This window comes from Etheostoma spectabile, chromosome 19 (genome assembly GCF_008692095.1).
Source record: "Etheostoma spectabile isolate EspeVRDwgs_2016 chromosome 19, UIUC_Espe_1.0, whole genome shotgun sequence".
Taxonomy (NCBI): domain Eukaryota; kingdom Metazoa; phylum Chordata; class Actinopteri; order Perciformes; family Percidae; genus Etheostoma; species Etheostoma spectabile.
In genome coordinates this window covers 9,987,944-10,047,827 of record NC_045751.1, presented here as the reverse complement: position 1 = coordinate 10,047,827, position 59,884 = coordinate 9,987,944, and the positions used below count along the sequence as shown (strand labels likewise).

At 40.8% G+C, this 59,884-nt stretch overlaps 1 protein-coding gene and 1 long non-coding RNA gene across 3 annotated transcripts in view; both read right to left on the bottom strand.

The window, feature by feature from the left end:
- trpc5a (transient receptor potential cation channel, subfamily C, member 5a) overlaps window positions 1–22,874 on the bottom strand; it is a 67,835-nt gene extending 44,961 nt beyond the window's left edge. For both annotated transcript variants that reach the window (XM_032499405.1, XM_032499406.1), the window contains exons 1-7: window positions 22,837–22,874; window positions 21,461–21,563; window positions 19,330–19,580; window positions 10,928–11,044; window positions 10,722–10,784; window positions 9,384–9,521; window positions 8,434–8,640 (exon numbers count right to left, since the gene is read on the bottom strand). In XM_032499405.1, coding sequence (XP_032355296.1) covers window positions 8,434–8,640; window positions 9,384–9,521; window positions 10,722–10,784; window positions 10,928–11,044; window positions 19,330–19,580; window positions 21,461–21,563; window positions 22,837–22,869 — 912 coding nt within the window. In that variant the 5' untranslated portion in view covers window positions 22,870–22,874. The remainder of the gene's footprint in view (window positions 1–8,433; window positions 8,641–9,383; window positions 9,522–10,721; window positions 10,785–10,927; window positions 11,045–19,329; window positions 19,581–21,460; window positions 21,564–22,836) is intronic.
- Window positions 22,875–28,617: 5,743 nt separating this feature from the next.
- LOC116669531 (uncharacterized) lies at window positions 28,618–46,588 on the bottom strand. The gene is made up of 3 exons (XR_004326785.1): window positions 46,576–46,588; window positions 39,083–39,085; window positions 28,618–28,715 (listed from the first exon to the last, which is right to left on the bottom strand). It is a non-coding gene; the product is annotated as an uncharacterized LOC116669531 (long non-coding RNA).
- Window positions 46,589–59,884: the final 13,296 nt, after the last annotated feature.

Sequence of the window (59,884 nt, the reverse complement as noted above, 5' to 3'; positions counted from 1 at the left end):
AAAAGAAGTGTTTACAACTTTACGTCTATGACTGTTTATAATGTTTTATGACATGTTCTTGACAGTGTCGTGTCACTCTTATGTAGAGTAAGTAAAGTGTAACCAGACTGATACATTCAGTCAGAGCAAGGCTAGCACCTTCTTCTTTTTTCTTTTTTTTTTTTTTTTTTACCATCAGACGGAAATCGTAAACTGTTGTCTTTTTTCTTTGTGCCATCCATTTTTTTTTATGGATGAGATTCTTTTTTTGGGGACTTTTTTACCTATCTTTTTTTCCCCAGTCTCAAAATTGTTTTAATAACTTTTTCCCTCACCACCTCCCTCTGATTGCTGTCATTTATCAAAATGTCACACAAACATCTCTTCCAAGAAATCCTGTTTTTGTTCTTAAACTCTCTTCCCACTTGGTCACTGGCAACGCTTCCTTCCTGTCTCTTCTTTCTTTGCCCATTTTCTGTTTGCACCTCTTGCATAAAATCCTTCACTTATCTTCTCGTATTTTCATTCTCTCTCTCTCTCTCTCTCTCTCTCTCTCTCTCTCTGAACTGTCTCCATCTTTCTCCCTGCAGGTTATCTAAAAGAACGAGACACATTGAGGTACAAATCGAGCAAACAAGGAAAGCTACATTCCACCGCCCCGCTGTTTGTGACTCACTCGTTCTTCAGCTGACTCTATTTCTGTGCTGGTTTCCTCTGTTCCACCTCTCCACCTCGCTCTGGTTTTGTTACTTCACGTCTTTCCTCCACCTGCCATGTCAGCTCATGAGCACCAGTCTGTCTATCGCTCCATCCGTCTTTCATCCTCACCTCCTGCATGATTTATCATCTGCTCTCCGCTTCCTGTTGCGTTTCCCTCTAATGAAAACCTTGTTAACATTTACAATGTCACAGAAGTGGTTCAGCGGAGTTTCCATCAGCTCGGCACTTACTAAATGTCAGAAATGAACGCATCCGCTGGACAAAATGGAGAGTTGTTATGATATGGATCAGTGTTTGGTTTTTATTTCACTTCAGTGCAATTTTCACGTCTTTCTTCATAGATAAGAACAAATAACATAAACGTACTGAACACCTTACAAAACATTGTGGAGACTTTCATTCAAAAATAGTACAACGTTTTAAAATGGACCAAAAAATCATTGCTTTATCTCTGGTTATAGCTTCTCTATTATGCATAAATACTGCCTAATATTTCTGAATGCATGCTGCAGATTTTCAAACATACGTGATGGGCAAAAATATGCAAAATAAATGACGTAAATGTCTTTTTTTCAAGTGTGTGCAATCAAACTAAATCATTTAGTCCGGTTGATAACAGTAAAATCTGATTCCATCTCTTAAAACCGGATGATTTCCTTATTGAAAAATAACTTTAAGACTCTTAACGCGGTATTGGAAACGTTTAGTCATTCCCTCAGTTATATAAGGAAACTCGGCATCTCCATCCTTTTTCTTTCTCTCCCCTGTTCTCTTGCTCTCTGCAGGAGGAACAGAGGAAAGTGAATTATTTGGGTTCTTTTGGAGAGTCCCCCTCTCTGTCAGCAGTGTTGGAGAGATTACCACACACGCACGCGCACACCACGCACACGCACACGCACACGCACACGCACACGCACACACACACACACACACACACACTACTTAACAATGCCAAGCAACACGGGAAGGAAAAAATTGATTCATGGCCTCTCTCTGTCCATCTCCCTCTCTCTGCTTTTCTCGCTAGATGTCTTGCTTCCATTGCTCTCCTCACAACTTGAAGTCGGGTTTGGATCAGGTTACGATCTGGCCAACATTGTGCCAACATCAGGTCAGGATCGGGCCAGAATAAGATTAGGGTCAGGCTAGTATTGGGCCGGGATCGTGTTACAATCAGGCCAAGGATTGGCTGAGGGTTGAGATACTTTAGTTCCAACTCTTCAAATCAACCTTGGGATGATGCATCAGACTATTTCTACATCAGAAATTTATTTTTTCATCCTCTTCACTTCTTCATTACTCCTGTCTTTTTCCTTGCTTGCATGTGTGTTCTCATCTCTCCATCCCTCACATATTCTCTTATCCATCTTCTCATTGGGTGCTTCTGTCAAAAATTCTTATTACCTTGCCCCTTCCCTCTCCTTCTCTCTCTCCCTTTCCTTTCTCTCTCTATCCTCTCCCCTCTTCTCTCCTTTTCTCTCTCTCTCCTCTCTCTCTCTCTCTCCTCTCTTCTCCTCTCTCTCCTCTCGCTATCTCTCCCTCTCCCCTCTCTCCTCTCGAGATTGGTCAAAGGTTCCCATACAGCTGATCATTACACAAGGCCCTGGGGCAATTTTACTGCAGCATGTATGCGTTTGTGTGTTTCAGCTTCAATTAATGAAATTATATTTATGTTTATTTTGTGGGTTTGTATTTATGTGTATCTGGCAGCGTTTGTGCGTGCACTGGTGTGTGTATCCATGCGGGTGTTTAACTTGTCACTGCACTCTTGTCCCAGCGCTAATAAACACCAATGATCCGTGAAGACAAAATTCCCATTGAAATGGCAGCCTTAATTATTAAAGCGGTTTGAAATGAAAGCCTCAGTACGTCCAGTATATCTTCAACATAAATAATACAGTGTGGTCTAAGTATGGGCATGAGTCTTCCTGCTGTTTGATTGGGATGCAAAGATCTGCACTGACCTGCTGAGACCTGAACCCAAACCATGAGATGCCATCTGACTGAACTAAACGAGAAGAGAACAAAATAATAACGGTTTCACAGGAGAAGAAAATCAAAAACAACTGTGTCAATAATCCCTTTTAATGGTGGCCTACTGTGCATAAAATAAAGCTTTTCCCTTTTCCAAAACTCTCCAAGGCAAGTGCCCCTCACTCCCTCTTTATTCGATCCCCGTCTCTTCTTCGTATCTCCTCTTGACACTTTTTTATCAAAACAGCCAGAATGCACCGCAGAGGTGTTAGGAAGGGTATATACACCACTTTCCTACACCTCACTGCCAGCCAGCTGGCCGAGTAATGATGGGTAACCCGTGACGTGTGTGTATGTGCGTATGTGTGTGTGTGCAAATTTACCCAGTTGAAACCATTGAGTCAAAACCCAAAGTTACTTTGGCGTTGCGTAACAGCTTACACTTTAAACCCCAATGTTTCTCCTCCTCTCTCCCCTTCTCTCTCTCTCTCTCTCTCTCTCTTTCTCTCTCCTCTCTCTCCCCCCCCTCTTTCTCTCTCCCCTCGTCTCTCTCTCTCGCTCTCCCCTTTATCAAAGGAAAGGTTGACATTTGGATCAATAACATGACCTCATCTACAGGTAACGGAGAGCAGAAACGACAATAAAGAAGGAGGAGAGGAGAAAGAGAGGAGGAGAGTAAACAAGAGTAAAACAGAAGAGAGTAAAGCAAATAAGAGAAACGAGGAGGAGAGAAAACGAGAAGTGGAGAAGAGAGGAAATAAGAAGAAATAAAGTGTACAAAATAGAGGAGAGGAAATAAGAGGAGAAAAGTGGAAATGGAGGAGAGGAAACAAAACGAGAAGAGAGGGAAGCAGAAGAAGAGAGGATGCAAGGAGAGGACCAACATATGAGAACAGTAAACAAGAAAGAGGAGAGAGAACAAAATGAAAAGAGAGGGGGGAATTTGGAAGAGAAGGGGAAAAAAAAAGGGGAAAAAGGAAGAAAAAGAAACAAGAGGAAGGGAAATAGGTAAAGGGGGGAGGGCACGAGAAGAGGAAGGGAGGAAAACTAAGAAAAGGGGGAGAAGAAGGGGAAATTAAGGGGGGTGGAGGGCAAGGGGAAAGTGGATGTTCTTTCCCGGGACAGTAACTCAACCCTTTAAAAAAGGGAAAAGAGGGGGATAAGGAAAGGGGAGGAGGGTGAAGTGGAAGACAAGCCAAATAGAAAGGGGGGGAAAAGCGGGCTGCAATGGTGTGTCCGTGTGTGTGTTGTGTGTGGGGGTGGGGTTGTGTTGTGTGTTTTGTTTTGTGTGTGTTTGTGTGGGCCGGCAGCATGAATTGATCCCAAAGAACATGGAGACATGGACAGTATATTGGGGGACAATTTTTCTTGATCAATTGGAGATGTGACAAAGGGTGTTTCTTGCCATGCACACACGCCCCCCCCCCCACCCCCCACCCCACACACACCCCCTAAAAAAAAAAAAAAAAAAAAAAAAAAAAACAACCCCCAAACCAAAACACACCCCAACCCATAATTTTCTCTAAAAAAAAAAAAACCTGGGGGGTGATGACAATTAGGGGCCCCCTCTTCCAAACCCGGCGCAGGGCAAGTTTTTCTATTGGGACCCCTGACGCAGTTGTCAAAATTTTCCCGTTTGACAGATGATAGGGCCGGGGCCAAACCAAAATTGAAAAAAAAGGGGGCCCATAGCCCGGAAAAAAATAGGGGACCTTTGGGGGCAATTTTGGGGGGTGCTTTAAAAATATTTGGGCGTTATAAGAGGTTGGGAACAATTAAAAACCTTTTGTACAAATTTTTAAACCCCATAAAAGTTGCAAATGAGAATCTAATTGGGGCCTTTTTTTTGGTCATATTTTTTTATCAATTTTTTAATGTTAAAGTTTTAAAAAGGGAACCCGGGATTTGTCTTTTTGGTTAATCCCTTTATGTGACAACTAATATAATAAAATAAAAGTACACACCATGAAAATTTAAACCCCGCGGCCCTTTTTTTCCCAAAAAAAATTTTTTTCTGTTTTGTTCCCCCTTGTTATTTTTGTTGCTCGGGAAAATGCTGGGGCAAGTCCCAAAAAAAAAATTTTAAAAAATAATACTAATAATTTTGACAAAAAATCACTTTTAAAATTTTTAAATTTTGGGAAAAACAAATCAACAAATTTCCCCGGGCTTTTTGGGAAAGTTTGCAATGAAAGGCGGCCCAAACAAAAAAACGGTGATTAATAAAATCATGTAAAAAGTTTTTAAAGGCTTAAACAGCTTTTTTGTGAAGACATACATAGGGTTGGGGCCGCCCTCTTCCCCTTTCAAACACTTTATCTTTCCCTCCAGCTTACCAATTTCCTCCCCTTTACTTGTTTTGAAAATTTTTGGGAAAGTCTTATTAACCCTGACAAACTCTCTCTCCCCTTTTCCTTTTCCCCCCCCCTCCCTTCGCTCGCGCTTTCAAAAATTCCCTTTGATCTTCTCATTGCTCTTTCCCCCTTTTCCCCTTTTTTGTTTTTCCCCCGCCTAAATTTTAGAAAAATGTCTTTTTTTTGGGGGTGAGAGCCCCTCCTGGGGGTTTCCCCCAACGCCACGGATGTTTTTAAAATAATAAGAAATTTTTTTTTTCTGCCTTACTCAAAAAACCCACTCTGCCAGAGCTGGCCCCGTTAACCCCAGCCGTGTAAATGGATGGAGTCCCCCAGCGCAGGCAGCAGGTGGAGTCGAGTTTTTTCTTATCACATTTGCAAGAAACCCTGACGGATTTTTTAAATTTGGGGGAATATAATAATGAACAGAAAAATTGGAAAATGAGATTTGGGGGGAAGAATTATTTTGGTCAAAGATTTTTTCAAGCAAATTTTAGAAAGGATTTGATTTTTGGGTTTTTAAAATTAAAAATAAAATTTAAAAATAAAAATAATAATAACTAAAAATTTAAAAATAGTGATAATAATAAAAATTTTAAAAGGCTCCCCAAAAACCCAAAAACCCAAAAAGAACCTTAAAAAAGTTTGTTTTTTTCCCACACAGTCCACCCGCAACATTTCTATGATGCAAGGCCAAATTTTAAAAAATTAAAAAAAAAGGGAGGAAAACCTTCCCCCTTAGTGCCTGGAATGAATTAATGTTTTTTCTCCCCAAAATTTTTTTTTAAATAGCTGCCAAATAAATTTCAGTCAATCAATGTATCGACTTGGCTGTCAAATGTACGTATGTAGTGGAGTAGAAGCAGAAAGAGATTAAAATACTTAAGTAAAGCACCTTAAGAAATCTAAATTTCCTTTATACACTTAAATCTTTAAGTGTACCCTTTATTTACAATATTTCCACAGCTTTACCTTGCTGTCAGACAGCCCTTTACGACGGGGAATCAAAGCCGTTATCTTCGCTCTCTTCAAAGCCGCCAGACTCCAAAAACAGTAATTTTACCTCGCAGAACACAGGAGTTGCTGCTCTAGAGCGGCCTCATTGGTTACCTCTGTGTTATTGTGTGACTTCGGTGTTTAAAAGGGATAGATAGGATTCAGCAAAGTCACACAATATTCTAAATAAAGCGTACACACGGAGAAGTAGCTCATAAAATCCCACTTCAAAAGATCCATACCATGCTTTTGAATACAAGATTTAAGCAAATGTACTGCTCAAGTACTGTGAGACGTGATACAAGATGTATTAAGTCCTCACCTCTGTCACTACTACACAAGGGCAAGAAAGCATATCTTCATCTCAAACACACATCTAATTTACCTCGATGTTCTTCCCCATTACTACTCAGGAAAGATGCCTTTTATTTTTTCCATAAATCCTTTACTTTCACCAGCTCTTTATCCTGCACACCATACCAGGGGCATAAAGTTCATCCTAAATCTTCACCTACGTCACCACTCCTGCCTGGCCAAACAACCACGTCACTGTTCTGTCTTCCCTCCATCCTCCTAAATCCTTCAGCCTGGAAAAGCACTTCACTTCCCAACATTGTCCCGTTAATTCCTCCCTCCATCATGGTGAATATTTTGCCCCATCAACACGCCTTCAAGGGTGATTGAGTCATTCACTCATCCTGTTCTCATCAGTACCTCTGTCTGTCTTCCAAAAAGCATGATGAAGTAAAGTGTAGCCTTGTGTGTGTATATCTATTTTATTTTGTAATTTCTGCTTGCACTTAAGAAGAAGAAAAAAAAACCTTTTACTAAAATCTTTACCCGTCATCTTCCCTTCCTGAGGAGAAAAAACATGACACCACTGCGTCTAGCACTCTGTCTTTCGCTTTCCAATCTTCACCTCCGTCACCTCTTCTACTCCAGAGACAGAAATCACTTCACTTCCTGCTCTCATGTCTCCCTGTCTACCTACGTACCATTCAGTGGCGGCTGTCATCCCTCCTCTCCTCCCTTTCGCTCTGTCCTTCCACTCCAGCTTTCATCTGTCTGGCAGTAGCCCCTTTTTTTAGCAGAAAGCTGGAAACAGCAGGGAGCAGTCGGGGGGACGGACGGAGAGGGAGAGAGACAGAGCTCGCCTTGGGGTTTTCTAACTCTGTTTCTTTCTCTGTGTCTATCTCATCAAATCTCAATCTCATGCGCTTGCTTGATCCCTCAAGCTCTTTATTCTTCTCTCTTTCTGTCCCATTAAATCTCTCCCTCTTTCTCTTTGTATCTGCTCATACTTTTCACACAGCTCATTATCTCACTCAGCCACATCCCTCCCTTCACCATTCACCCTCCGTCTCACCGGCTCACTGGCCCTCCCTCTGCGTCCCACACTGTTTCTGTTGTGTACATCCTGTTGCGTTCTGACTCTCCTCTGACGAGTCCCACAATTCCGCAAAGACAAGGAAATGTTACACTGCAGGAGTTTGTGTTTTGACAGATGTAACTAGGGCAGATGGTTCTTAGACTGTGTTGTTTTTGGTTTAGAACCCTTTATTGGTGGTGTTTGTGCTGCTAAACTACGTCACACTCAGCCCCCTGCTGCAACGGACAATACAGAGACAACGAGAGCGTAGCACAGACGCAGAGACCCAGAAACGCTGGCCAATCAAAGCATACAAGGCTTTTTTGGAAGGGGGCTTAAAGAGACAGGCACTGCAACAGCGCATCTCAGACAAAGGGTGAATACAGGTGCATCAGCCATGGGCAGCATCCGAATAATAATGGGTTTTCTTTAACACTTGCAAACCTGTTCTAGTAGAAACTCAAATATGAACGTGAAAATTAGCAAAATAGGTCTCCTTTAACATATAAAGTCAGGGTCTCACTAAAGTATGAAAGAATTCTTCCTGAATATATAATGTAATGTAAATATTGGTATGCCATCCAAATGGTTTCCCAATATTTCCCTCTGGATTAAAGTGTACTGAAATGTCAACACGTCTATCCCTAGAGCTGTGCTGCAAGTGTGTTCTGCTGGTATCTGATAAGCAACCTTGACACCAGGGAAGGTGCACACCCATGCATTAATAATAATAACTACATCCACAAGCGCACACACACACACACACACACACACACACACACACACACACACACACACACACACACACACACACACACACACACACGCACCTCTGTTTTCAGGTGAAAATGCTTGCTCTTTCAAAATGTCAACTTTTCATTTACCAGGAAAGCACAGTTGTTTCAGCAGGAAACACTTATTTGTTTATAAGTATTTCTGGCCTCGTATAAAGAGACTTTTAAGAGCCAGAAGATTAAAAAAAAAAAAAAAAAAAAAAAGATCTGTACCCCTCTCGCGTCACTATCCAGGAGGAGTCCCTACCTCTTTTTGGTGGTATTTGATGGCCAGTTTGAGCTTGGCCAGGTCGTGGCACTGCCTGGGGTCCAGTTCCTCGCTCTGGTCATTGTCTCTGTGGTTCAGGATGGTTTCCAGCTCTCTAGAACTCCTGGCTTGGTCCAGAAGGTCTTTGGCGAACCGCTTGCACTGCTGCGACAGCTCCTCGTACTCCTGACGAAACTCGTTCTCCACCTGAGAGGAAGAAGGACAGTACAGGTTATGAGAGAGAGTGGTAGGAAGCCCTGTTACGAAGTATTCACAATGGATATATAACTTTGACTTTAACAGCTCAATATTGTCCCCATCTCGATGGAATTTGCACTGCTGCAACAGCTTCTTGTGCTTCAAAAATAAATGTATTGTTACCCAGGATAAAACATAATGTTAGGCTGAAGGCATTACTAGATAGGTCCTGAATAAGTGTGAGGGAAAGCGCGCTACAAAATAGAAGTAAGCAGAAACTTTTAGTAGCACAAGTGACAGACACACACGAGTTAAATGGGTAACATAAATGATATTAACAAAAATGATGCTGCTGCTTCCTTAGAGCTTCTAACAGCCCATCACGTGTAGGATGTGGCGTCCCTCCAGTGGAATTCACTTGGGTCTTCTGAGAATTGAGTGAGGACTGAACTTGCTCCTGAAGGCTCCTGGTGGATCAACACTTTATTTTGACACTTTAAGTCTCATTTAATGTCACAGTTAGCTGTTTATTGCAGAAATAAAAACTGGCAGAAATGATGAGGCCTATTCTGGACCAAGCACTGAGCTGACTCTACAGCAGGTTAAACATTTTCCTCCACCAAGAAGAATTTAGTCAAGCAATTTCTTCTGCCAGACCTGTAGTCTTGCATTGCCAGACCTTCCTCTACAGCGCTACAGAGGAGGGTCTGGCTAGTCCACACAGCATTCTCAAAAGGCATCAGTAGCCATACCTTGCTGAGCTCTTTGAGTTCCCAGCCCAGTCTGAAGGCAGTGAGGATGGGATCTTCACTGGAAAGCGCGATGAGGGAGGGCGAGGCCAGAGCCTTGTAGATGTTGAGTCGAGACCTGGAATGTCGAAGACTGTCGACCTGCAGAAACAGGCACAGAGAGACAAACAAGGGAAAAATACTGATACTGAACGTTAAGTACAAATACCACAATGTTACAATAGCCTACTAATAAATATTATCACCTATAGTTTTGACAGTAAAAGTACTTATTTAGCAGAAAACCAGCCCTCATGACTGAATTATTATTAAAACAACAATTCTGGACATCCAAGGTTTTCACCCACCAGTGACGATATGTTTTTTAAATTACAAATCTGAGGCACAATTCTTTCCCCCCAGTATGGTATTTCAAGCTTTATGGTCAGTTTCCATTGTGTATAGGTAGATACATGTACTTGCACCTTGACACCTTTTAAAATAAAACAAACTGTGATGTGTCCTCGTGGTGTTGATGCTGTTAGTCAGCTCTGGATTGGCAAACGCCTTTCAGAACCGACTTTCCCCAAAAGGGATTAATTAACTATAACTCATTCTTTCTAATCCTAACTCGTGTGTATTTCAGCTCTTTCTAACATTGTCATATTTATATTTCTAGATCTGTTTTATGTGTGTAAATTATTTATGTGTGCATACTTGTGTTTGCAAACTGCTTGCATCAAATTACCTCTAAAGGGACCAATAAATTATTTTTAAAAAATTGAAATTTTAAATTTTTCTATCTGTAATTTATACTACTGTATTTGTGTTTTATACTTCAATGGTTCAATAGTTACAATAATTGTTTATGTCTCTGTATTTGTTTTTGGGCGGCTGTTATGTTTTGGTGAGTTAAAGAAAATCTTACATTAAAGTTGTCACTTTTGTATTCATGTGCAACAGAAACATATATTACAAACATGTATTTTGTATCAATACGTGTTGAACCCATAAACTGTCAAGTACCAGAAGAATCCCAGCTTGTTTTCCTTACATAGAATACATTCAAATTTTGTTTTCTTTAGTGTGATTACATAACAAGAAAAAAAATGAGCAAAGTATTTTACATGACAAAAGAAAGATTTATTATGAAGATGTATTATTTATTCAATATATTTATTTGATTTGTTTATGAGACGGAAACACGGGAGAGAGGTGATTTATTCATAGCAGAGGAAATGAAAAGTATCTAATCATTTAGGATCATTAAAGTCAGCGCTGGATGTACAAATTAGGAGTAATTACTGTTTGTTATTGATTTCATGTAAACCAAACTGTGCATATCCAAAAATATTCACTCACCTCTGAACTGGAAACACACTCGACACAATCACATCGTATCTGGTGTGGTCTGGGAATGGTGACCTGTAGAGAACAACAACATCAGTGAAGAGGAATTGTCACAGCTCACATCTAATGCAACACTTAGCTACTCAATGAAAAAGGAAATGCATATCTACTCTTGCTATTTCTACATAACTTTGGCAGACAGAAACTAAAAACATCACCTTCCGCTGGACGAGGAGCTTGATGATCTCGTAGTTGTTGGTGTGAGCAGCGAGCATGATGGGAGTTATGTCCGGGGTGAACTCTGAAAACTGACTGTCCATCATCAGCGAGGGAACCTGAAGAACAAGAAAAAAACTTTTTATAAAAATTATCATATGTTGTCTTGTATTGTATTCTACCTGATTCTATTTCATGTGACACATTAGTGCTTTTCATAAAAGACAAAGCTGGAAAAAGTAATAGCTTGGATAATTCCCAGCCCATAGCTCTGGCCAGGATTTTATCCAAGGTCTCGGAGAGGTCTATACTGAATAGGGTGGAACAGTTTGCATTGACCTCTGAAAACCAGTTTGACTTTGAACCTAAACATGTCACTGATACGTGTATTTTTGCCTTAAAGGAGGTCCTAAATTTGTACAAGAGGCATAATTCCACAATTTGTATGTGTTTAATTGATGCTTCTAAAGCCTTTGTGTGTAAATCATGAGAAGCTTTTCTACACATTGCACAACAGAGGGGTACCCAAATATCTAGTGAGAATCTTGACTTTTTGGTATGCTCATCAGTCAATGGATGTGAAATGGGGTAACTCTACGTCTGCCCCATTCAATGTAAGCAATAGAGTTAGGCAGGGAAGCATTCTAGTTCCCTTAATTTTTAATATTTCTATGGATGATATAGCAAAGCTGCTAAACAACTGTGGAACAGGCTGTGTGGTTGGGAACATCACCATCAACCACCTGATGTACGCAGATGATCTGGTGATTCTTTGTCCATATAGTGCTGGCCTTCGACAGCTACTAAGGGTCTGCTCCCAATATTGCTCAGACTTTGACATTAAGTACAATTCTAAGAAGAGTAATATTATGATGGCTAGAGGCAGGGAGGATAGTGAACTGTAATTTCCTACTTTCACTCTGTCTGGTACTGCCCTGAAAGTGTGTGATGAGGGCAAATACTTAGGGCAGTATATAACTGATGACCTGTCTGATGATAGGGACATTCACAGACAGTACGGTATGATGCATGCACAAGCTAATATGCTGAATCGCAAATTCAGCATGTGGCAACTGTCTGTGAAGACCACACTTTTTTTAAAGCTTTTAGCACCCCAATGTATACTGCCCACTTGTGGCGGCGCTATAAAAAAAAGCAGTGTGCAGAAACTCAATGTGGCATTTAATGATGGCATGAAGTTGCTTCTGAAAATGCCACGATGGAGCAGTGCAAGCCAAATGGTTGGGAGGGTGGATGTATCCACCTGCCCTAGTCAAGAATCTCATGTACAGATGTGTGTGTAGATTAACTGAGTCATTCAACAGCATAATTGCAACACTTGTGAACCCTGCAATGAGTGTGGTTAGGTTCACTTTGAGATTGTGGCGCCATTAGCGTTTTAGTCTATATGCTAATATCTGAACACTCTTTTTGTGTATTGTGGAACTCTTATTTCTTATTTCTTCTTATGTCTTATTGTGTGTGGTTTGTGTTGTATTTGTCTGTCTTTTGCTATGATTTGTATTGTACTATGGCCCTTTTTTGTGTCCTGAATAAAGAATAAAGTAAAAAGTAAATATATCATGTAACAGGTGGAGGACAATGACTGGCTGATGTCTAATAATACATAATCCAAAGTCAGCTGGATAGTTTGGTTTTACCCTTCTTGTGAGGCTTGGAGTTAAACGGACAGAAAAAGTAAACTCTAATGAGCTTTTGTTGAGCAGTTAGAAAGCCGTGATTCAGCTCAGCAACATGTGGGAATGTTACGCTTTTAAGTGGACCGATTCAAAGCAAGAGACACTTTAGCCAGATGAATCAAATTAAACTCACTTGAATAAGATTAAAACTAATTATATTAGTGTAATGCATTCGACAAAGGAAGGTCCCTGCTGCAAAGTTACATTAAGGTACATCCTCTCCAAAAACCTCATTACATCCCTCATTGACGCGAGTCCGAACAGCTGCTGTCGTCAGAGAGAAGCCCAGGTGGTCTGTTACTACGGAGGATAAAGGATACATCAGAATACGAGAGTTTAATGGCCCAAACCAGTGGTTTTGCTGGTTTGAACCAAGGATAAAATAGTTTAGACTTTTCAATTAGTTTTTTTTTTCTACTTGAGTTTTGACATTTGGATTTAATTTTGACAAATATATTGGTTATATGCAGCAGTGGATCTCCAGGTTTTTTGACTGCATGTGTCTATGAGATTCTTTTTTTCAGTTCTCTTAATTTTAGTCTCAAGAGAATTGAAATTTAAAATTTCAATTTTATTTTAAAGTTCAGTTCTGAAATTAAATTTTAGCGAACGTAAGAGGTAAAATATAGATTTTCAAAAAAAAGAAATAAAGAATACAAATTATTGAGTGTATGATTCACACACACTAAAAGAGAGTGAGGAGCAGAGTTAAGGAAGAGGGTGAAAGGAGAGAGGAAGAGGGAGGAGTGGAATACGCACGCGCACGCACGAGCGCGCACACACACACACACACACACACACACACACACACACACACACACACACACACACACACACACACACACACACACACCACACACACACACACACACACACACACACACACACGGACTCTCTTTCATCTCTCAAGGGGAGAACCAAGCAGAGTGCTTCTCTTCACTCTCTCAATCTCTGTCTATCTTCTGCTCCTCACCTTCTCTTTCTCCCATCTTCTCTCCTTCCTTTACACCTCTGCTCATTGTGTCATTCCATCTTCTACTCGTCTGACCTCCTGCCGTCTTTGTTTTTCTATTCTCTCTCTCTCTCTCTCTCTTTCTGCTGCCAAAACAGTTTTTTCCTCATCTGATCTCTCTCTCTCTCCTTGTCACTCTCTCTTTTTTTCTACTTCTCCCTGGCGTGATAAGGAGTGTTAGAGTAGCTGCCACTTGCTGGGCATCACATGCTGATTGAAGAGACAAGGAGAGAGAACACACACACACACACACACGCACACGCACACACACACACATATAATAAAATGGCTTACATAATTTTGATTTTATAATTTGAAAGTAGATCTGTTTAAAATGCATTTATCTTTTCATGCTTCAGTATATCCCTGCCAGTCCTGCTGCTGGTGATGAGGACCGTTCAGAATACATTCCCACTAGGACTGACCCACATAAGGAAAGAAAAACCCTCCCAATTTTTTTGAGTTACGTTTTTTTGCACTATGTTTTACATCAGAGGTTTTTCAAAACAAAGGCGTGGAAATCTAATACTGTATCTAAAAATAAACTCTTGGATCAGCTGGAAAATGCATTGTGTGATGGGAAAATTACATAGACAATGATTTCCTACATAGGCAATGACTTTCCTCTGTGTAGTTATTCATTTCTTACTCATTCGTAAAAGTAAATCTTTCTTTTAAGTTAAACCTCCACATATGCCTCTAAACATGTGTCCTCTACTTCACACTTGTCTCATAAACAATGTGCCTGCCTCCTACAGATATCTCCTGTTTTGGGGCCTTCTGTCTCTAGGGACAGCTAAAAAGTGTGACTCTGTATATAAGGTTTTCTGTTGGGGCAGAAGAGGATATAAGGAGCTGTCCAGTGTTACGCAGGACACAGAATTGTGGGGTCACCTTGTTACTCTGTTTCGTTGTGAACTGCCATTCTTGTCATTTTGTTTAATTGTTCTCCCGAGAAAATAATTAAACTCTTTCACCGAATATCTACACTTTTAATCCAGTCTTCAGCCTGTCTTTATTTTTGTTTCAACAAGGTCTCTTCTTCAACACAAAATCCTCCCTCGCTGAACAGAAACTTCCACAACAATTGTCACAAAGATGGAAACAGGGCTGTTTTTCTGACACCACGATAAGTTAACTTGTTAAAGATGCGCGGTTCTCACAAGACAGCGACGCTACAATGATGCATGATGATCTTATATACCATGATGCATCGTTGTAGATTAAACTAGCCAATAGTATATAAAGGAATTCAAATGAGCACAGCCATCTACAACCGCAAAATGCAACATACTCAATAATGCAGCAGGAATATTAATCCAGAAACATCAGATAGAAGAAGTAAACAAAGGGGACATTTTACAGCACATATGAGTAATTTCACTTAAGTCAGGTTTTGAATGATTTTTGAATACTTTTACTTCTAGAGGAGTGTTTTCACAGTGTGGTATTAGTAATTAAATTCAGTAAACAATCTGAATACTTAGTAGTCTCAGATATCAGTAGAACCTTTATTTAACTAGGAGAGGCTTTGAGGTTAAGAGGCTTTGCCTAGCAGGGTCTTGTAGATGAGTTGATCCCAGTGAGTTAAGCTTATAGTGTGTAACGAGGGCCAGCTAACTAATGCATAGAGAGTTATAGTGGTTGGTTATAAGGGGCTCTGGTCACAAAATGTATGGTAACCTATGGTAGACAACATCCAGTTTTTTTAGGAGCGAGTTTGAGGCAGTTCTGTAAATGACATCACTGAAATCATTTTCATCAAAGCAAGGTTGGCAACATGAGTGAAAGAGGCCCTGTAGTGGAACAGGAAACCAATCCTGGATTTAACTTTAGATTGAAGGTGGTTTATGTGTTGCTGGAAGGAGAGGGAACTATCTAACCAGACACCTAAATATTTGTACATTGCCACATTTTCTAATTTGAACCCATTGAGCGTGGCAATGCTAATGAAAAAAAGTATGAACCTGGTTTTGCCAAAGTTTAGTAGTAACTGGAGGTTTCAGAAAGAGTGCTGAATGGTATTTAAGCTCTCCTGGAGGTCTGATAGCACAGTATCCAATGAGGAGCCGGATGTGCACAGGATGGTGTTGTCTGCACAGAGGTGGATTGGAGAGTTCCCAACAGCAAGAGCCACATCATTGATGTACAGGTTAGAAAAGAGTCGGCCCGGGAATCGAGCCTTGTGGCACCCCCATAGAGAAATCCATAGGTCCAGACAACAGGCCTTAGGTTTAACGAACTAAACCCTACCAGAGAAATAATTATTGAATCACGTGAAGCAGTCGTGAGAAAACCCAAGGTTGTTCAATACATTCTTAGTCCATTATCACTTGTGCAATTGTTTTGTTAACAAATCATTAGTTGATTTAATCATTAGTTGATTAAATCAACAAATCTGTAAAGCTGACTTTCTCCACAAAGAATCATGCACTTTAAATCTTGTGTTTACCAGAGATGGGCTCAAAAGTTTCCTAATAAGTCATTAGGCCAGAAAAAAAGCATTAAAATGAGTAATTGCGTAAAGAAATCTTAATCGACCAAAACTGGAACGACTAATCGAGAGTTGGCTCGTCTGTCATACGCAAAGACTGATTAAATGATTTAAACAGACATATTCTGTTGCTCAGTTTTGCTCCATATCAATTGAAACACAAACAAGCAGATAAATGGAAAAACTATTTGTTGACATCTTCTTTTCTAAGTTGAAAGTTATGCAGAACAGTTTTTCACAGTTGTGAGAATATGGTTATTAAACAATTATCCTGTGAAATCTATCCTGATACCTATCTATCCTAATCTAATTTGCCTCCTGTTGTCCTTGGGTTAAATTGGACCAGTTTTCAAAGTTTCAACATCAGAAAACTGGGTTTCTTTCAACCAAATTGCCCAAACAATCTTGGCAGGTAAAAGGATTAGGATCAGGTCATTTCCTACATTGAATTTTGGGTGTTTTATTCCATTTTTATTGCATTTGAAAAAAAACACTGAAATGGTTTCTAAACAGTATCCTGACTAAACTTTGACAGTCTTTGATTATCCTCTAAATTATAACTATAAAAAAAATAATAAATCATAATTTCTGATTTTTTTTACTCCAAAAATTAAGTATCTAGGAGTTTTATTGGTTATGTAAATAAGTGTAAAAGTAGTGGCAATAAGTTGATGTTAGTGGTGAAAACAATCTAGCACAGAAAAAAGTGTGTAAAAAAAGGTTACTTTTTTAAAATTTTACCCGGGAGGACAACAAGTTGCATTGGTCGACGGGAAGAGAACCCAATCAACCAGTCACCTCAAAGCTACAATGAAAGGCACTCGCCTAAGCAACAGGGAAAATATGGGGAAAAGTGTTATGCTCAAGCACAGTTTGACATTTGGGACATGAGGGATCCAACCACCAACGCCGCAGCCTGCTTTACTTCCTTAACCGCCGCCGCATGAACTCTTCCCAGTAGTCAACTGGGCTCTGTAGTGCACCACAGAGGGCCTAGCAAGCCTGGTTAGATGCAGAAATAGGAAGGAAAACCCACAAAGGAGCTTGAGGAGTTGATTTACTGTAACTCCAGAGTCCCTCAAAGTCATACTAAATACATAAAAAAACAGTGAAACTACGGGAAGGTTGGGCTGTGAATCATGTTGTTGTCATTTCATTTTCAACTGATTTTTGTATACTATTCGGGTATTCAGTAAAACAAATACAGCAAATACAAATGTATATACAAATAAATAAAACAGACTGCTAACTGTATGCAAACATGCATGTTATGTAACCACACATCCGCTGGTAAAAGTGCACACAAACACACGCAGATCAAAACAACCAAAGATTATCTTCAACTGCAGCAACACATGCAAACACACACACACACACACACACACACACACACACACACACACACACACACACACACTTTATCCTTTTTTTCACACACTTCACACATCAAAGGAAAGTGTGAGAGCGACGCTGCAAAACCTTTCCTCATCTGCATCGCTCTGCCTCTCTCTCTGCATCTCTCGCTTCCTCTCTTTGACACTCCTCAGCTCCCTCTTTTCTTACTCCGTCCTTCTCTCTCTCCGTGTCCTGCACTCTTTACCTATGTTTACTTGGCTTTGCTTCAGTTTCACCATCTTTCTTTCCCTCCCCCTCCATCATTTATTTGCTTTCTTTTAGATTTTTGTATACTCAAGGCCTTCAGATTTCGCCGTCCTTTCCATGTTTTATCACTCTCGTCTTTCCTTGCTTCCTTCCTCTCTGGCGTTGCTGCCTCATTCCTTCCATTTCTAGTGAGCTGCTGATGTAGAAAACTGAATTTGCTCGTAGTTAATCATGGAGAAGGAGCGGAAAGGGAGATAGGAGGCAGGAGAGATGAAACAGGGGAGTGAGGGAGGATTAAGGGAGAGAGAGAGAGAGAGAAAGAGAGAGAGAGAGAGTCAGACTGAGTCAGATGGTGAGGGACCACACAAAGGTCAACAGTTTTACTGGAGAAGATAAAAAGGCATTGACTACCTGTCAGTGGAAAATGAGCAAAACACACACACACACACACACACACACACACACACACACACACACACACACACACACACACACACACACACACACACACACACACACACACACACATCTTAAAATAGGTATCACTTGCAAACACACACACACACACACACACACACACACACACACACACACACACACACACACACAGAAAGCTTCTCTGACTGAACCTCACAACTGTTGCTATTTTTAAGTGTATGCGCTCAGAAACTCAGAAACTTAAGGAGGGCATTTTTTATCTTAAAGACTATAGATGGGGGGCGCTTGGTTAGCCCACCTGGTAGAGCGTGCACCCCCCATATACAGAGGCTTGGTCCTTGCCGCAGCGGTCGTAGGTTCAATTCCAGCCTGCAACCCTTTGCCGCATGTCAATCACCCTCTCTCACCCTTTCAAGTCTAACTTGTCCTGTCAAATAAAGGCCTAAAAATGCCCCCAAAATAATCTTAACCCCCCCACTAAAGATGGGAATATTTTTGCCTTAGCCCACATGAAGCTGTGTATCTGTGTGATCACTTCCTGTGCAACATAAAGAGAAAGAGAACCAAACAGGTGAAGAGAGAACCGGGAGGAAGTGAACATGAGAGAGGAAAATAAAACATGAGAAACAGAAACAGCAAGAACAGATTTGTTCCCATCCTCGTCCAACTGAGAGGCGACCAAAAGCCTTCCCACAATCCTATGCTTTTGGCCAATGGTTAGTTGCCATGGTGATGCAGAACCTCACAGGTCTGGGAATTAATGCACAAGAAGTCTGTTTTCTCCTCTTATCTTTTTGTCTTTCTATTTATTTTAAAAATGTTCCCTACTCTCTCTCTCTCTCACACACACACACACACACACACACACACACACACACACCACGCAGCAGACAGGCAGACAAACATCCTGTATGTCTCTAAATCCTATTTCACAGAGTGTCTATAAAATGAGCTGTTTAATTTTTATCCTCTCTGCAGAATGTGGCATGGAGCAGTACAATGAATGGATGTACTACTCACTCATTATTTTTCCCTCTCACACTCACCACACACACACACACACACACACACACACACACACACACACAAGTATATGCAAACATTAGCATGCATGAATGCGTTTAGATGCAACTAATTAACACACACACGCGCACACACCTGTTTCTCGCCGCTGGGCCTCCTGTGCGACAGCAGCAGCTCCACGGCGCCCACCACCTCCTTCCTGATGGCGTAGAGCAGGGCGTCGCCAGTGTGGATGCCATGGTCGAGCAGGAGCTCCATGATCTCCAGGTTCTCGTTCTCGATGGCGATGAGGAGCGCGCTGCGGCCCAGCGGGTCCAGACAGTTCACGTCCATGTTGTAGTAGACCTCCGCCTCGCGCAGGGCATGCTTGACACCCGCATAGTCACCTGGAGAGTTGGTGGAAGGGTGGAGGGGAACAGGCAGGTGGTTGTTAAGTGATTAAGTGAGTATTCAGATTCTTTACTTCAGTAAAAATGCTACTACCACGCTGTAAACAAATGAAAGTCCTGCATTAAAGGGTGACTTAATTTTTCTTCAACCTGGACCCTATTTTCCTAAGTTTTTGTTGCTAACCGACCAATGTGAGCAACTAACTTTGAAACCGGTCCAGTATTAAGCAAGACCGCTGTAGTCTGCAGCAGCAGCAAAAGAAGCTACATTGTAGTCATTGGGCAATCGCTTGGCTATAATTTTTATGTGCATTAAAAGTGCTTGTTCTGCCACTGACATGCTCAGATTATTGTTCTTAGTGTCTGATGACACAATGGAAAGGATCCCTACAGAGATAGACCTTTTTGTCAAAGACTAAAATCCTTCTTTTTTTTTAACATGCCCTGAAATCGCTAGCGCCAAACCCACCAGACTCCATTTAAATAAACAGTAATCTAATGATAAAACGCACTTCATTCAAAGTAGAAAGAAACTAAATAAAACTAAACATCTAAAAACTAAACTAACAAGCACCATTGTGGTTTGGTTGAAATAAATCTTTATTTCACCTATCTACATGTGAAAATATGCACACCACACTATCTATCTATTGATCGATCTAGCTAGACCAGAAACAAAACAACAGGCACGCCGCGCACACTTGTTTGGGCTTGTAAACCGTCACCCTTTTATTAATGAACAGTGAGAGATTATTTGCTCCAAGTGAGAATGTTACGTGTGAAATTGAACACTACAGTAGGCTATACGCTAATGTTGTTTTTAATTTAAAAAAAACATTTGCACAAAGCAAGCCGATCCACTTGTCCATGTTATCAAGGGCATTAAAATGAAAAAATAATGGGAAAAAAAGAAATCAAGGGACATTTAAAATAGATTAAAATGTGTGATTAATTGAGATTAATTGCGAGTAAACTATGAAATTAGTGTGATTAATCACGATTAAATATTTAATCATTTGGCAGCGCTATTTAAAATTGAAATGTAGTCTGGGGAGTTTGACGATGGCGATTTTGGAGCCGTTTCTAATCAAACATAAATGATTTAACTCTTAAAAAAGGTCTTTCTCTGAAGGGATCCTTCACAAAATGTTGCAGTTCCAAAACCTTTAGTGGAGCAAACTTGAAATTGTGCATGTTTCCCCTATGATTAGATAAATAGATCCTTTATTGTCATTGTGCTCAGAGTGACAGTTCAGTAGTTGCATAAAAACTGAATAAATCAAACTTAAAAGTTAAGTAGTTAAGTAAGATTACACTGCTGCCCGGCTCATTGCTGCCGGTCACAGCGTTCTCACTCAATACTGGACCAAAGATTTGTGTTCACATTAGTCACTTAGACACCAATGGATGATGAAACAGGGTCCAGGTAGAATAATACCGCAAGCACCTTTCAATTAAAAGTACCGTCTGTTAGTATAAGGAAGATGTAGTTGAAGTTTAAAAGTATAAAAATGTCCCCTGTGACTGTTAAACTATTACATATTACACATTAAACCATTACATTATTAACATGCATTAATGTAAAAGCAGGATTTTTGATCCAACGTTAATCTGGATCATGTCGCCCCAAACCAAACAGGAAGCATGTGTTATGTTCTCATGCGTCGTTCAAGGACACTTTGACAGCACAAGCGTCTGCTGCAGCAACCTGTCATCTGTCGCGGAGATGACCGCTGGCTGCAGCAGAGTCGGACTGGCCAGCTGCTGCCACTGCTCTCTCTCTTGTTGATGTTGCATTCTCTCATGACTCAGCATCGTTTCGCGGGTGAGGGGGTCAGCAGAATGAAGGTTCAGAGGGAACCGTTACACTGCAATACCTTTCTCCACAGCGGTGAGGTAGGCCCTCTCCTCCGCGGACAGCTCCACCTCCGCCCGGACGATCTGAAGCGGGATGCGGTCGCGGTACGGCGAGTACGTCGCCTAAAACAAACAAAAACAATGCCAACGCAAAAAACTGTCAAATACAGAGAATCAAGACATGAGATTTATGATATGCTAATCTCAGCGGTCCCCCAGTGTGTCTCGAGCCTGGAGGCCCACCGGGCCTATGTTGCCCCCCACCAGGCCTGAGCCACTACAAACGGTTTTGTTCTGTATTTTTTAGCCTTTTTTAAGCTACAGTTACAGTGGGCGGCTTGGTTGGAAACGTGGATGTAGTCATATTGTCAGATCTCCGATTAGCTGTTAAGCACTGACTTAATGTTGGGCACTATGGAATCTGTTTCTAAAGCTTTTAAATCCTCAATTTCGCAATCCGTCCATGATTCTGATATCACAGACACTAATTGGGCTCTACATTAATGCTGCCCTTGTTGGAAAAAAAAATACACTCGCTACTGGGCTAAACAACTATTTTTTTATTAATTATAGGTGCTTGTTTTGAATCTGTAGACTGTCATTAAGTAGTCTAGAAAGCTTTCTCAGCAACAAGTCTGAAATAATATAGATTGATGTTCCTCATATGTTTAGGGTTAATGAGCATGTCAGAAGATATTATTACACTTTTATTAAATATTATATTAGGCTTCAGGGAAAATGAGCAGAGCTGCTTCATCATAGAGCATGTGTTAATGAGTGAGGTGCTTGTTTAAAGTCCGTCTTTACGGGATGTGACATTCGAGTTAAATCACTCCCAATTAAGCGGGAATGTGGGAAGAAAAACTCAGGATTTGGAAATATGGATTTGAATCAGTAGCTCGTTGTTCTTTGCGTGGATGACCATGATCAGACAGAGATTTGTTTTCAAGACACAGACCACAGCCATGTGAATAAAATTGTATATATTTGAGAGCTTAAACAGGAGTGTAAGTCAAATATATCAGGTGTTTGTTTTTTTGTTTGCAAAAATGAATTTCTCTGTCATCTCTGCAATTTGCATGCAGTGGTGGATATTTTACTTCATAAGTCAAGCTTTCGAAACTGAGGCAACACCATCTATCATCAGCGAGATACATAAAACAGCGGACTGTTGTTGAAAATATGAATTTGGTGTTGGCCAAAGGATTGACTGACAGACTTGTTCTACGAGTGTGTGAGTCGTTGTGGCGAGTTTTAGACCTGAGGACAATTAGTCAAAGCCTCACTTTGTCAAAGGGGCTGTTTAAGAGATAACATTGACACCATTTGGTTGAAGGGTTTGGCTAAGCATGCTGGGACTTCAGGGAAGTCACGACATTGTTTGTGTACAACTCACCTTCTTGTAGTACAACTGTGTCATGGGATTCATAGGGCCGGTCTGGAAGAAAGAAAAAAAGAAAGAAAGAAATTAGAGTTACTAAGGAGAACCAGTGAGAGGAATATCAACCGTGCTGCAATAAAATGAAGCAAATGAAGACTAATCTCATGAGAAAGAAAGTCAGATATTGTTCGCTTAAACACCTCACAGTCATGAAAGAAAAAGAATGAGAGGGCATTGAAACAACAAAACAGCTCAACGTTTGCGTTGAAGCTGGCACATAACTCAGTCAAATCTGAACACACAGACATGATTAGTGTTGGGGACTGAAATGCGGTGCCAATAGGGCACCGGTTCCAGCATAAACGGCAGTAACGAGACCAAAAACCAAGAAAAATTTCTGTGGCAAATTTCGGTGCCCAGAAGCATCGCTGCACGGGACGCTACTTTACCGTTAGCTAGTAGCTGGATTAAACCCAATGGTTATAATGCTGACGGCTTACGTTAAGCGATGTAAAGTGTGACTGTATTTCCCTGTAAAGGATTCCAACACCGCATAGCATCAGTCTGCTCTGCAGCTGCCGTTGTCAGAAGAACCACACGGACGGTGCATTTACTTGAAACTCGCCAGCCTTGTGGTGCATTTTAAGTTATTGTAAAAAAACCTTTTTCCCGCCTGGTGCTTGTTTTTTGTCGTTTACCATCAATTTACTGGTGAAAGAAGTCCTCGTTATAAATTATTGTTATTCCAGTTTTAATCAATCATTTAATTTTTACAATATGTCCTTAGCAATAAACATGTCCTTTTTTTTATACTATACACATTATAAATAGACCTACATTGTTTATATTTTGATTCAGGCAACGGTTCACGCATCGTTTTAAAAGTAGCGTTTTAACGGGCAGGAACCATCACTACAGACCCATCTCACCCCGGACACAACCTGTTCCAGCTTCTCCCCTCTGGTAGGCGCTACAGAGCACTGTATGCCAAAACCAACAGATTCAGGAACAGTTTCTACCCACAAGCCATCTCTCTGATGAACAGCTGACTTCTGGTCCACAGTGTCAGGTTCAGTTCTGGTCAATAACACTGTAACACTGTCTATACAGCACCTAGTATTATTCCACTTATTTAGTATTACTCATCATTCCCACTCTCACATCTCAATTATATATTTTATTATCTATTCATCATTCTCATTTCCTATTTTTCAGAACTGTTCATACTGTTCATACTGTTCATATTGTAATATAATAACATAATACTATTTTATCCCAGTACCCTTGCACTACGCACATTTAAATAATTGTATTGATCTCTTCATTGCACTCATACCTCTATATTGTTTCTGTTTAGAGTATGTATATATTGTGTATATATTAGTGTGTATATTTCTGTTTTGGTTGATATGTATGTGTAAGCACAGTGTGAGTAACGATGCTCCAAAGACAAATTCCTCGTATGTGTCCTCATACCTGGCGAATAAAGCTAATTCTGATTAATACTGGTATAAAAAAAGACAACCAAATGTCAAATGCTTTGAAATTACAGAAAATAGGCGCTCCTCTTGGACGCTCCTCATAACTCATAAAGTTGTATTCAGTATCAATGTAACCCAGTGATAGTTGTCTGTGGATACATGAGTACGTAGCAAATACGAATGGCTAATTCCTTATTCTGCATACTTTTAAAGCTATAGTGTGTAGTTTCTGTCGCCCCTATTAAAGATTCTAAGTAATGACAACACAATGTCTGCCCATCCACATGACGCCAACCTTTTTTTTTTTAAATTTTCCAATGCTGCACGTGCAGAAACAGCTGGTAGAAATCTGAGCAGCCGAGATTACAAACTCACGGCAAATGAAAGTGTCTGCATGGCACTGAACGATGAACTGTCCCTTCTGATTGATGTAAACCTCCGTATCTTTTTCTCAGCATGATTGCGTACATAGAGGGATAATAAACAACAATGATGAATTTTCACTCAAACCTGTGTGGACAGGTGGAAATCGTTTCAGACTTCTAGTATGAAGTTTAAGATCGGCAAAAACACTGAACTTCGCCTAATTGTTTCTGACATTTTAAGACTTTCAGAGAACCCAAATACAACAGGAGCACAGGAAGTGTATTTCTACCCGCGATAAAGCACTCCAGCCTGAGACTGAACTGACGGCGATGGATGTGCAGACAGTTGAAGCAGTGCAGATTAGACTCCATAAACATTTAGCACGATAAGGTGCATGCAGATAAATGGTGTGTGTCCATTGTCAGCGTCATTTCCTCGCTTCCCTTTCATTTCTATGGGAGCAGCTGTGAAACGCAGCCTGTTGGCGGTCACGGGGACTTTGGAGAAGCAGGGCATTGAGTTGGCTGAATTCAACTTTATGCAAATGCAGAGCGGCCGGCTCGGTTCGACGCCTCTCAAAAGCTGACGAAAATCTTTTAAACTGACCTTTGTCGAGCTGAAAGAAAGGCAGAGTCAGCAACTGCATGGCATATTTCTCGCTTAAAATGTTTTCAGAAACACGTTTCAGTGAACTATTTTTATAAAATAACAGATTGTATCATAAACGAGCCGCCATTATACACGTGACACGTTTGCCGTTCGGAGGGTGGAGACGGTTTATTTGCTTGTCTGTGGTCAGTGAAGAGAATCTGGTGGCGAGCTCACTAGCGTGCAATGCTGGGAATCCCATCCGTGAAAACAGTGCGTATATGTGTACATGTGCCTTAAGGATAAACCTCATCCCACTTAGTGTTACTAATACATGTAATCGCCATGAACCACTGGCTCGTGGAGAACGTTTAGAAGCTCTGCTTGTTTGCACATTAGTGTTTATTTGTGTAGGTTTTTTCATGTTGAATTTTTGCACCTTAATTACCCCACATTTGTTTATGTTGGGAGTAAGCCTTGTCAACAGATGTTGCATTATGATTATGATTGCTTTACATTTTCCTACGCAGTGTGTGATTCATTTTCCAGCAGTGGGGGAGCTGTCAAAATAAAAAGGACAAAGATATGCATGTGCATGTGTGTGTCAGAAGAAAGAGCTAATGACTGAAACTGTTGGTTTGAATAGTAGGTTAATAGCAGACTTGTTAATAACGCTTCTGACGCCAAGGTTATCAACACCTTTTGAAAAAAGCATAAAATGTTGTAAATCCAAGTGTGAAAAAATCCAATCGAAATTGCAACAACAACCAAAACAATTCTCATTCTTCTAAAGCCTACTACTTCAATTATCAAATATAAAGTTATAGATATAGAATATCAAAAGGCTGTACAAACTGAAAACATTTACATTAATAGGCAAGTTCTTAAGGGTATGAATATAATTGTTTGGGACCACATCGTCATGGACAAAACCTCTGAGTGGGATGCAAATGATTTGCTCCGCTGACATTGTTGTCGCTTCAAAAAGTTGTCTTTGTGAGGAGAAAAAGACGATGCCTCTGCTGTCAGTGGACCCTTTATCAACAGCTGACGGATAAATGAGTGCCTCTAGTTACCAGCTTTTGTCAAGTGGACTGAAAGTACTGACTCTCAACTGGCAGTTTCCATGGTGCTTTGAAGTATAAATGTTGCCAGGGGTTATTTACAGTCACTGTGAGATTAACAGTCATTCCCAAAAACTGAAAGTGTGAGAATACAATCATCTCCAGACTACTTTATAATTTCCTTCAGCAATAATGAGGCTGATTGAACTCTACAAAGCGCAGAGGAAGAGGCGGTGACCTCAGCATCTTGTATGAGTCTGAGCTTTTTGTAAAACCGTTTATTTGCAGCATCGAGGGTAGCTTCAATGACCAGGACCAGGAGGCTCCTTCCCCACCACCACCCGTGTCTAGACTCCATCGGGGGGACAAGTCTTCGCTTCTCTACCCACTTTACAAATGTTTTTACAACGATGGAGTCTAATCTCCAAAGACTCTGTACATTTCATATTATGCATTTGTACAATAAATCTTTGCATGTCTGCAACGTAGTTTCTCCTGATTTAAATTGTTTTGTCTGAGTTTTTGTGCTATTCATTTGCGGAAAACAGGATTTTATTCACATGCAGCCTTTTCCTTGTACGTCCTACAGACTGCTGTGATTTTCTGTAAAACACATCATGGCTGTTTTGACAGCTCAGCAGTGCAGCAAATGATATTTTCAGATCTTTTGCTCTGGGTGGTCGCGGTGTTCTAGCAAATGTCCATTTCTGACAATCCTGGAAAAGGCTGATTATAGTACTAGTACATGGAAGCAGATTTAGACCTTGTGATTACTCCTAAAAGCTGCAGTGCTCTTACTGTCCCTTTGCTAATTGATTTTTTTATTTTTCCCCCCAGTAGGAACGCAGTGAGAAACTCACACAGACCTGCTGAGTCTGCCGCAGAGAAAGAACAGTTTGTTGAGTGTGCTTCGTGTTAGTTTTGATAAAAGAAGGCCTTTCTTCAGTCTGACCTCGGGGATCTGAATAATCATTTAACCATTTTTTTCTTCAGGGGAAAGCTTTGCTGAGCTTGTTTAAAGCCTCACTCTGTTTCACATGAACACCAAGTAGTTGTCCTTCGTCATGGTTCTCTTTTAACTTATAAAAAAAATAAGCTGGGGAGGGTCGGCCTCTAGCTCACCCAATAAGAGCGTTCACCCCATGTTGGCTGAATCCTGCAGTACCCTGTCTCTATGTAATAAAGGGAAAAGCCCCAAAAATAATCCTAAAAAAAAATACCTGGGACATCAATTTTATGGAGAGAGCCGGTTGGAGCTCTAGCTTTATTGTTAAACGGCTGGGGGAAGAAAAACACATCCCGCAGTGGACTCTATCCGTGATAAAGATCACGCCTGCAGGTGTTACTGCTGAGGGTCTTAAATTATGTGGACAAGATTAAATTATATGGATGAGATTAATCCTGCTGTGGCGTACAGTATGTGCAGTTGCTGGAATGCAGATCCGTTTAAGATCTGCATAGTAAGGGAGAATTTATGCTGACGGCTTTACAATGCTCCACTGACTGTGGTACAGCAATGCAGATAAACTCCCTGCTCGGCTCCTATCTCACTCCATCGCTCCCTCTTTCCACAAGTTCTTCACCAGACAGGAGTCTCTCGTCAACTCACCAGACATTTCACAACAATCTTCCCCCCCCCACCCCCCCACATTCATCAGTAATTTCCTGTCCCTCCTACTGGTTCTCTGCAGCCCTTACTTCATTCCCCTCCAGCCTGAGCACTGTCTCGTTTTTAGCTCTCCCGATCTATCCTCATCCCTCCTCTCCCGCCTGCTTTTAAACCTTCCTTTTGTGCTGGTAGCTATTTGTAGCTACTCTACATTTCCCTCTTTCTTCTTATCTCTCCTCCTCAGAAATCTCTCCCCAGCCTGAACATCATCATCTTTCATTCTCTGTGCCCTATCTTGCACCCGGCGCAGCACGGCGCAAAGCCCGATGCAAGAAGTAGCAAACGCACCTGCGCCCATCTTTGCGTCCATGCTGGTCTTACAGGGATGTGCGTTCAGGTGAATTCTTGGTGTACTGCTATCTTGCAGCAAAAACCTGGTCTAAAGTCAATAGCGCAGCATTTCATTGTTATTTTAACAGGGCATTACTAAAGTGCTCCCAGGCGTGTAAACAGTGCACACACACTATGCCTGTTACACACAGACATGCAAAATATTACAATAAAAATATGACGTTGCACATCCGCCATCATAATAGCAATATGCCAAGTTACAAACGCGTCTGGCTTTTAAAGGGAATGGGAGATGACTCTGATTTGTATATTGCATATTACGCCCCAAACCCTTTTGTCCGCCGTCAAACTAGCAAACGTGGATGTGGACGCACCCTAAACGCAGCTGCGCCATGCGCTTCATGCCGTGCGCTTAGATCGTTAAAATAGGGCCCTCTGTGTTATTCAAATTTTCTGCTCTATTTTCCGGCTCTTGTTTCCATTCTCGGGAAGAAAGGAAAAAAAGAACTCGCTTCTCCTCATAATTCTTATCTTTCCCCTCTTTCCGTCTCATTGCCTTGTCTTACTGCTCCCATCCTGTTTTCCCCTCGGCTGCAGTAGAGAGAATTATCTCCGACTCTCCACATCTGTCCCTCTCTCTTCTCCTCCTGCATTTTTTAAACAGTGGTGATTGTTTAGTCACTGAGTGTTAGAACATCATCATCATCATTCTGAATTGTCCCCTTTTTTTTGCACAAATCCTCATCTGATTTCTACTTTCTTAAATATAATGAATGGATGCGCAGAAGGTCAAAGTCAACTCAAATGAGCACAAGGTGTTTCCAATAAAACACACTGGTAGCACAGCGTCCTATGATGTGTGTCATGCCCACAGCGCACAAGTTGAGCTACAGTATTCACAATGTGCCCATAACAACATGCCGACAATTGCAGCTTTTCTTGAGCGTTTTTGGAAGTCAGTGCTGGGAAATAAGACAGGGACGTACACTGATGCAGCACAGCATCACTCTGCCAGCAGCGTGTCACACACACACAGACAGACAGACAATAGAGCGGCACGCCAGGCTGCCATTCATTGTGAACTCAAAGAACAGCCTGGTGCCACCCGCCTTTCAGCGATTCTAATCTTCCAGCAATTGTAATCTCTTAGCAGCGCCACCTGAGAAGGTTGAGACGGGGTCAACTTCATGTCGACTTCCTCTGGCATGTGGCAGCGACAACCCACAAACAACCAATCATGTAGAAGAACAGCTGTATCAGTATCTCAACCTCAAGCATGTAAAAGAATTCAAAATTTTGAAACGCAGATAATCGCTTGCCTGAGCCCTAGGGCTGGATATTGTTCAAAAATACCCGATACTGGTACCAACACCGTAACTTTGATACCGGTTACAAAACAATAGTTTTTTCAATATCAATTTCAAAAAACAAAAATAAATTCCACCATTACACATTCCATGTAAGGCTCTGTGCATAAGGTAGAGTTTTTCCTGCCTGCCTCTAGGACGTGTAAGATTAAATAGCCAATCACAAACAATATTAGATCTTGGTAGAAGAATGCTGCGTGCTTACTGGCTCCCTGACGCTGATTAGATTTACTCCTTGGGTTTTGAAATTGTGTATTGAATGACGGGCCATTTTTCAGTACTTGTTACTTAAGAGGCAATTCGGTCAATGCATAAAAAGTGTTGAATTTGAAAGCCAGCCCGATTGGGTCCAGGCCTTTGAATCATCCAGCTCCACAGACCTGACCAATTCATCTGGCATCATGACATGAAACAATGGTTTCTCTGTCAAAAAAAAAGAAATTGATCCAATTTGGGTGGCAGGGGATTAACCATTGGCCAATCGGCACTACGGTGGGGGCTATCGGTGTTGTCAAGCTGTCTCAATGTCGCCCAACATGTTTTTACTTCGCTTCAACTCTTAAAATCCCGTCAAAACCAGTATGTTGGCATGGCTTTGCATCAGTTAAGATTATGTTGATTGAAATGAAGATGATGTGATTGGTTTTGGAAAATGAAATCCCCCTGAGCCATGGAAATCGGTTAGAGTGGAGGCCATGTCAGACTGAAGGTGTGTGTGTGTGTAACAAGCATAATGTCTGCACAATGTGCACAAGCCTTGGTGCATTTTACTAATACGCTGTTAAAATAACAGGGAAATGCGGCGTTTTTTACTTCAGATAAGGATTATTTGGGTCAATGGCGCCATCACTTTTTGCGGCCTCAAGATACCAGTACGCCAAGAATGCACCTGAACACACCTCCCTGTGAGACCAGCATGCCCATGGGTGCACAGATGGGCGCAGGTGCATTTGCTATTTAAACAACGTTAGTGCTGGACAACAAATTGACAACTGCGTTGGTCTTAAACTAGCAAAGACACGCTCCGGGTGCAAGACAGGGCTCAGTGACTCTGTCTGTAAGGCTGGAACATACTTACAGTAGACAAGCACAATGTACAGTAAAAGTCCTCCTCTCACCTATAATCATTAAAACACTTATTAGTCAAGTTAGTGATAGACCAAATCATTTTTCATTTATTGTTGCATTTTAGCATCTCTGAAGGAAAAGGTTTGAGTTAGGCTTCAGCCAATCAGAGAGGGGAGGTCGGCATACATTGGATCAAAGTTCTTAAATCATCTGTTGATGACGTAGGGAGTAAAAGTAATAAACACCTCACGTTATTCACTTTTCCAACACAGTTCAAGACGGGAATAATAATCTTTGTGATGATTGTGATGGCCTCCTGCTAGTGTCTGTCTCGGTTGGTTTTTCTCTGTGCTGCCTTGCAGGTCCATGGACAGCTGGGAACACCTGGCCAGTCTCCCAGGAGTCCTTAAGACCTGGCTCTCTTCATCCAGCCAGCACCATGCTTCTGTTTAGTTGGCTTTGGCCTGGTTGATAGTTTTCACTCATTATTACTTTAAAGAAATACTTGAAATACCATGCTTTTAGGTCTAAACGTCATACCCAAATTAAAAGGGGTACAGCTCCCATATACTTTGGCAACTCAGCAACTTCAGCAGTTATACCACTTAATAAAAGTGGTATACCAGCTATAAACTATGTTATGCTCGGTGTGTGGACTTAATTGAATCATGAGAGGCTACGCTTTCAATTTTTGTGCCGCATGAGCGGATATTTTAAAGATTTAATGCTTTAAAGTTATAAAAACATTTATATGTGGAGGTAACAGTGATGCCACAGTGCACGTTAAGATGTTGACATCATTCCCTTGTATATTTAGTTATCTTTGTTACTCCACTATAGCAAATACATGTTAAACTAACTAACTAAAATGATAAAGTTGCAAACGGTATCTCTTGTCTTTTGTCATGGCTCATGAGCCAGGTCATGACACAATTAAAAAGTGAATTACCAATCTGAGTCCTGATGGGTTGATGAACAATAGCAGCTCCAGGAGTCGTGTTTGTTAAAATGCTGCAAAGACGTCGGGTTTTATAATAATAAGAGGAGCCAGTGATGATGCTTCTAGCAGCTGCGGGTAACAAACACATTGCTCTGGTTTAAAGCGGTTGCAGGAAGAGATTTTATGATACTTATAGTAGCTGTTAAAGACTTTGATGGGCTTGTCCCTGAGTGACTGAAGGACCCGCCTGCTCGTCTGACTTCTTGCCAAGCTCCTCTCAGATCCTTCCACTCCGTTCTTTAAGCCCGACCAAAATCCAGGACTGACTTACGACAAGGATGTTTTCCTATCCTCACAGCCAGAAAACACAGACGGCTTTGAATACACACATCAACAATATTCTTATAAGCGTCACTTTTCTTGTGTATTCCAGTTTTGTTCCATCTATTATGTGTATACATTTTGCTTTTGACTCACTTTATCCTTCAATAATCACTATTTTGTGACTTTGATTTGACTTGAAGACTTGATGCATGTAAAAAATAATCAACATATCACCTGGTGGTCTATAATCATTAGTTACAGTCTTAGCTTAAAATATCAAGCAGCCAACAATGCTTGAGTTAAAGTATTTATATACGATCCACCGCTGCATTCTGGATCCTGCATGTACCTTTAAGGAGGAACATTTGAATTCCCATTACCTGCTCCCCTTTTTATTGAAGCACATGTATCAACAGGGGACATTATATATACGTCTGAGGGCCAAACTGCAGCAGGAAACAGTGGAATAAGCACAAAGTGGTGCTTGGTCTTTGGCAACTCAGCAATAAGGCTGCAGTGCTACTGAGAGAAAGTGCTGCTAGCAGAACTTAAGAGCCAAACGTTTACTGCTTTTTATTATGTGTGGGTGGTTCTCTCTCTCGTCACTCATCCTTTCACGCTTCCTCTTCTTAACTCTCTCTTCTTCTACGAACAACCTCTCCGGTTCTTTTCTTCTAGAAGACCTAACTATTAATTGATGCACTCCTATTAAATTCATGCTCTCCCTCTGCCATTCAGCTGTCATTGCAGGCAAGAGTGCGACCCTCCCCCTCCCCCTCCACGTCCACCTCCAGTCATCTACTCCAGCTGACCGGGCCGGAGCCTCCTTCAGTCTGGTCTTCAAGCTCCTTTGTTGCCACCACCGGTGTCTAGATTCCATCGGGGGGGTCTGATGGTTCTCTACCCCTATATATAGATATACGAAAGATTTGTATAGCGATGGAGTATAATCGCCAAAGACTTTGCACATTTTATTTGAGCTGTATAATAAATATCACTGGCATTTCTGCAAACATGTCTCTCCTGATTGAAATGTTTTTCTCCAGCCTCTTTCCTCTTTCACACGTCACCCCCACACTAAATCAATCCTTCTCTCTCTTTCTTGACCCTTTCTTGACTCTTGACCCTCCATTGCTGACCTTTCTGTCTCTTTTCCTTCAGTGTGAACACTCCCTATTCACTTCATGTCTATACCTTTTCTTGACTGTCTCTTTAGCACCTGTAACTTCATCTCTTGTGTGTTTGCAGGTCCTGCAGCTCCTGCAATAATAAAGTTTAAACGTAGAGCAGGGCAATATATCATTATTATATTGATATTTGAATATAAGATTAAATATCGTCTTCGATTTTGGATACCGTAATATGGCATAAGTGGTGTCTTTTCCTGGTTTTAAAGGCTAAATTACAGTAAAGTGATGTCATTTTATGAATTTACCAGACTCTTGTAACTGTTCTATTATTTGCTTTTACCCACTTAGTCATTATATCCACATTCCTGATGATTACATTACTGATTATTTATCCAATGATCTCATTGTGTAAATATTTTGTGAAGCCACCGATAGTCAACAATACAATATTGTTGCGGTATTGATATTGAGGTATTTGGTCAAAAATATTGTGATATTTGAATTTCTCCATATCACCCAGCCCTACTTAAACATACCCATAAATGCACATATAACTCCTCTGGTGCTCAGCGACACGGTGAAAGAGCTCTAGACTTCTGGCTCCGTCACTTTTGGCGTGCCTATATGAACATTGTATTGACTTAACAAAGAAGGTGGAACTGCAAGGGCATAGTGCACATAATACACTTATCTTGTTGTCTTCAAAGTAGGCAAATTCATTGTGTATTTAATAACCTAAATAATAAGCCTAGCAAGAAGATGGTGAGGTGTTGTGTTAATAATTCATATGCCATCCCCCTCAGACTATGCTTGGAAAGTGGATCGCTAAACTTCTGCAGTATTAGATTAGCCGCAAATTCAACTAGGCTTATAAAGATATTCTAAGCAAGTTTAACTTCTGAGGAACAATTGTCTAACTAATTGAGTGTGTGTTGTGCAGCCATTAGAGCCATTAGAGCCCATCTCCGATGGCAAACTATTGCGGTGGCACGTCTTCTACTACGATGCATCAGGACATAGTTATCTAGTTGGAGCTGGATATTTTGTTCATTTAATAAAACGTTGGTATATTATAACATTATAACAGAATGAAAACAATTAAATGTTGCCAAAGTAGTCCCTGAATCGGAACAAAGCAAAGGTGTTTCAGACTGTGGGCTATACTTCCTTTGGTATGTGGTGTTGTTAGGATGTACCTGTACCCTGCATCTTGTCTCCCTTGCTCCATTAACTTCACCTTGTTTCATCTTCCACTCCTCCCTTAATATCCAACATGGTCTCACAGCAGTTCGTGAAATGGTCACATTATTTTTAATCTATTAATTTGTGTACACGGACACGTTCACGTAATTTTTTTTCCATGCTCCGGGACACGATCTGTAGTCTCTGGGGGACGCAACAACAGAAAATTAAACACCACATGCAGAAGGTGGTGGCAGTGTCAAGGGGACGCAACAACGGAGAAATTACAATTTTAATATTACTCGCCACCGTACTCGTGCTCTGATCACAAAAGAAGCTTTTCATTGAAGTACATTAGTTTAAAATTCGTGCTCACCACCACGAAAAAAAACGATGAAATATCATCTATCTGCCACCTCATCTTTTTCCAATCCTTACTCATCTTTCCAACCTCTTCTTCCACTACACTCTCACCATCCCTGCAATATTCCCCCATTACTTTAGCCATTCATCTTGAGCTCTTTAACTCCACTCCATCACTCCTCCCAGTGCCCTCTGGAACTTTCTCTCCAAACTGTCTCGCTCCATCTCTCCCGTACTTCATCAAACTCCGTCCCTCTTTCTTCTACACCCACTTTCTTTCTCGGTATCTCTCACTGCCTCCCTGGGGTCTGATTTCAGGTTAAGGTTTTTGCAAAATTCATTTTCTCTGCTTTTAAAAAGTCCGTCGCTAAATTTCCCCTTCTCCATTTCGCTCTTAAGCTTGTAATTTTGTTACCCCCTCTTGTCATTGATGTTTCTCTTTATGATTCTCCTTTACTCTATTGTGTGTGTCTCTCTTTCTCCCTCTCCCTCTCTCTCTCTCTTCTCTCTCTCTCTCTCTCTCTCTCTCTCTCTATATATATATATATTTATATACATACTGTATAGTCTGCATGACTGCCCGTCTTCCTCCATACACAACACAATCTCAGCAGAAGGAAAGGAAGGAGGAAACGTTATTGACCGAGCACCCAGCTCGATAGTGTTTTAAGCCCCAAACGTCTCCCTCCAGGCAGCGCTGCGACCGATGACTTCAAGGCACCTAACCCTCACCTTAACCCAAACCAAAACAATTACCAATCCTAGTGCCTAGTAGTGGAGACGTTGGGGGCTTAAAACACTGATAAATGAGCACCCAGAGGTAATCATGACATGATAATTCAGACTCAGCTAGGTGACGGTTGCAGAAACGTTCAATTCAAAATGTTGGGAATTACCAAACAGGAGAAGTGCGGCACGGCACAAAGACCTCCTCATTCATTTTGGTGAGACCACAGGGTCGGCACAGTGACACAAAAGCTGCAGCAAAAATGTCCCTTCACTGTTTCTGGCCATGGTCCAGTGTATTGTTAACTTTCTGGACAACTGCACACCCTCCGCTAATACCACAAACAAACAGATGGAGCAAAAATCATGCACTGAACTTTACTGCAGTTACTCTGCTCTTCTACTACATTTTGGAATTTCAGAATTAGTTTCACTTTCATTACATCACCTACAATGACCTTTTGCATGGCTCCTCCCAATGTCGTGTCACGTGTACCAAGTAAATAAATAAAAATACCCCAAAAGTACCTTGTATTAACTCACAGAGAAACATTATATTACAACAAACATCCTAATATCAGCATAAATCAGCCCCCAAACAACTTCCACCTTAAAAATCTAACCTGAGGAGAAGGAAATGTGCTCTGCTGCTCAGAGTTGGTTGATTTGCATGTCAAGATAGTAATCCTAATCAACACTAGTACAACTAGATTCCTTCATGCTTACTGTTGTTAATACCAATAATAACAAAACAAATAATCATGCCTGTTTGTCATTTCATTTGGCGTCTATGTTGTTGCTTTTCCGTACATCAACAGACTTATTTGCGGGTCTTTAGACCAGTTTGACATACGCAATCAATGGGCAAATAGAAGCTTTTAGTTCCTTGAAAAGTTCCTGAGACGTAAAATTTGCTGTACAAGCAACCAAAAGTCTGTCTGACATCCACACAGAATATCTGCATAATGAGAAGAGTCAATAAGTTCAGTTTTCTAGGGAAAACAAGGACAGGAATCAGCACACACGTTCATGATTATTAGGGATAGACTGATTATCAGCCCTTTTATTGGCAGTTTGCACATTGTCTGTACCTGCTTTCTATTTGCTTGATAACTAGGATTGGGCAATATATCGATGCTGAAGTATCGATATCGCGATATGAGACTAGATATCGTCTTATATTTTGGATCTATCGTAAAATCGCAAAATGGTAAGAGCCGCTTTTCTTGGTTTTACAGGCTGCATTACAGTGAAGTGAAGTCATTTTATGAACTCACCAGACTGTTCTAGCTGTTCTATTATTTACCTTTACCCACAAAGTCATTAAATCACTTCTGGAGAATTTGTATCAAAAATCTCATTGTATAAATAACATGTAGTTTAAGCACTAATAGTCGACCTACATCTTATATTGGCATCGAGGTATGTGGTCAAGAATATCGTGGTATTTGATTTTCTCTACATAGCCAAACCCTACTGATAACCAATAACAGTTAATGTTTTACAATGTGTGCTACTTTGGCTCGGCTACAGCTCGGTGTCTTTGCGTCGGTTTCACTCCCCACCAGGGTTGGGTACCGAACCCTGTACTTTTACCGGTGCCGACCAAATCCCATTGGTACTACCGAATATTGGGTAAAATCAAACAGTGCCAATTTTCGGTACCTGAGAGTAAGCGCGGGCTTATCTGTCCTCTCGGCATATTGACAGAGAGCAGAGGTTTGAAACGTGCGTGCAGCGCTGCGGACGGAGCAAACTACGTCAGCTCTGCAGTTCTGTTGAAGTCACAGTGAGTCACGGCAATGTTGATGAAAGTGGTTTCAAGTGTGGTTGCAGTTTCACGCTGACACCTTTCACTGTGATATATTTATGGCGAGCCAAAAGCAGTCGCAGTGTTGTTGACATTACACTTCCTCTGAGACGCACAATGGTGGTTTCTACGCCCTGGGGACTGACTGACAGGCTGAAGTTGTAAGACAAGGCAATTTTATTTCTACAGCACCGTTCAGCAACAAGGTAATTCAAAATGCTTAACATGAAACAATAAAGAGCAATTAAAAATCATCATGATACACATGATCCAAATAATAATATAAAAATACAAGAATAAAAAGTGAAAGTGAGTAATAATTAGTAAATTTATTAGGTTGCAGGGACAGGTTTGGGAGGAGAAAGGAAGGGGTTTTATTTTTGATTTTGTTTAACTTCTGTCAGTATCAAATATTCTAAATAAATAACAACAACATACATAAATAATGTTCTAGGTAAATAGGTTTGGAATTATTTTGACAACTGAAATATTTTTTTTGTAATTAGAGATGGAAAGTACTGAAAAAAGTATCGTTGGGTACCGGGAACCAAATTCAAGATACCGGTATCGGGACTAGTATTGGCTCAGATAGGAAGGTTCCCCAACTCTACTCACCACTGAGTCTGACTTAATGTCCCCCCCACAACGCTCTCTCACTCTCTGTTACTGGGTATTATGTTGGAAGTTTCTCATTTATTCAATAATTGCTTAAAGCATTGAAACAAAGATCTGTGTTGGATTATGTAACATTCCAAAATGTTACATTTACACTGTTTTTGCATATCGGGTTCGGAATATCAGTTTCATCGGTTTTATAAACTACTCATAATCGGTACTAGCCTTGAAAAAACAGTATCGGTCGATCGCTAAAGATTATGATCGTCTGACTCCTCTGTCTTGTAGGAGTTTAACTAAGTTGAAAGCAGAAATCAGGAGTTCAAAGATCCGTTTTTGTTGAGAATATATTTCTTTCCATATTTGAATCTGTCATTTTTGTACGTCCTGGAGGAAGGATCCCCCCCCCCCCGTTGCTCTCCCCGAGCTATCTTCCTTTTTATTTATTTTTTTTAGAGTTTTTACATTGTTGGACCCAGGCCTCTGAGGATAGAAGGTGTTGATAGAAGATTGTAAAGCCCCTCCAGGCAAGCGTGACTTTAAAGCGAGACTACAGCGAAAGCAGCCACTGCAGGTTATAGAAAAGCCACCGGCCTGGCACAAAAACCACTGCTGCATAGAACATGTTAACAGCTTTTCCTTCTCTTTAACCTTTGTTTAACAGGGCGAGTTAATTACAAACAAAGTTGTTATTATTAACCTCAGGAGAAGGAGGCCGAGCAGAAGAAAATGAGACGGCGGAGAGAATTCTGGCAAATGAAGCTGTTTTGGCAGGTGATGCAATCCTTTGTTGCGTAAGGCTCTAAATTTAGAAACAAAAAGGCCTTTCTGCATTTGGGGAGACGAGACCGCCAGTTGAACCGAAAATATCTCAACCCCAGCTCTACCTCCAATCCTGGGGGAGCCTCTGCCTGTGTCTCCCTGCGACTCTAATCCCTCTAACCCCTAGAAGGGGGGAGCTTTTCTTCTTCATCCCTCCAAGCTTTCCTCCCTGCTGCTTTTGGTTTCACTCCACTGTGACTAATTTTACCCTCGTTCACCCTCTTCGCTCATCCCTTTCTAGGCTAATCCCGCTTCTACTTTTTCGTAAATACTTCTTCTTTGCCTCTCTTTCTGTACGCCGTTTTGGCAAAGATCTCTTTTCCTCTGGAATCGTTTAACCCAGGGTTGGGCATCGCTTCAATTTGATAAATTCTGATTCAGATTCTTCCTTTCGATTCCGGTTCTTATCGCTTCTTGGTTCTGATTCTTTGAGTTGTGGAGTTGAAACGGGTCACGTGCTAATTTTCACAGATCAGAGGCAACTTTCATTTTGATTCAATGGTGTTTTGCAGTATTTACCGGACTTTTCCCAACGTAAAATAAAGCCAGACTTTAGAGCGTTGCCCGCTGTGCTCCGTGGCTGCAACACAACAAGCGTCTGGAAGTGGCCGCCACGGAAACCAAAACTTGTGGAAGTTAGAGCCGCTGATCAGATTTGAAACCACATTTTCTGAAAGGATTCCCAACAATTCCAACAAAAAAATAATTCCATTGGAATCGTAATTTTTGAAACGATTCCAAGTGGGAACCGGTTCTCGATGCCTGATCCTACCTTTACCTCGCTTCCAATTTCTCTATCCAGCTTCTCCGTCCATCCCATAATCCCTCTGGGGGCCCCTCCACTGATACTTCCATCTATTCTTTCTCATCTGTCTCTCCCTAAACATGTATCTGTCTTCTCTTCTTTATCTGGTTTCCTGTTTGCTTTACCTCTCCACCCCTTCATCCATCCCGCCATCTACTCCCTCATCGTCTCTCACCTCTTCTCCTCCGCCTCGCCATCTTCTCATTCATCTCCACTGCCATGTCTTCCTTCCAGCTTTCATCCCTCCTCCTCATCCCTCCTCCTGACATTTTTCTACCTCTTCCATCCGTCACATTTCATGATTTATCCCCAAAAATCCTGAGCTCATCCTCCTCCTCCCATTCTGTGTCATCTTTTCCATTCGTCCATTCATCCTCATTTCAGCCTGCGTCTGATTTAATTAACATTCCGCTCCTCTTCCTCCATCTCGATTCTTCTATCGCCCCCCTTTTTATTTCTCACATTTCATGCATTGAGCCGACGCTCTTGTCCACGGGTCATGGCACTCCGGCTGAACACGTCTCGGAGCGATGTCAGTGTTTTAGTAAAGCCTATCAGACTCAACAACAAACCGCTCCCAACAGCAGAACATTTCCTCTTGACAAACGACAGGAGGAACTTTTTTATCGTTTAATCTCTCATTTAAATTCTGTCGCACTTGAAGGAACTTTGTCTGTTGTAGTGAATAAGAATTAATTAAACACATCGGTTTACTTAGCACTTTAGCCAGTTCCTGATCAGTAAAAAAAATAATAATATTAAGCATTTGACCCATTTTCAGTTGATACGGAAGTTAATTTTGGATTTTGGATTTAATTTTAAATCAACCTGAGCTTATGTTGTTGTCCCTGGACGTCCTTCTTACAAAGATCAATGCAACCCAAATTAATCGATGAATTCCTGGTGCATACGTGCATCCAGCTTTGCTTCTCATGTGGCAACCGTGAGGAAGAAGACGCAGCAGTAGCAGGACGCCCTTCACCTTCAATCGAATGTCAAATCCAGTCAATTATCTACAGGTGCTTTACAAAGCCTACAACAAATGAGACTGCATTACCAACGGGGCCCGCCAGACGCAAGGTCCTTTACTCTGCGTCACCTGCTTTGTGCTCATTTAAGTAATTAATTAAGGTTTATTTGTATAGATACAAAACCACATTGCTTAACGTTAAGAACAATCCCACAATATAAGCAATACAAAAGACAGAAAGCAACAATACACAGCGCAGGGCTATCAAGATACAAATCACTGCAGCGTCCTTTATCGGTGACCGTCATGTAGTAGAAGTGGGAGGAACAACAGTTGAATTATTACCTCAGTTGTGGCCCAGGGCCAACAAGCACAAACGTCTGTCCTTAGACCCTCGAGTTAGATAAAAACTCAATAAATGGGAATGCAAAAGAAAGGGAAGAAGGATACATCTTCCAGGAAGAACAGCCAAGCAACAGGTGCTGCATGTAGAGTGTAGACAGATGTAGAATTGGTAGAACTACAAAGTAAAGGCCCAGAAACATAGCCAAGAACTACAAGATAATGGAACTACAAAGAATACAGAAAAACACATTAAGAGCATAAAAAGTAGTAGAGCATCCTAATTTATTGCCTAGGAATTGAGTATGTGTAGAAGCAAAAAAGTAAAATAAGTTCCGACGTTCCACGCCTCCCTTTTTCCTTCTTTTCTTTCTTGCTTCCTTCCTTCCTTCCTTCCCGCATTTAATTTAGTCATACATAATTATACGATGAGCTCTATAATTGAATCTGTTGTGCTACATCAGTCTTCTTAATTGACCAGGTTTCCAGGTATCAGTGTGTGTGTGTGTGTGTGTGTGTGTGTGTGTGTGTGTGTGTGTGTGTGTGGTGTGTGTGTGTGTGTGTGTGTGTGTGTGTGTGTGTGTATGTGTGTGTGTGTGTGTGTGTGTGGCTCTGCATGCAAATGTGAGGTAGAAAGAATCCTTTACCTGTATCGGTACGTGCGTGTTTGTAAGTGAATGTTGTGTGACTTTCTCTAATCAGTAAGTGTGCCTCGATCTGCATCGTTGGACCTCGTAGTAAAGGAGGGAGAACACACACACACTTCCTCAAATCAAACCTATGTGAGGTGACTGGGCATGCACTTTCTGTGTTTGTGTGTGTTAGACGTAGTAAGGACTCATAGGATTAGATTCTTAAGTCCTCCTCTCTCTCTCCTCTCTCCCTCCCTCTCTCCTCTCTCTCTCTCTCCTCTCTCTCTCTCTCTCTCTCTCTCCTTCCCTCTCTTCTCTCCTCTCTCGTCTCTCTGTGCTTAGTCATGACAGACAGAGACCATGGAGACCAAGGATCGCCATGGAAACACTACTTGGAGTCAACCAGTCAGACAGCAGCTGTGGTTTAAGCAGCGGGTTTGTTTGTGTGTTTGATTCTCACGATTTGATTCTGTGACATTTTATTCCAAATTCAGACTTTAGTTTGACATGTGGCAAATATTAAATATTTGGCTCCTAGAAAAAAACGCCTCCTTACTCTACGATGACAACAAATCTCCAGATCTGACGGCTAGATTGACACCAAAAGTGAGGCAGCGGAGGCTCCAGGAACGAGTTGAGCAACGTCAACGTCACAAATTCACAAGCTACTAAACAATAAGGAAAACAATATCAAACTACGAAAAGAGGCCATTCATCATTACTACATGCCGTACTAAATCACGTATAACAAAACTGGAGGATGTTTGGTATTTTTGCTTGAAAAAATTATTAAAATAATTTGATGTGTTTTTACTTGTAATATGTCATATTTCCTTTTTTTAAAGATTATTTACTGGGCATTGTAGGCATTTATTTCTATAGGACAGCTGAAGACATGAAAGGGGAGAGGGGGGGAAATGACATGCAGCAAAGGGCCACAGGTCAGCGTCGGGACAGGGGCCACTGCATCGAGGAGTAAACGGGCGCTCTACCAGGTGAGCTACCCAGGCACCCGTAATATGTCAAATTTTGAATGAATGTAAAAAAGAAAAAAAAGACTTATGTGAAATCATTAAGATGAGCGAAGGATGAGCACTGGATTATATCAATATCATAAATAAAACCAAACTGGAGTAGAAACAATAACATAGCAGTATAAATAACAATCAATATAGTATTCAGAGACTGCAGAAAAAGAACATAAATCATTTGTTGAATGAAACGTGTCATTTGTGAAACAGCTTGAGATGATTTATGTTTTCTTTCAAAGTCACAGAATAAAGTTGCGTAATATATAAAAGTGTTTTCACTTTTTGAGCTTAAGTCTGCAGGACTTTACTTCAGCACCATGGACAGCTCAGCAACATATTATTGTTGTCCTTGTTTCGTCTTTATTATTTTTGCAAGAAAAATGCCACTTTTAAAAACACTATGTGGCCATTAGAAAAGAGTCTGTCCACACCCTTTTGTGTACATGTGGCGTTGTTATAAAGGAAGAGGTCAAGGGGGGTGGTGGGATCACTATCAGCCTTTAACACAAGAGGCCTGCCTGTCACTTTCCTGTTTCCAACATACAGTCAACATGGCGTAACCGTTACTGTAAATGTAGGGTGGGGATCCGAGCGGCCGAATGTCCCCTCCCAACTGGGACTGCTCTGCGTTTTGTTGAATCTGATTGGCTCAGCCTAACCCTCGGCCGGGTCCCTTACTTCCCTCTGAAGGTATGATCACAGAGGAAACCAAAAATGTCCAAACATTGTAAGGTAAAGATTATCTCATCTACAAATGCTGTATTATTATTTTTTATTGTTTTACATCTTGATTACATTATGTAGTGTTATTATTACTATTAAAATTACTCCTAAAATATACTTTGCTCCTCACAGGCTCTCATAAAAGGCCGTTCCATCCCAGAGTCCACGGCTGGATTTTTGCCCCAGTACATCCCTGTCCCTAACCTTAACAAATAATTCATTTTATCCCAAACCACACTGTTTTTCTAGAAGCACAGACAAATGATGTGATCCGGCTGACAGAGACATCAGATCAGAGAGTACTCATACATATGGGTCTGTTCTAGAGAGCGCAGACAGATAATGGATGTTGTTGTTTCATTTTATGATGGGAAATCTTGATGCTACAACATGAAATCCTACTAATGACAAAGTGTTTCTAGTTAAGAACTTGACTGGTTTACACAGAGCTCTGACCTGAAGCCCGTTTAACACCTTTGGGATGAACTGGGACAGGCCAGACCTGGTCACCTTACATCAGTGTTTGATCTCACTAAATACTGAACCTCTGCAGCAGCATTACAATCTGGTGAAAAGAGCAATTACATGGTGCAACGTTTTCAATCTTTATATGTTAAAAAAAAGTTAAATTAACTCTTTCACCAGCAGTTAACGGTTTATTTTAACTATAAGATGAGCGTTCCTGAACCTGAAAGAAACTGCTAGTCTCTACAACAAATGATCTTTTATCTTGATTTGAGGACATCAATACGATCAGAGTTACTGTCAGTAGAGAACTCACACGTAGGTTGAAACTGTCAGTCACCTTGTTTACACAATCAAAATGTGTTTATGACTGTGAAAAAGCACACACACACACGCGCAGGCAAGAGTCCATGAAAACAGGCCTTAGGCTAATTAGTCTCCCGTGTACGCATGTGTGTGTGGTGTGTGTGTGTGTGTGTGTGTGTGTGTGTGTGTGTGTGGTGTGTGTGTGTGTGTGTGTGTGTGTGTGTGCATGCGTGCATGTTGGGTTAATTAGCCAGGAAGACAGCAGGCAGACGTTAAGACGGCTCCCTTTGATCTGATGCAGCTGAGTAGTTCTTGTAGATACACACACACACACACACGCATGCGCGCGCGCACACACACACACACACACACACACACACACGCAACAGATGACAATAGCAGGTAGTATCTGCACTTAAGTCTTGAGTCACACACACACACACACACACACACACACACACACACACACCACACACACACACACACACACACACACACACCAAACACACACACACACACACCCACACACACACACACACACAACACACACACACACACACACACACTGTTGCTGTTACAGCGTTACATAATGGCTTTTTGAGACTGTGCCCGTGGTTGTTTTTCATACGTTGATGTGAATCAGCTAAAAGGTCTTTTAATGATGTGGGATTTGAAAATAAAGCAACCTGGTCTCCTCTGTCCATTAAGAAGCTGTTAGGCCGGTGGAACTCATTACAGACTCTGCTGGAAGGCAAACGACAAAAACTTCAAATCCTGATGGTAAAAAGACACCGAGCGAGGAGGAGGGGCAGAGAGAAAGACAATATCAAGGAACAAGAGGAGCACACGTCAGAAGCACTGAGTCAGCTCTTACAGTCTGTCTGAAGCCCTGTCAGCCCACAGGTGTCACAATGTCACAACAAAAAAGCATATTGTTTAGGCAGTTGTGGCCTAAAGGTTAAAGAAGCGAGCTTGTGACCAAGAAGAGCAGCGCTGGTCCCTCCCTCGTTACCACCAGGGTCTTGCTCCAGTGTCCTTGACCAAGACCCTTAACCCCAACCGCTCCAGTGGAGCTGTCAGTGGTCAGCAGATCAGACTGTGGTTGTACTGGCCAGCTTCCAGGTATGAATGTGGAAGGTCATCGCTGCAAATGAGAATTTGTTTTAAATCTTACCTGGATATTAAAAAGGTTAAAAAACACAAAGCTCAGCTCAAAAGATATAAATGTGAAAAAAAGATTGATAGCGTAAAATGACCAAAATGAAAAGAGAGGTTAATGCAAGTCAAATTTTGACAAAGTAATGCCTTTTTAAAGCGTGTGTTATGGAGAAAATAAATGAGGTTTGAATGTAAAGGAAATGGATTCTGTCAACGGAGAGCAAGAAAAAGGTGACAGATAGAGGGGATTCACTTCCTCCTCCAATGTGAAAAACCGTCCTTAATAAGAGCCGTTCCAGCCTCAGACGGTGAATATATCAGCATGTTTTTGCTTCAGTGACATGGAGAGAAAAAAGTCTAAATATTCATAGTTGAGGAAGAAACTGCGAGATAAACATCTGAATGCCACCTGAAGAAGAGACACTGAGTCAGTGAGTCATTTCACTGAATTCATTTTCTTCAACTTCTCAGAAATGATTGGTTATACAAAGACATTTTGGGGAAATTGGAAGTGTTAATGTAGCAAGTGTAATGAAAGCTTTGAAAATCAGTGCAAGTAAAGCAGAGTGAAACTGAGGACAACAGAGAGAGGGAGAGAAAAGAGAAAGAGAGAGGAGAGAGTAGAAATGAACAGGAACAGATGAGGAAAACAAGAAAAGAAGGGAAAAGTTTATCTTCAGTTTTTTCTTATTGTGTGCTGTTCTTAGAACAAAACATCTGTCTGGAGCCGAAAAACATATATTGCGCCTTATAATGAAGGTAACACAGTCTATTAAATCTAAATTAGCCTAGCAACATTACCTATTATTCTAAATGAGCAATCATCAAAATGGGGATGTTTGTTGCCATTTTTATGGCTATTTCTTTGACGGTCTATTTGGGGCATAGAGTTTATGAACTATCTCAGTTTTGTTTTTTAATTCTAAGAATAGATGCTTTGACATTTTAAAGAATGATTCTTTCAAATATTCACCGCCCAGTGTAGTGGAGTTTGGAGATTTGATCCAATTCTTAAAAGTTAATTTGCTCTGTTCTGCTTTCTGCAGCAGTTCCCCGATCACTCTCTTTTTAAGATACTTTTCAGCAAATAGTCTTTCAATAGTCCTTTTCTAGAGTTTGCTAGTTTCTCTCAGCAGATCAAGCAATAAACATAACCCTGCAGCACTGGCGGTTAAAGCAAATTAGTCTGTCCTGCACTTTAAATTCCCCATTCTAGTCCAACACTTTGCTTTATATGGATTTGGAATCCATAGCTAGTCTACAGAAAATGTAAGCTGCTATTGATGTTATGTTTGGCCTACGTAGATTATTACATACATACATACATACATACATACATACATACATACATACATACATACAGTACATACTTACATACATACATATATAAACCACAGTGAGCCACGGGAGAGGGTCTAAAGAGCCGCAGGATGCCTTCCCTTGATCTATCCTCAGCCATGAGAATTTAAAAAAAAAAAAGACTGCAGATGTTGTGGGACTTGCATCATCATTGCACGCTTTAAGCTGCAACATCAAAAGACAAAATCTGAGTTTTGCAGAAAAAAACTGCTGGCGTCGTCTCATCTGTTCAGTGAACATTGGACGCCAAATGTTCCCGCATAGGAGAAACCAAACCACTGCCGTAACACGTATCCCAGCACTGATGAAGAGTGTATGTTGAAAGAGAAAAGAGACACAGGGAAAACATTGAGAGAGAGAGAGAGAGAAAGAGAGAGAGAGGAGATGTGACACTGTTTGCTCCCGAGGGCCATCAGTCGTTGCCGCGGCACCCCCTAATGACCGTGGCAGTCATGGTTACCAGTGTGACAACAAGCGCAACGTGTCATACAGCACTGCGCCGACTGGGGACAGTCTGTCTGAGTCTGACACACACACACACACACACACACCACACACACACACACACACACACACACACACACACACACACACACACACCACACACACACACACACACACACACACCACACACACACACACACACACACACACACACACACACACACACACACACACACACACACAATGCCACGCGTGCCAAGAGAAACATGCCAACATACACTCAGAGATAAGTGAAGGAATGAAGCCCTGAGAACACACAAGAATTTGCGCACAAAACAATATCACACTCACACATTTGTGGTGAACAACTGATGCTGAAACATAGACACAAACATACACAACAAATATAGACTCACAGCACTAGAACACATTAGCATACACAAACACAGCTTTGCATTTTCATGTTGTACAGCTGACGGGTCATCAGGGAAGAATCTCTCTCTTGTGTGTGTGAGAGAGACAAACACACAAACACACACACACACACACACACACACACCTCCTCTGCAGTGCTTGAGTATGTGCTTAGATACAAACACACAAACGCATTAATATTAAAACATGCAGAAAATAAATGCTATCGTGGCGGCGCTCTCTCTCCCTCTCTGGTCGTTGGATCTAATCAGAGCTAAAGTGTCCATCAGTCAGACAGGCCAGCTAAAGACATCATGGTGGAGACACATACACACACATGCTGGTACACAAAGACATAAATGAAGCACACAAACAGACACACAATAAAACAAACACACACTCTAATTCTCAAGATACACAGAAATGTCATTAAGACAAACATACAGCAGTGAAATAACACATAAGATGATGACATAATGGGATTGCATGAACACACACACACACACACACACACACACACACACCAATGAGTAGTTAGAGCAATGGAGTATTACGTGAGGAAATGGAGACGTGAAGTAACCAGAGTGTGTGTCAGCCTGTGTGTGATGGGGGGGGGGGGGGGGGGGTTATTGCTATTGATCCAATCTCCTCTATGCAGCTTTTTCCCTCCTGCAGAACCACAGCATTTACATTTGAGATGCTGAGTTCAGGGTCTTGTCCTTGCGGTGGGACATGCCTGAGGCAATCCAATGTGCTATTTTAGCGACACAGACTAAGTCTAAGTCTGGGACCAATGTTTGTATCATCGGTGTGAACTGTATCAGAAGGATTTGTTCTCACTGATGTTCCCCACACATATATTTGTTAAAAGGAGAAGTTTGGGTTACACTGTACTAGATTTTTGGATTTCATGTCCCCACGAACATAAAAATTGTCGTCATCTGCTGTGAAAAAAACGGTGACAAGTTTACAGTAAATGCAGAAATCCTCTTTTACTTGGTTGTATGCTCATGCATTACTTATTGTTATACTGTTTTCTATTGACACACTTTGCTGCTTTCTTCTAATTTTTACTTTTACAATCTTGTCATTGTGGTATCTGAAAACAGAACAAATTCATTATGATTTTATGTATTAAACTACACAGCATTCAGGTGTTTTTGAAGTTTTCTTTTGTTGATTTTTTTAAATCTTATTTTCCCCCTGTTTATTAATGTTCACGTCACGCTGAGAAAGGTTTGCATTGATTTATTACTAACTTTACCAAAACCACACCAACAACGCTGCTGGTTTGTTAATTCTTTCGGTTTAATGAGTTTCCTTCCCATCACCTTCCCTCGTTATTCATAATCATTTGCACAACGTTGAGACCCATGACCAGATTTAAACAGAGTGGTAGCTAGCTTATAGCTTGCTGTTTTCTCCTTTGATCAATTAATAAAAGGGTGAGAAGCTTTTTCTGAAAAAGGAAAAAAAAAAGAGATTGCTTTAGCTGCCCTTTATCTGTCCCCCTGAGGCCAGCATACATATGATCTGTTACAGGTATAAAACCCATTTCCTCCTTTGACTCATGCACGTCCTGCAGCTGTAAGGTTAATGTACGTGCTGTTGTTCACTCGGAGACACTGGAACTCAAATCTAATTTCACCACCGGTGACAGAAGCTGACGTGCGGAAGAAGAGCTTCTCACACTAATGTGAGGGGGAGATAAAGGAAGGATGCACAAGAAATGCAGATAACACAATATGCTCCTGGAATCTGCATTTAAAGAAAATACCTATACCTACGTGCTACTACTTACTATATTATATATATATATATATATATATATATATATATATAAAGAAAATATGCCGCAGAAGCCTGCAAAAAGCATTCTTTTTAAAAACGGCTCATGATGTCCCATCTTTTTTGTTACATGGACAAGAAGCACATTAGCAATTCTATTCACAGAAGTTTAAATATAGCCGTGAGAAATACAGACTTTCTGGATTGAATTATGCATCAGACACTCGTGAAGAGCACACGTGTCCTGGTGGTATTTGTGGTAGAGAAGAAGAGATGCTGCAGGATTACACAGTGCAAGATGGACAGCAGACAACACACACGCAGCATGCTGCACGCCCCAATCACCACGTGAGGTGCAAGGAGTTATCGGGGGAAGGTGGAGAAACTGGACACACACACACACACACACACACACACACACACACACACACACACACACACACACACACACACAACACACACACACACACACACACACACACACACACACCACACACACACACACACACACACAACACACACACACACACAACACACACACACACACACACACACACTCCTAGAAATGGGTTGTTCCGGTGTCCCCCTGTGTTAAATCCGTGGTGTGTGTGTGTGTGTGTGTGTGTGTGTGTGTGTGTGTGTGTGTGTGTGTGTGGTGTGTGTGTGTGTGTGTGGTGTGTGTGTGTGTGTGTGTGTGTGTGTGTGTGTGTGTTCTTGAGCCCTGATTGATGTATGGATTGGTCCTCAGCAGTTAACCTAACCTCTCCATCAGTTTAGGGCTCTGGCTGACGAGCAATAACCCAACACAGACATGTTTATGGGCTGTGAAGAGCAGTGATGTACCATGTGAAATATCAATACAGTGCAATCAGGGAGGGACATGGCCAGCAGCCTCTGAACAGAAGCTGCCACATTCTTACATTTCAACTGCAGGTGGTGAGACTGTTAGAGGAGGAAAACCACAAAAACTACACTACACAACACTGTTTGTATTCCGAAATGACCTAAAAATGACCTAAATGGACATGAAGTGCTTGAGCTTTCATGTCGATGCAGGAGTCTGTTCTTCAGGGCGTTAAATCTCAAAATACCAGGTTAAACTGAGTCAGTAATTAAAAGTGGAAAGTAATGACATTTCAGACCACAGTTACACACAGTGAAATCAACCAATCCTCCAAATTAAATAACAAAAAAAAAAAAAAAAAAATAACACACACCGTTATTAACTCCCCTCCAGAACAACACGTCTTGTATGTCTTTCATTTTCTAAGCTGAGGATCAGCAGGTTCAAACCATTTGTCGGTGCCTTCCAAAACTGTTACACATCACTGGTGCAAAAGTGAAACTGTTCTCTGATCTACCACCACTTACAGTTTAGTCAAGATTAGCACAAAAACAACTTGGTTAGGGGTTGGGAAAGCTCACGGTGCCTGTTTAGATGCTTTGTCAAGGTAAGAGAAAAACTGCTGCTGTAGATAAAAGAAACCAGAACCCGACCAAGGATTAGATCCCAGCCTTGTGCATCACTTTTTAGTGTCCCTTGGAAAGCGTTTCAGTGGTGTGGTGTGCTTCTTGCAGCGCTCTTTTATAAATGCTGCACACCTGTCGTCCAATGTAGTGCATTGAGCTCTCAGAGCCACCGCAGCACGTAGACTCAAACCAATCAAAATGTGGACCTTAAAAAGGTTTGTGTTGAATGACTGGTTGTGCATTACGCTCACTGAGCAAAGCAACTTTAAGATAGATGTGTTTGAACTACAGGTAGAGCCCTGCATACTCTTTAAGGTGTAATACTTATATAAACAAATGCCGAGCATGGGTCTTAAAATTATCAAAAGGTAAACTGAACATCCTTGATTATTTAAAAAAAATATTTTGAAACAATTTTCAAAGCTATGGACAACTATTTAATACAACTTAAAAACGTGATGAAAATTTAACCTAATTGTATTTAATCCTTTTGCTAATATTATGAATACAAATGGAGGGGTACATGAGTTCATCTGACAGGGCTTTGGGGGTACCTGGGAAGCACTGCTGTAGATGATCACATCCCAACCATGCTGCCCTCAGTCAGGAAGATTTTAATGACAGGCCACACACTTATTGTCACAGATTGGAATTAAAGATCGCCCACTTGTGTCGTAACAAATGACAACCTTGGAAATTGCGAGACAAAGTGCTCGACATTCTGAGAGCTCATTAAGCAGAGTAACTGATCTGTGGCTTTTTAATCATGACTGCCATTGATCTTAACATTTTATGACCAAAAGGTTTCATAAATCATCTTTTTTTCCACTAATGTCAAATGATGGGACAATACTTCACGCACGCCTCTTTCACTTAAAAAAAGCGCTAACAGACTTCATCATGCAAGTAATGGTAGCAGGTTTAGATATTACACTGGCAAAGATTTGTTTTAGGATTTTATCTTCTTAACTTACAATTTGGCAATACTATGTAATCTCTTTTGTACTTCATTGGTACTGAAGACTTTGGTGTCATGAACTTGCCAAACCATACAACCGCATGAGTCGCTTGTTCCTACCTTCTAATACGATCCATAGGAGCTTATTCCATCTGTGAAGGCCTTATTGCATGTGTAGAATCTGGTTTAAAACAAGAAAAATGCTTCTTCTTCAAAAACAGTCCAAGGCACACTGTAGAGTGCCATTCAGAGCAGTCTTTAGTCTGACCATTGGCTTTAATGCATTCGCTTGTAAAGGAGTTGAAGAGGCTTTTTATGTGATATTGATTTTCCTGACGCTTAAATTAAATGTCAGAGCTCTCTGTGCTTCATTATGATAGACTGCAATGAGCAGCTGCTTACTAAAGCAGTCCATAAAGGGTGAGATGTCATAGAAATTGAAGCGAGTGTGTGATCACAACAGTTTCAAAGATGACCGGCAGCAGGGGGGTTTCCAAACATTAGCACACTGCCTTTCCTTGATGTCTTCCATTAAGTGATGGAATCTGCTATAAGGACAGATTCAAATGTGAGCTCTTCCAGCACTCAGAGTGGGGGAAAGGGTGACTGATGAACTCAAAGTGAACTCAAAGTGCATTTAAATGAACCGACAGTAGAGCAGGGCCAGTCAGAGACATTCCTGTAAGCTAGTACTTATTCCATGAGGTGCTCCTTATTTACTACATAATTAATTACAGCTGACCCTCATAATCTGTCGCTAATTGTCACTTTACAAATGTTTCAGGCTTTTACAACCAGTCCACAGTGAAGCCATTGACATGACAGTCGAAGGTATAACACGTGACATTTCTGCATTAAAATGTCTAAAAAACAACTACACTGATGTATGTTGTTGAGTTGTGTATTTACATTCTCCCAAAAGTTTCCAGCTATATTCAAACCCACAGAAATCGGACACATTTACATTTCAGTTGGTCCCCTGCCAACTTGCCAACCAGGATTATAGACATTGGACGTCTGGACCTTAAGTCACAGAAACCAGCTAAGCAAAAGTTAGCAGAAGCTTGGCTGGCAAACACAGATTTTTAACGTGATTAAATAACTGTATTCAGTGTTTCATCACCTGGTGTGTTTGTTTTGGAGAGGAGGAGACCTCTGTGGCTAACCTCTTGGTAAAAAACCTCCTGAACGAACGATCAACACTGTGGGAATCCTAACCGGAGAAGCTGCCTGCAATGACAGAAATGGTGAAGACAACAACTCCCATGATCCCATCCTACTTCACAACTTTACCAAACTGTGTCTTTTGTAGGGCTGCACAATGTGTATATATATATATATATATATATATATATATATATATATATATATATATTTTAAATCGTCGTCCTGATATCAACTGGCACAATGAACACATCTCGAAAGACTGCGACATATCGCCAAAGACACTAAGCGAATTTATGCGTTAGTAAAAAGTCATTCTTTTTCTTTAGTGGTGCCTTTTATATTTAAGTCAATGTTCAATTTGTTCAATAAAATAATGTTGGAAATTATTTCCTTCCTTCTTTTTTTTTCAAATTCAACAAGCAATTTGTTGTATTTTAGCAGAAAACTGAAAGCAGCAGAAATGCAGAACTGAGTACACTCTAGTACCACAAGTAATATTGTTATCGCAAAACATATGTAAGGTTATTGCATTTCGCACTTTTATATTGTGCAGCCCAATCTTTTGTTATTGTTTTTATTGAGAGACCTTTACAGGCCAAAAATGAAATATTGAATGAACAATGACAAAAGACAACAAAAACAAGGCCTCTCTGTAATATAAAGTTCTCAAACTCAAAACATTTAAACAAAAAGAGCAGCCATCTTTCATTAACCATGTCTTTTATATATTTCAACCTGAAGGCACCCGGTGTCTTTCTCTTGGTGAAGTGGTTTAATAAGACATTTCTGTAGCCGAAGAATAACTTTGCTTTTTCAAAAGCCAGTCTATCACGCAACCGTAGAGCGTCCTTGAATAACAACCTGTGAACTGTGCTGGATAAGAGCATCAGCTCAACACAATGACACACAGTGGTGTATGTCTATGGCACACATATTCAACACTTATTCTCAGTATCTCTTCTGAGCTGTTAAATGATCTCAGGTAGTAGCCGACTGTGTTGTAGCCGACACTGGTTCTCTAAGGAAATAATTTAACCATTAAACACTACTTGGCTGAGCTGTCTAAAAAAGGTTAAATACAATGTTAATCAATTTTATTTCCCTATTACCTCAAGGCAAATGACCAATACAAAGTTGAATTGCTTATAAAAGTGCAAAGAGCCTACTAGAGTCAGTTAGCACATCATTTTTCACAATAAAAGTTGGAGCTTCATTGCCTTGAGGTTGGAGTTTATGTGGAAACACACAAAAATGCAAAAAGTAGAGACAAAACTGAAGCAGTCTATCATGAGAGGAAGTAAATAAACATGTGACACTGCAAAAAAAACAACAGATGATGCAAAAACGTCTGGCAAATGATAAGATACATTGTATTGAACCAGTATCTGACATACGTCCGTTGATAGATTTAGTGATGCTGCTGTGCCTGTAGGCAGACTGAAAATAACCACAGATAAAATAACCCAGAAGGGCTCTCGGAGAGCACAGACCTCCACCAAGGCATGCCCTGTCTCACTGTCTCAGTGGTAATGCAGTGTGAATCTTCCCAGTCAGGGACTCTGTTTTCAGGTTATTCTGACACCACATCAATCAGGCACAAATCTTGCAATGTTAACCAAAGTGTAGTCTACATCCTCGACGTTCCACTTCCGGGATTGCTCCGGTGCCGCAGGATATTCCGCTGGATGCATGTTTTTTGCCAATGTCTGTTACCTTTAGCTTTCTTTGTGTTGGAATTAGGGATGTAACGGTATGAAAATTTAATCTCACGGTTATAGTGACCAAAATTTATCACGGTTCTCCGTTTTATTGTGGTATTTTTAAAAGTGGGTTCAAGATGTTCAGAAAGAACTGATAGGCCTACACAAGCTGAAGTGTAACAGGGTTTATTATATTACAAAAATATAGATAACAGGCTTGTAAAAACTTCTGAAAAATGGCTACTGAGACACTGGCCGGCTGTAGAGTGTCTGGTAACAACTTGAACCAGAAGATTTATTTACAACTCCAACATGAAGTTAACTATGAAGTTGTATTTGACGTTACATGTGAAGTTGGATGTGGTTCTGAAATATAAGCAAATCATAATGCACAATAATAAGCATCTAACTTACTATGAACATTATTTACCAAAACTAAATAGTATGGCCACAAGCATATAACAAGAAACAATACTAAGAATTACATCCATTTCTCTGTAATAAGTAACATAAATGTCACATATTGCTCAGTAACACAAACTGAGAATAAGCCACATATATTACAGCACGTATATCCCTAACAGAGCAAACAGTGTAATACACCTTTAATAGCCAAGCACGGGGCTCCACAGCGCTAATCTGTTAACTGGCGATTGCACGTGGCTACACATGGCTGCACAAGTAATATTAAACCATCTGCACATCTATCAGCTATGCAATAAAAAACACAGCAACAGCAATTTGATCAAGGTGATAATATAAATCTCTCTCTCTCTCTCTCTCCAAATAAATGTCATGTCGTACCATGAGCTAAATTTACACAATGTAGCAGAACACTTGTTGAAGATAATGAGGCAGTAAAACCCATGACAGTTTAGAAAGAAATAGAAAAGTTTTAACTTATGTTCTGGGCTGCCCACATCACTTCAACAAAGAAAAGAAAAAAGATAAAGAAACAAGTCTGCTGCTACATTCTGTCCCCATCTCCTCTCTGAGCACTTCAGGTGCCTCGGACAAAGCTGGGTAGAATTAAACACGGTTTCCACACCGTGGTAATCCACTCTGATAATGAGGATATTTTAAATGAAAAGGGTGATTGTTACTGTCAACATTTCTACCTTGGTTTACCGTTACACCGGTAATCGCTACATCCCTAGTTGGAATTCTAAACTCTGGTGGATTTCTGAGGACTATGGTTACCTGCTCCTCAGATCTCTGCAGGGTAAATCCAGACCGCTAGCTAGACTATCTGTCCAACCGGAGTTTTCTCTCACGATTAAAAGAACTTCCGAACGTACACAAGTCTATTTTGCAGCGGCACCGCGGCGCCACCTCTCCGGGAACCATCACCTTATCGTGGTGGAGAGGTTTGTGTGTCCCTATGAACCTGAGGGCTGTGTTGTCTGGAGCTTTGTGCTCCTGGTAGGGTCTCCCATGGCAAAGTGGTCTCAGGGGAGGGGTCAGACAAAGAATGGTTCAAAAATCCTATGGAAAAACGAGGAAGAGATCGAGGGACCCCGCCCGGAGGAAGCCCGGGGCCCCCGTCTGGAGCCAGGCCCAGACGGCGGGCTCGTCAGCGAGCGCCTGGTGGCCAATAATCCAGAGCACGTTTTCCTCTGTCCTGGAATGATTTGCGGACTAGCTAGACCCTCCTCTGCAGAGCTGTGGAGGAAAGTGTGGCAAAGCGAGAGTACCCAAAGTGCTACACCCTTTTTACCAAATTTCATGAAAGTAGCAGACAAAAAAAACAAACGGAGCGAAAAACATAACCTCCTTGGCGGAGCTTATAGTGTGTAGTTCTCTTTTTTTCAGTATATGCACTCTTCTCTATCCATTTGTTCACATTATATCCAAATAGAAACAAAGAAAAACAAATGTATATATCCACTCCCAGTTGTATACCAATATATTAAATCAAAAATGCACATTCAGACAGTCAAATATGCACAAACACACATATAGATAAACAGTCATGAAACCGGCAGGGTTTACACTAAGCATCGTAAGGCATTGGCCTCCCATAAGGCCTCCATCTCTGCTTTATTAAGGAGTTTTGTGTATTAATGGATAAAAAATATTGAAGAATCTACTAATAATTTTTCATCTCTATTTCTTGTTTGTATTTCTATTAGGAGCTGTTGATGGGGGAAGTTTTTATGAGTTTTCCCCATTCAAAGTGCCCTGTCAGAAATGTTCTAAGTTGCATTTACCTTGTATCCTGAAGAAAATCCAAACTTGGAGATTTGTTTTTTTAAATGCGGTATTGTTAATGCCGGTTTTGTTAGATGCAGAATTACATCATAATTTGTGTTCCTCTTCATTACTTACAATTCCTTTTACACCATATAATCCCTGAGGAGTTGGGCTAGCGGTTCGATACTAACAGCAATTAGTAAAGGTGATGAAGAGCAGCCTTGTCTGCAACCACGTTCCAAAGGGACTCTCTCTGACCTACAGCCGTTAACTTTGACAGTAGCCTGTGGTGACGGGTACGTTTGTGTGCAAGTCATAAAGTTAGAGACGAATCTAAGTCGCTTTAATGTTTGAAATAGATTTTGCCATGATACACGGTCTGAATGTGTTTTTACCTGTGGAGGGCATCTTCCCATGAATCAGGGCTGCTTTTCATTATCAATTAATCTGCCAAGTATTTTCAAGATTAATGGAGTGTTCTATGACATGTCACATAGTTGTAAAAATGTTTTTTTTAAAGTCCATCCAAGTTTCTCAGTCCAAAGACGTCTTGCTTTGTCCAAACACAGATCTATTCAGTTTAATGTGATATAAAACATGAGAAAAGTAGGAAATCTCCATATTTCAGAGGAAGTTTCTGCCATTTTTCATGAAAAATGACTTTAATGATTAATGGTGGGAGATAATGTTTCTGTCAATGAACTAACTGATTAGTCACTAATCGTTGCAGCTCTACTTTAAATTATTCAAACTAACCTGTGCAATTCTTGTTTTTTAGGTATCGGTAGTAACAAAGTACATTGACTACAATTCTGAAACACTTTTACTTCAATTGTCAGTTTTCATTTCATGCTACTTTAACACTTTACTTTCTCATGGGGACTAATACAGTATTTATCTTATACTTCTACTCCACCACATTTTACATTTCTCTGAGAGCTATAGTTACTGGTTACACATTTTAATTTTATGCAGAAAAGCTTTGTTGAGTTTACAAAATAACTTTGCAGGTTAGAACCATATTACCATATTATATAAAATATCAGTATATAGTATACAGTATATATTTAACCTGCCAGAACATTCTGCTTAGACCAGTAATAACAACATCATCGTAATACAATATTTTCGTATTACTACGGACATTATACTGCCTAATAGGTACTTTTACTTTTGATAATTTCAATACATTTTGTTGTTAATACTAACATTGTAACGCAGTATTTCTCCAGTGTGGTATTTCTTCTTTCACCTAAAAGATTGGAATGTGTTTATAGATTGCCAAAAGCTAGACGAAGAGGATTCCACTGAATTGGTACTTTTTTTAAAGGGGGCTGCATTACGTTAACTTCATGATTTTATCTCTTGTTTTTTGTGTAAACTTTGATGTTTTGGTGTAATTTGAATCCTGTCCGGATCGACATCTGGTGTTTACCTCGACTGCTGAGCTGTGAAACCTGGTGTCTTTGCTCACAGAGGCTGCATAACCAGAGCAACCTCCCTCTCTCTCTCTCTCTCTCTCTAATTTAACTTTAGATTAAATTAGGTGAAGCTGTATTGATCCCTGGAGAATAACAGGGTTGTCTTGGGAGCAGCGGTAATAGGATTCAAGAAGAGGGGGAAAAAGGAGGGGAAAAAAAGAACAACCAGTATAGACCACTCAAACGGAATATAAAAAAATCAATATAGAGGAGAAAGCCATTTCAACACAGTCTGTGGCAAGATCTAAATAAAGAGCTGCTTCTTCTGACCAGTTTCTGCAGCCATTGGTTATCATGTTCAAAATGTCTCAGTGTCCAGGTAGTGGCTAAAAGTATCGACATCAACCGCACAATTACTTACCTAATTACTGAGCTCACCAGTGGATCCTACACTATCCTCTGTGGTCAGTCTGGATTAATTCATGATGAAGCCACATGACAAACATTAACAGATGGATGGATAGCCAATCGAGTTTGCCCAATTGTCATGGAATTGCAGATGGTCAAATTTCCATTTTTCTGAGCACTTTATGACAACTCCATTTCCCAGTACGGCTGCCAAAATTGGCAAAAAATTACTTTGGAATATTCTTTCTACAAAAACACTAAGGTTGAATATATTCAAATTATATTATTATATATATATATATATATATATATATATATATATATATATAAAAAACAGAGGGTAAACCAATACAACAGGAGGCGTAACTACTTGTATAGGTATATTGATTTCAACATGAATGTGTTTTAAAAGATCTGCATACTATACTCACTAAAATAATGTCTTACATAATGTTAAACTTTATTTAAGCGCTGTCGACCTTTCTTCCTTTCTGGAGCGTGCAGGAGGCAGGACAGGAAGTGCAACGCGATCACAGAAACGGTTTGTAATTTGCTCATAATCAACCGGGTCTCTTGTCATTCATTGATGATTTCTGTGTTACCTTCACCAGAAGAAGTTCCAGAATTATTTATTTTTTGCGCCATCCTTGTGGCGTCTTGCTTCAACTATGTTGTTTGTTTCCTTCCGGTAGAGCCGGACGCATGACGAAATGTCACGAACACGCTGTCTTGCTGGGGTTGGGTACTGAAACCCGGGACTAATACGGCACCAGAGCCTAAACAACCGGTACCAGAACTGAAATGCCTGCGGCTACTTTACCCTAGTTTAGCCCTACTAACTGGCAACAGCTCACATTCCTGTTTAACGTCCTCAATCAAGACACGCTGACTGTACGTGTGTCAATTAGTCTGTCAGCTAAATGACTCAAATGTAAAGCAGAGCCCGTCGGGTACAGCGGCTGTGTTAACACCCTGTCTGTCTGCCAGGATCCCTGCTGCGACAATGTTCCCTTTGAAGCTGAGGAGAAGCCCTCCTCCGACAGCATGGAAATACTGCGGTTTCACACTCCGTCTGCCCAACAGGGCCCACCACCACAAGTTCCTTCCTTTCACTCCTGGAGGAGTAACTGAGAGGTGAAAGTGAGGTTGTGGCCTCCCTGTGGTTGTATGGGCAGTAGAGGAGGCGTAAAGTTGACTGACAGCTACACAGCAAAAGTGGCCTTTCATTCATGGAAACTCTAAAGCCTGTACGTATTGTAGCACTTTGTGCATGTTTTCATGCTTTTATTGTCAGGCGAGATCTAGTTAAGATGTGCATGTGTAAGGAAAGGGCAAGGCAGCTTTATTTGTATAGCACATTTCAGCAACAAGGCAATTCAAAAGTGCTTTACACAAAATCAGTTAAACAGATAAAAACACAAGTAAAAACAGTTAAAAACACAAGCATTAAAAACCGGTTAAAACAAGTGAATAGACAGTTAAAAACAAAGAGAAACATAAAAC